This window comes from Mesoplodon mirus (assembly GCF_964341445.2).
Source record: "Mesoplodon mirus genome assembly, chromosome: 18".
Taxonomy (NCBI): Eukaryota; Metazoa; Chordata; class Mammalia; order Artiodactyla; family Ziphiidae; genus Mesoplodon; species Mesoplodon mirus.
Window position 1 is genome coordinate 5666557 of NC_138994.1, and position 57979 is coordinate 5724535.

The 57979-nt window shown below is 56.0% G+C and overlaps 6 protein-coding genes across 14 annotated transcripts in view; 1 reads left to right on the top strand and 5 right to left on the bottom strand.

Moving 5' to 3' along the window:
• DHX58 (DExH-box helicase 58) overlaps positions 1–55 on the bottom strand; it is an 8999-nt gene extending 8944 nt beyond the window's left edge. For 2 of the 3 annotated variants that reach the window (XM_082604277.1, XM_082604276.1), the window contains exon 1: positions 1–52. This exon is cut by the window's left edge and continues 355 nt beyond it. The gene's annotated coding sequence lies outside the window, so the exon portion shown is untranslated. The other variant, XM_082604278.1, reaches the window with a different exon arrangement.
• Positions 56–505: 450 nt separating this feature from the next.
• Positions 506–9120, bottom strand: KAT2A (lysine acetyltransferase 2A). Of its 5 annotated transcripts, none has more exons than XM_082605213.1 (18): positions 8540–9120; positions 8277–8400; positions 7794–7939; positions 7608–7697; positions 7119–7300; positions 6837–7028; positions 5888–5994; positions 5578–5688; positions 5349–5485; positions 5047–5255; positions 4704–4830; positions 2727–2837; positions 2303–2446; positions 1937–2051; positions 1809–1845; positions 1663–1726; positions 1445–1529; positions 506–1346 (listed from the first exon to the last, which is right to left on the bottom strand). In XM_082605213.1, the coding sequence occupies exons 1-18, from the start codon at positions 8981–8983 to the stop codon at positions 1153–1155; spliced, it is 2619 nt and encodes an 872-aa protein (XP_082461339.1). In that variant the 5' UTR covers positions 8984–9120; the 3' UTR covers positions 506–1152. The 5 variants fall into 5 exon arrangements, with proteins under 5 accessions (XP_082461339.1, XP_082461338.1, XP_082461337.1 ...); XM_082605212.1 differs by having other exon boundaries at positions 5349–5488; XM_082605211.1 differs by having other exon boundaries at positions 7779–7939.
• A 762-nt stretch (positions 9121–9882) lies between these two features.
• Positions 9883–11638, top strand: HSPB9 (heat shock protein family B (small) member 9). The gene is given in 3 exon segments (XM_082605214.1): positions 9883–10421; positions 10423–10699; positions 10702–11638. Coding segments are annotated over 3 exon segments (699 nt in total). The 5' UTR covers positions 9883–10020; the 3' UTR covers positions 10723–11638.
• A 504-nt stretch (positions 11639–12142) lies between these two features.
• RAB5C (RAB5C, member RAS oncogene family) lies at positions 12143–33954 on the bottom strand. 3 transcript variants are annotated; one of them, XM_082605216.1, is made up of 7 exons: positions 33845–33953; positions 18654–18798; positions 15903–16155; positions 14283–14434; positions 13951–14073; positions 13002–13095; positions 12143–12471 (listed from the first exon to the last, which is right to left on the bottom strand). In XM_082605216.1, the coding sequence occupies exons 3-7, from the start codon at positions 16066–16068 to the stop codon at positions 12356–12358; spliced, it is 651 nt and encodes a 216-aa protein (XP_082461342.1). In that variant the 5' UTR covers positions 16069–16155; positions 18654–18798; positions 33845–33953; the 3' UTR covers positions 12143–12355. The 3 variants fall into 3 exon arrangements, with proteins under 3 accessions (XP_082461342.1, XP_082461341.1, XP_082461343.1); XM_082605215.1 differs by lacking the exon at positions 18654–18798 and having other exon boundaries at positions 33845–33954; XM_082605217.1 differs by lacking the exons at positions 18654–18798; positions 33845–33953 and adding an exon at positions 20334–20440.
• Positions 33955–36847: 2893 nt separating this feature from the next.
• KCNH4 (potassium voltage-gated channel subfamily H member 4) lies at positions 36848–53077 on the bottom strand (the record flags this gene model as incomplete). Its single annotated transcript, XM_082604377.1, has 16 exons — positions 36848–37420; positions 38665–38738; positions 39503–39609; positions 39875–40227; positions 40422–40460; positions 41127–41371; positions 41918–42167; positions 43758–43957; positions 44390–44584; positions 45630–45837; positions 48683–48840; positions 49140–49383; positions 50160–50284; positions 50411–50557; positions 50878–51111; positions 53002–53077. The coding sequence occupies 16 exons, from the start codon at positions 53075–53077 to the stop codon at positions 37025–37027; spliced, it is 3051 nt and encodes a 1016-aa protein (XP_082460503.1). The 3' UTR covers positions 36848–37024.
• A 2502-nt stretch (positions 53078–55579) lies between these two features.
• HCRT (hypocretin neuropeptide precursor) lies at positions 55580–55993 on the bottom strand (the record flags this gene model as incomplete). The annotated part of the gene is made up of 1 exon (XM_082605440.1): positions 55580–55993. One exon carries the CDS (start codon positions 55991–55993, stop codon positions 55580–55582), a length of 414 nt encoding a protein of 137 aa, XP_082461566.1.
• Between the last annotated feature and the right edge of the window lie 1986 nt (positions 55994–57979).

Genomic DNA, 57979 nt, shown 5'->3' on the forward strand with positions numbered 1-57979 from the left:
AGGCTGAGTACCACACAGACCACACTTGCCCTGTGCCAGCCCGGGTCTCACCTGCAGCCCTGCCGGCTTTGCCCAGATGGTGCTGGGCTCCGCTGAGCAGGAAATGGAAACTGAAACTGAGGGGAGGAGCCAGCCCTGCAGAGATCAACCTAGGAATCTCCCTTCGCTGCCCCACAGAAAAAACTTTGTGCGCTTCAGGGAGCCCGGTGGGTAAGGGGCAAGTGAGAGGGTGAGGGGTGGAGGGAGGGGAGAAGCGCTGCTGACAGCAAGGCACCCTCTCTTTCCTCCTGGGTCCCGCTAGCCCCTCCCCCAGGAGTGGAGTCTTCACCTGGACCGGGAGCAGCCAGCAGGGAGAAGTGGGGGGCTGCAGCCCGGCAGGCCCCATCGCCCCAGGGGCGCGGGACAGGCACGAGGCTTGCTGAGGGCAGCCCCAGCCTGCAGGCAGTACTGGCGGAACAGGGTCAGCCTGCTAAGGCCGGGGATTCTACTGAAGAAACAATCACACTGAGAAAAAAATCCCCCAAACTTTATTGTTCCCTCCAAGGGATTAATGCCGGGAAATGAATGGTCCCCATGCCCCCCACCCCTGGGGGACAAACAGAACAGTGCAGGGTGAGGCATGGCCCCTCCAGTCCAGGTTGAACTTCCAACCCCTGAAGCCCCCTCACTCAAGCTAAAAAGTTGGCGATCCTGCCCTTGAGGAAACAGTGACCTGGAACAGTGACCTGGGCCAGCGCCAGGACTCCAAAACTCCATAGCTTGGGGGAGTGTGTGTGTGTGTGGAGTCTGTGTGTGGTGTGTGTGTGTGCATGGTGTGTGTGTGTGTGTGTGGTGGGGGTGGGGAGAAGGGGGGATCAGGACTGGGGGCCACCAGGGCTGGACAGGGTTCATCCTCTGGCCACCAGCCACTCTTAGAGGGGCTGAACCCGACCTGAGAGACCCCGTCCCGAGGTCAGACACAATGAAGGGTGGGACAGAGCTGCAGGCTTGGGGGTGTCCCAGGGCCCTGAAAGGGCTGCAGGATCAGGGCCTGGAGGGCCCCTGGCTGGAGTGTCTCAAACCGAGGCAGACCTGGGCACAAGGGCAGCCCAGGGATTAGATCAGAACCCTAAGTGGAGACATTCCAGGTTGAGACCGAGGTCCGCAGCCAGACTACTTGTCAATGAGCCCGCCCTCCTTGAGCTTGAAGTAGAAGAACTTCTCCAGGGCGCTGGCGCAGCGGCAGTACTCGCTGTCCGGGGGGTTGTACTCGCGGCAGTTAGCGATGACCCGCTGCAGGTCAGCTACAAAGAGCTTCCGGGTCACATAGTAGCGGCTGCGCAGCCTCTCTGTCATGGTCTTCAGGTCTGGGCAGCAGGAGAGAAGGGCACGGTTTTCAGGGGCTGCACGGCCCAGGGCGCCGGAGCAGGTGTGGGAGGAAGGAGTTGGAACGGAGGGTCCTCACCGATGGGGAAGCGGATGACCTCGTAGTAGTCTGGGGCCTCCGACTTCTTCACGGGCTCCATGAAGGGCCAGGCACTGGGGTGGGACTGCAGAGGAGAGCCGGGCTGAGGCCAGGCCCACTGTGCCCCCGCCCAGCTCGAGACAGCCACCCCCCACCCTGGGTCGGAAAGCCACAGCCATTGGCACAGGGACCCCCAGAAGGGAGCCTGGTCTCCCCACCTTGATCTGGGCCAGCAGGTTTTTGAGGGTCGTGTAGAGCTGGTCCGGGTCCTTCAGCTCCTTCCTGGGGCAGGAGAGGCCGAGTCTGAGGCTCCCGGGCCCTCCGCCTCCCCCTCCTCCCTCCCTTCCCTGCACACAACACTCACCCCTTCTCCTTCCCCAGCGGCTTCCAGCCCGTCTCTCCTGCAAAGTGGGGAGTGGGGAGAACATCCCTAAGAATGCCTGTCCACACCCCAAGCAGTACACCCCCTCCCCAGCTGAGACCCCTGCTCACGAATGCCGGGGACGCTCTCCACAGGGATCTGCCTCACACCCTCCTTGAAGCAACTGAGCCCGGGGTAGACCTTTCGGATCTGGGCCTGTTTGCGCTCAATCAGCTTCTTGATGATCTGAGGGAAGGAAGGGTCTGAGGGGCCAACCCAGCTCCAGCAACCACCCTCCCAGGCCACAGTCAGGCCCCCCTAATTTCCCCTAAGACGCAGAGCAAGAACCAAGACCCTGGCCCATCCCACTTCACATGCGCACATACATGCATGTACACGTGGTACACATCCACACGTGTTCACCCTCGAGTGCACGTTCCTGAAAAGCCCCATGGAGACGTGCATGTGCGAGTGCACGCATGCACATGCACACACACCTCCTTCTGCTTCTTGATGATGTGGGACAGCTCCGTGTAGGGAATTCGAGGGTTCAGCTCACACTCCATCAGTGTCGCGCCCTCATAGTCCTTAATGTAGCCCAAGTAGCGGCTCTTGGGCACCTTGATGTCCTTGGAGAAGCCCTAGGGCGTGGAGAGTTACGACCAATCCATCAGCAAGCCTTTTCCAACCTGAATCTGACTCACCCCCAGAACCTCCCAGCTCTCCCAGCCTGCCCAACTGCCCTAGAGAACCCCATCCTTCCCTGGAGCAGCAGCAGGAGGAACACAGGCGTGAAGGACTTCCCCGCAGGTGTGGGATGGAACAGGGGAGACGAAGGACTCCTAGTCCATCCACATCGGGGATGAGACAGGATGACTCCTGTCCCCAGGCAGTGGGCAAACGGGGTGAGGTGAGGGTCACCTGCTTTTTGAAGTAGCCAATGGCGTACTCGTCGGCGTAGGTGAGGAAGTAGAGAATGTTGTGTTTGATGTGATACTCCTTCAGGTGGTTCATCAGGTGAGTCCCATAGCCCTGCAGGGGAAGGGGGCAGGCCTGCGGCTAGAGAGGTCTCAGGAGGGCAGGGAGGGGAGGGCAGGGACAGGAGGGAGCGGACTGGAAAGGAGGTGGGAATAGTCAGGGGATCCAAGTCAGGGAGGAGGAAAGGCGACTGGCAGAGGAAGGGGAGTTTATGGGGGAGAAAAGTGAAGGATGCTGGACGTCTAAGCGCTTACTCTGGAACAGGTGTGGTACTTGGTTCTTTACAGAGTAATCCTCAAGTTAACCCATGAAACAGCTATCGTTACCTCCATTTTACAGAAATACACCTGAAACTCAGCTATGTTAGGAAATGTGTCCAAGTCAGGTGGCCAGCTATGGCAGGGAGGTTCTCCATCTAAACCCAGCCAGGAAGCTGTGCTCCTCAGGCGGCTAGTTCCCGGTCCCTGGGCCTCAGAATTGGAGGCAAGGGGAGGGGGAATCACAAGGGCCCGACTCATCATCATATCTGAACCCCAAAGAGACTGTCTTCCACACACGTCAGGACCAAAGAGGCACCATGCAGATCCGGGTTACGTAAAACAGGACAACCATGGAATTCTCTGGCAGTCCAGTGGTTAGGACTCCAAACTTTCACTGCAGAGGGTGCGGGTTTGATCCTGGTGGGGGAACTAAAACCCTGCAAGCTGCACAGCGTGGCCAAAAATAAATAAATAAAGTGGCTGCAACATTTTAAAAAGTAAATAAATAAAAACAAAACAGGACACGGGACTTGCCCGGTGGTCCAGTGGCTAAGACTCCACGCTCCCAATGCAGTGGGCCTGGGTTTGATCCCTGGTCAGGGAACTAGATCCCACATGTTGCAACTAAGAGTTCGCATGCCACAACAAAGATCCTGCATGCTTCAACTAAGACCCGACACAGCCAACTAAACAATAAATAAATAAATATTTTTTAAAAAGAGTATTAAAAAAATAAATAAATAATAAAAAATAGGGCTTCCCTGATGGTGCAGTGGTTAAGAATCCACCTGCCAATGCAGGGGACACGGGTTCGAGCCCTGGTCTGGGAAGATCCCACATGCCGTGGAGCAACTAAGCCCGTGCGCCACAACTACTGAGCCCGTGTGCCACAACTACTGAAGCCCGCGCGCCTAGAGCCCGTGCTCCGCAACAAGAGAAGCCACCGCAATGAGAAGCCCGCACACCACAATGCAGAGTAGCCGCCGCTCGCCGCAACCAGAAAAAGCCCGCGCGCAGCAACGAAGACCCAACACAGCCAAAAATGAAATAAAATAAATTTATTAAAAAAAAAAAAAAAACAGGACAACCAGGGAACTTACTAGTGGGTTTACTGTAACAATTAAAGGACAGAAACCAGGACTATCACCCAGCACAGGGTGCTGTTATAAAAGTTAACTCCCCAGCATATGTGAACATTCTTGTGACGAAAGAAATACAGGCCCATTTAAAAGTGTTACTGTACATCTGGAAAGTTCTCATCACAAAGAAAAAGCATTTTTTTTCCTATTCCTTTAATTTTGTAACTATATGAGATAACGGAGGTTCACTAAACTTACTGTGGTCATCATTTCACGACGTAAGTAAGTCAAATCATCAGGCTGTACACCTTAAACTTACACAGTCCTACATGACAGTTATATCTCAATAAAACTAGAAGAAAACAAAATAAAAGTGTTACTGATTCTGGCGTGCCATATGTCAACAGGTGTTTCCTTAATCCAGTTATCAAAGTACAACTGCCACCTTGTGGGGGTGTGAAGAACTGTCTGGCCACTAAAAGAAGGGTTGGGGGCAGCTGTGTCACCATTGTGCTGCTCTGACCTCGTCCAGAGCAGAAGCAGGGGGTGGGATGGAGCTGGGACCAGGGGCACGGACTCACCTTGACCTGCTCGTTTGAGGTGACGGCGCAGAAAACAATCTCCGTGAAGCCCTGGGTGGGAAACATGCGGAAGCATATCCCACCAATGACCCGCCCGTCCTTGATCAAAGCCAGAGTCTTGTGCTTCCTGAGGGGAGAGGGGTCAGGTCATAGGCCCTACCTGTCCCCCAAATGCTCCCCAAGAGCCCACAACAACCCCGGAGGCCTGAGCTGTACACAGTGCTGGGAACTAAGGAGCAAGAATCGCCCAGGGTTGGAGGAAGAGGCCTGGGGAGCAGTGGGGAGGCCAAGGAGGAGGCGCCTGGGTGTGGTGGCCTCGGGCTGGGCCCTCCTGGGGACATACGGGTCAAAGACAAGGCGGGCGATGTACTCCTTGGGCATGCGTGGCAGCTGGTGGGAGAAGACATTCTGCAGCCCTACGAGCCACAGCAACACCCGCCGGTTGGCCTTGGGTGTGAGCGAGTTGCCAATGACGTGGAACTCGATGATGCCACGGCGCTCCTCCAGGCGGGCAGTCTCATCCCGGGCGGCGTTGGCCGACAGCAAGCTCGTCTGGCACCAGAGGAGGGGTGTTGAGCTGGGGTCTCAGGTGGTGAGCCACCACCCCACCCCCAGCACAACCGGTCCATAAGCTGGGCTGCCCACCTCAGGCCCGAGCATGGCCGCGGGATCCGTGATGGTGAGCATGACCTCATTGACGAGCTCCATGGGGATGTCGCCCATCACACGGAGCCGTTTGGCATCCTCCAGGGTCAGGTTCTCTGGGAGCTTCCTCTTCTCGCCTGCTGAGGAAGCTGGCAAAGTCTCCCAGGGATGGCAAGAGAGGCTGGGGGAGGGGTGAATGAGGGGTAGAGGTCAGGGGTCAAGCACCCACCTGGCATGGGCTCAGCCCCTCCGGAATCCAGGCTCAAGGAGCTGTTGCTGCCCCCAGCCATGGTGGGACTGAAGATGGGGGCGCTGGGAACCACCGCAGCGCTGACTGTAGCTGAGATAGAGAGAGACGAAAAAATCAGGGGATGGAGGTTGAAGGCGCTGGTGTGTCCCTCTAAGGGACCCGAGCTTTCCCACCCCCAGCTGAGCCCTCCAGTACTTCCCCACTGCTGCCAATCGCAGCCCATCCTCCACTGCGGGGCTGAGCTCAGCCAGGAGGGCCAAGCAGAAAGCCTACTGTGTGTGACACATACCTGGCCGGGGCACCAGCTGGGTTCCCTCTGAGGGAGGCATGGTGAAGCCCGACTCCCAGATTGGAGAGTTTGCCCCGTAGATCTCCTCCTCCAGCATAGACAGGAATCTGGGGGGAGGGTAGAATCTGTCCCACACCTCTGTCCTCCAACTGAGGGAGCAGCCTGGGCCAGACACGGGAAGGCCTGGAGGCTGCCCTCAGGGAACTGGGAGACAGAGACAGCCTCTGCCTTCAGACAAGGAAGAGGCACAGCTCCCTGTCTTCTGGGAGCCTCTCGTTGAAGGTAGGAGGACAGGATGATCCAGAACAGAGACTAGAAGCCCAGTATGCCACGGTGAACAGCACAGGGAGACAGGGTCTGAACCGAAGCCATCCTGTGCTGTGTGCCAGGCGGGGCACCCAGTCACCCTGGGCCTCAGTATCAAAATGTGATTCCACCCTCTCCTGCCACCTCTTACTGCCACCTGGTGGCAAGAGGAGCACATGAGGGCCTGCATTAGTTGGGAAAGGCTTCCTGAACTGGGTGGCTGTAAGCCAGGTTCAAAATGAAAAGATGGTGTGGCAGAACAGAGAAAAATCTTACAGAAAGGGCTTGAACGGGGTGGAAAGCAGTTTCACCTCAAGTGTAAGCTCTTGAGGAGTGCTGTGGTGAGAAGGATTCTGAGCTGCGTCCACACCCCACGGGAAACAGTTAGTCATGTCTACCAGGGGCGTGGGCAGTGTTAGCACTCGGGCCATGTACCTGTCATCCCCAGACTAGTACAGGAAAAGGCAAAGAGGTAGCAGATTATATCTGGGCCTTGGGCAAGCCTCCCAGGTAGAGGCCCAGATCCCAGAAGGTTCATGGAGTGAGAGGAAGGACCAAGCCAAGAAGCCCTCCTGGAAAAAAGGGGACCACAGGGAGGATGTGAACGTGGTGCAAGATCCTGACGGGCCAGAATAAGCCTCACTTGGGGAAGTGGGTGAGGATGAGGGTCCTCTTCTCGGGCACCAGCTTGTCCTTCTCCACCCGGAACTTCTCCAGCAGCTGTCGCCGGGTAACGGTGAAGATGGAGCGGAGAAGGCTCCGCCCAAAGACGTGAGTGGTCTCGTACCGGGGGAGGCTATCGCAGCTCTGGGGCACGTGGCAGTAACAGAGCCATCTGCAGAGCGGATGAGGAGCAGGGAGGTGGTAAGTGAAAGCCCAGGCTGGGCCTACAAGCCTCCCCCATGCTGTCCCTGGCTGGACCTACCTGGTATAATTGACCTTGTAGGTAGCCACGTCCTCGGCCTGAGACCTCTGCCGAAATTGGGCAGGCGTCTCAAGCTTCCAGTAGTTAAGGCAGAGCAGGAACATCTTCGAGAGCTCGAACATGGTCTGCCGCTCCCGGGGGGCCAGATGACTAAACTTGTACTGCACAAAGTTCAGCACACCCTGAGAAGGGGAGGTAGGTAGGGGACAAAACGGGAGGAGGTGTGAGCAGCCAGCAGGGCCTTCTTATCCAAAAGTAGGTGCTTCCTGAGGGCAGGGGGCTCTCTGGGGTTTTTGCTCTGGAGCTGTCTGTGAGGAGAAATTATACCCCCTCCCACCCCCATGCCCACCCTGAGGTTAGCCCAAAGTATCCTCCTTTCTCCGAACCTCTCCCCTGTTCTCAGCTTGTGGGGTGGGGGGGGAATGGATAACACAGCCTCCCCACTCCTCCAAGATGCCCCCAATCCTCTTACCACCTGCCTCATCCCACCTGCTCAATATTAGGCTTCTCAAATGGGGGGCTGCCCAGGGACCCCTCCACCACGGGCCGAGTCATCTGCAGGATGCATTTCCGCAGGAGCTGGAAGAGGGAGGAGGAGAGGTCATTGGAATACAGAGCTGCAGACCTCCCAGCCTCCCTCCTTCGCCCACGCACACTCACTTGGAAAAAGCTCACCTTGAAGAGGTAGAAATAGACCTGCTTGGTGTCCGTATCCTCCTCCTTGTGAACAGACATGAACAGATTCTCCACGTCCACCACCATCCCCAAGAGCCGGTTAATCTCATCCTCTGACACATTCTCCAGGTGGGACACGTGGTCGGCTGTAAGGATAAATGGCAGTTGGGAAAAAGGAACAGAAAAAATCAACAGGGCTTCCTGCTCCTTTTCATCGCCAGCCAAGACACACCCTCAGTCCCTCCAATCAGCGTGACCAGCAACGAGACTGACTGCTCCTATCTGGGTGGCCTCTGGTCTCTTCTGGCTGGCAGATTTCCTTTCTCCTCCCTTGGGGCATACACACTCCCTGACCAATTCCTCTTTAGGAGGCATCTTCGGTCTTTCAGAGATGAAACTATGTGGCACTTAAGTCATCCTGTCCAAGTAGGACCCAGCACCTCCACCCCCCACCCCCAGCTCCAAGGGCACTACCTGCCTTACCCAAGGGGTGCTCACAGCTGCGGCACAGCTCGCTCAGGTTGGCAGCTGGCTGCTGCAGGTCCATGCGGGGTGCAGTGGGGGGCTTGGGGTTTTTCCAGCCATTACACTTGCAAGTTTCATTAGCCTGGACGCAGAAGAATCAGTCAATAACCCTGTAACCCGGGGTGAGAAGCCGTTCCCCAGCCAGAGCTTTGCCCCCATTCCCACCCAAGCCCTAGGATGCCCCAAACCCCGCCCCCTCTCACCCCAGGCCCCGCCCCCACCTTGCAAGCCGAGAAGACCCCTAGCTTCTCAAGCTTCTTGGCGCGCGGCAGCCCCCGGACTTGCGCCTTCCTCTGGCTGGCGCGCTGCTGCTGGCTCAGGCCAGGTCGAGCCGGATCACCCCCGCTCCCGGTACCCCCACTTCCTACCCCGGGCCCCCCAGTCCCGGTGCTCCCGGCTGGGGCTGTAGCTGGGGCTGGGGCTGACGCCGGAGTGGGAGCCGGAGTCGGGGCCGAAGCCGGGCTGAGGGTAGGAGTCGGAGTTGGGGCGGGGGCTGGGGACTGAAGGGGACGGGGCTGCGCGGCCGGGGCCGGGGTCGAGGCCTGGGAAGGTTCCGTCATGGCCTCCCCGCAGCGGAGCGCGGCGCAGCGCGGCGCGGCGCTCCCAGCCCTAGGGCCGCATGGGCAACCGGCGTTCAGTGCGCAGGCGTCCCTGCCCCGGAGCATGATGGGAATTGTAGTCTTTCGCGGTCGCTCCCTTTGCCTCCAGCTTCCAGGCTTTTCGGTCCTGTCTCTTGATGTCGGACAGACAAGTGAGGCCCGAGCGAGCACCCCAGATTGACTCCTCCTCACTTGTAATCTCTATTGAAGGCTTCCAAGATAGTAAAGATTGCTGCCCTCTTGGGACAAGGAGACCTACCCCAGAACACAGGCTTCTGTTTGGGGAATCACCTCCCAAGCCCAAGGGTGAAAATGCAGGCCTGGGGCCTGGAGTGGAGTTGGCTTCTTGCGCAGCTCCCTCCTGCCCCCACCCTGGCCCTATCCCACACGTCTCGGGACACAGAGTTGCACCCAGTGTGGCGATTAAATAGCAACAGTTCTATTTCTTGACCTGTTAAGTGGTACACGGGTGTGTTCTCTTTGCGCACTTTTCTCTGCGTTCGTTATACTTCAACAAAAAGGGTTTATTTTACAAGCGCTGAGCGCCACAGTAATGGCCGTGGTCAGGTAAAAGGCTCCCAAGGTGGAGATGGGGTAGAGGCAGAGGAGGGCGGAACGGCTCTCCCGCCCACACGGTGGGCACCTCCCATGCAGGGCCCAAGTCTTCATCTTTGTGGTCCCAGAGCCCAGCTCTGAGCCTGCCACAGCAGGCCCGGGATGGAATGAAGGAAACCAGGAAGGCGCCTCCACCTCCCAATCCCCATGTGTCGCAGGATTGTGCGTGGTCAGAGAATTGCAGGACGTTCCAAGAATGGATGACCCCGCGGTCACATTGATGGCTCTGTTCAGGGGACAGTCCTCCTTCCCCCCAGGCCTGATTCTCAGAAGGGCAAGAGCCCGGCAGCTCAATCTCATCTCCGCTCCGTGCTGGTGACAGCTCCATTGTTGGGCTCGAGCGCCACCAGCCTCTTTTGGCCTATCCGGTTGGGTCTCAGCCCCGGCGGCCGGGCCCTCTGACTAAGGTGGGGAAGGGCCCGAGAAAGCGGCCGGATCCGAGATAAAAGCAGCAGCAGGGGGTGCCAGGGCGGCTGCCAACCTGACCCATGGAGGTAGGACGTACACAGTTGACCCCATACTCTGTGGAAGCCAACCTCGCCGGAAGCCAAGGGAGCCCCCTGAGCAGGGCGGCGTCGCGCGAGCAGGAGCGGAGCCACGCGGGGCCACGAGGGCCCCTGCTCCCGGCGTCCGCCCCCCCGGCCCAGCGCCGAGCGCTGCATTCAGAGCCTCGCGCCCTTCAACAGCAGTTGCTCAGTCGGATGCAGCGGGTTGGTAGCAGTCTCCCCAACGGGAGCCAGTCGGCGTCCCGATGTCCCAGCGTGGCCTTTACTGAACAGAACCAGGTGATCACCCTGCCGGTGCAGCATCTCGCGGAAGATGTGGCAGCTGTACAGGGCAACGTCCGTGCAGAGGATGGCTTCCAGATGAAGATGCATGCCCACGGTTTCACCCGAGGAGCTGGTGGTTCAAGTGGACAGCGGATGCCTGATGGTGACTGGCCAGCGGCAACTGGAGGGCTGTGACCCCGATGGGAGCAGCTTCCGCGTGGCGCAGAAGGTGCACCAGCAAATGTCATTACCACCGGACCTGGATCCCGCCGCCATGACCTGCTGCCTGACCCCGTCTGGCCAGCTGTGCGTCCGTGGCCGGTGCCGGGTGCTGCCTTCCTCTGAAGCCCAAACAGGACCCGCCTCGAGACTCAGGAGCCGTGCCTCTAAGAAGGGTTCCAAACTACCCTGACCCAGTAAACCACCACCGTAGTGAGCAACACAACAGCTTCAGAGTCCGTGGTCGTTTCTCGGGGCTGGGGTCAGAGGGGGAGGTAGAACAAAGGTAGAGGGAGGCCAGGTGGAGGGCCCAGAGGGGCAGGAAAGGCACCGCAAGGTGGTGGTCCACGATAAATCTGGCCCTCGGGAAGCTGGGGGGAGAGTGGGCAGTGCTGCTTTACTCACCTCAGCTCACTGCTTGGACCAGCAGCCCCAGCAGGGAGCAGCAGAGGGCCAAAAGGGCGCCAGCATCGCTTGACTCCAGAACCAGCAGAGGGCGCCCCAGAGACTAGGGAGCAGGTGGCTTGGCCCCAGTGTGGGGCTGCTGTCTTGGCCTTATGACCAGTCCAAGGTTCCAGAGGTCGTCGGTGTTCCTTCCTCTTCAGAGAAGAGGATGAGAGGACCCCATCTCTCACGAGCCTAGTACAGACTAATCAAAAAACCCCGAAGAGGTTGTTTCTGGTGTTCAGAGACCAACTACTTTCAAATACAGACTGCACATACCCCAATATTATCTGGAGGAGCTGAGGAGGCTCCTCCAGGCAAATGCAAGGCCCTCAACTTCAACCTCGGTGATATTCAGCCCCAGCTCACTCTCACCCCACTCCACCCAGTTAGAGCTGGTAACAGCTGGCCTCTTTCTCTTGGTTACCATGACCACCAACATCCCCTCACTTTGGGGGCGGGGGGGGAGAAAGCTTTTGTTTAACAAGATTTAGAGGTTCATTTTAAATTAACTTCAAGTCAGCTAGAGAGGCTACGGTCCGATAAACTCTGCCAGAGAAAGACAAGGAAGACAAGCGGGAGGTCGATCGATCGGCTGACTATATTGACAAGATACTGATTGGTTACATGTTGAAGAAAACATACAATACAAAATACAGAAAAAGTTGGTTCCATCCCCTCCCACTACCCCCCCCTTACCCACCCACCCCCAAATACTCATCATTGTGATTTGGTCAGAACAGGGCTCAGAGCCAGAGGTCAGGGTGACCAAGGACGAGGGGGAAGGGGGCTGTGGGCAATGGGTTCGTGGCTGTCACAATAATGCTGTGGTAATGCTGTGGGTTCTCTCCCAGCTGTGAGTCAGGGGGTGGGGAGGGGACGCTGCAGCCTGATGACAGCCAGCTGAGGGAAGAGCTGTCTCCCCCCTCCCTGGCCCCTAGGACCTGCCCCGTCACCCAGAACGAAGCGCACTCCAAACACAGTTAAGGATATGGATGCTCTTGCTGAGCCCGCTAATCAGCAAGAGGGAAAGAAGGGTAACTGCTCCAACCCCCGCCTCCCCATACACCAGGGTGGGGGGGAACGGGCACGTGGCTACTACCGGCAAAGGAGGAGTGGGAGAGCAGTAGAAAGGGCAGAAGTGGGAAGAGCAGATCATATATATTAAAAAAGTGACTTAAGACTTAAAATTGAATTAGTATTTGTACAGAAAGGTGCAGGTGGAATAACTCACTCCGGCCTATGATCAAAATGATATGGAGAAACCATGGTGGGCCCCTCCCCCTGCCCCCCAGTGGTGGCCCGAGTCGGTAAGTGCGATTGGTTAGAGTGGATTCCAGTCGGGTCGTTGAGGCGGAGGAGGTGGGGGCAGTGGGCAGGTAAGGGGGGCTCAGTTGCTGCAGCACTGGCTCCGGCTGGCAGGGTTATTCTCCTGGAGGTCCACTCCTCGGTTCCGGCCCGGAGCACAAGCTGTATTCTGGGGCTCGTTCTTGGGAAGCTTCTTAGCTGTTTGGGAGACGAGGGGGAAGACGGGTGTCTGTGGGGGAACCCTAGTACTCTCCCAAGTCTACTTGGGTACCACCCAATCAGCGATAACCAACATCCTGATGGATGTGTGTTCTATGTGCCAAGTATATTTTGGGTCTTTCAGGAAACTGAGGCAAAGAGGGGTTAAATAACTTGCCCAGGACCACAGAGTCAGCAAGTGATAGAGCGAGGATTCAAACCCACACAGGATGACTCTAGAGCCAAATGAGCCCCCCAAAATCCTAAGTGGGTAGGGGGCTGGTGATGTACAGCTTTAGGTGGGTGGTACGCTGCAGGGTCAGGAAGTGAAGTGGTGAGACTTTGGCCCAGGCTTTAGAAACTTCTGGAGTGAGCTATCTATATCTGAGAGTCAGATGACAAAGAAAACAATTTTATCAAAGTATCAAAAATGGTAAAAGATCTGTTGGTGAAGGGACCCCACAGACCTACTACAGAACAGCAGGCAAGTAACACACCCTGGTTGGGGGAGGAGAGCCAAGGCAACTTACCTATTGCCATGAAAATTTCATTCACGTTCATCGCAGTCTTTGCTGATGTCTCCATGAACAGCAAACTGTTGTCCTCTGCATAGGCTTGTGCTTCCTGATTTGGATGGAGGTGAGAAAGTGGGTGGGAGGGAAACACTGACAGTTGGCAGGGGCTGAGGCCCAGGATAAAAATCTTCCCTGATCACAGTGTCTTCCACACAACAGAGACAACACAGGGGTTTTCAGGCCTAAGGCTCCCCTGCTCTGAGTTCCCCACTCCACATACAGCACCTCTCAGCTCACACACGTCGGCAGAAGTTTGACTCAGGTCTCCATAGGCCCATTCTGCCTTCTTGCTCTTCAAAATCACTAGGCTAGGAGATATTTCTAGAAAGCTATCCTACAAATACACGTGCACATTTGGACAAAAGTATGTGATGTCGACTACTGCACTGTTTCCAGTCTTTTGCAATTACACACGACCTAGAAGTCCATCGGGTGGGGAGTGGTAAAAAAGTTAAGTATATGGTATGAAAAGAAAGGGATTCATATGCTTGTGCATGTTTCCAGAAAGACAAGAAACTGCGAGGAACTTGGGGGAAGGGAGATTGAGTTTCTAGGGTCAGAGACCCAAATTTCATCCTGTATACCTTCTTGTACTGTTTAAAATCTCCTATTGCACATATTACCTGGAAGAGTCTGTCTTTTTCACCGTTTCGTTAAAAAGCCAGTTCATAGAGAAAATTAGCTGAAGCTTCTGCTACCCATATGCACACACACCCCACCACCACTGACAGAGAAGGCAGAGTGGTGGACGGCATCCCCTTTAGGCCCATGCTCGAGCCGCGAGGGGACAGCAAACAGAAGCTCCCCTGCTGTCGCCCAATGCGGCCCTTCACAAAGCCCGGACAGCCTGGGGAAGCCGAGCGGAGCTGGCTCGTCCTCCCCCGGGGCCTGGTCCGTCCCCCACCTGGAACTCCACGGCTCTCTTGCTGGCCAGGTCGGCCTTGTTGCCCGCGAGCGCGATGACGATGTTGGGGCTGGCCTGCCTCTGCAACTCCTTCACCCAGTTCTTGGCCCGTGCAAACGTATCCTGGGGAGACAGGGCCAGAGCGTCAACAGGACGGAGCAGGCATCCTGCCCAGGGCTGTTCACTGGAGAAGCTGGCGCTGGTGGAGCCGAGGTGTCTAAGATGTCATCACCCTGAAGATTCTGGCGAGACACCCCCGAACACCAGAGGAAATATGCCCACCCCCACCCCATTCAGGAACAAAGGGTCGAGAAGCAAGGGAAAATCTTTACTGTGTTGGTGATGTCGTAGACCACGATGGCAGCCTGGGCCCCCCGATAGTACATGGGGGCCAGGCTGTGATACCGCTCCTGTCCAGCTGTGTCCCAGATCTCAAACTTGACTGTTGTGTCGTCCAAGCAGACGGTCTGTGTGAGGAAGGCCGCTGGAAGAGGGAGGGCAGTGTTACCAGGCGCAGAGGGGCCGAGGAGACACCCTCACGTATCTGCACCGTGCCACCCGGGCTCTGGCACTTAGAAGCCCGAAAACCCCCAACCCAGCGGCCAGAGAAGCCGAGCAAGGCAGGTGGAGCGGGCACTTCTGTGAGTCGAGGGGGCTGGGGGCTGCACAGGCTTTACAGACCCAGCCAGGCAAGAGTGGGAGGAGAAGGGAAGCCTGCTTGTACCTCAGCCATTTCAGGAGCCCTCCCTGAAGGACAGCGGCCAGGGGCAGGACAGGGAAAGTCTAGGAGAAGCCTGGCTCCAAGCACAAAAGGGTGGGCCCACGCTCCTCCTCCCCTCCCTCCCCTCAGAGAACAGTCCTAGCCCCTCCGTCTGCTCCAACCCAGGGGCACGGCTGGCCTTCGGTGTCCTGAGGACACTCTCACACACACTCAGCCACGCTGGGGGAGACTGAAGTACACGCCGTGCTAATGCCAGGCGGGGGCTGGGTGGCCGGCTTCCCGCTACCCCTGCCACCTCCAGGCACGCTGGCTAGCCGCCACCCTCGGCTTTGCCCTCGACTTTATTCCTGATTGGCTCGACCTTCAGGGAACACAGTGACCCCATCTCTGACCTGAGGAGGCAGGGGAACACACGGCACTTGTGCACGTGCTTCAAAGGAGCCTCGCAGCTGGGGCTGGCAGGTGGGAGTCCCAGCCGAGGATCCCAGCGGCTCTGTGCAGGAAGCCCGCTCTCCTGGTCGGCCCTCCCCCCTCCGCCCTGAGGGGCCTGGGGCACGGCCTCACTTCCCCTCTCCAGCTCCTGACTCGTGCTGAGGAGGCAGCAGAAGACTGCTGACACGGCCTCCGTTGTTTCCAGCTGCCTGGAAACCTCCTGCCAACCAAGAGGGCAGAAAAAGGATGACTCAAGCCCAAGGTCGGCCCCAGCCCCTCGGGCTGTGTACTGGCCACTGAGGCAGGAGGCTGAGTCCAGACCCTCACGTGCTCAATGCTGACCACTGGGAAATCAATGATGGGCTCTGAGCTCAAGAAAGGGGTAAAGGTCAGCTTCAGAAACACCAGCCCACTCACGAGGCCATTTCCCCATTCTGGAACGTGGGGGAGGCCGGGGTAGATGCACTGCCTGGTAGCGGTAAGAAGAGCCCTCAGAGAGGCAGACGCAGCCTCTCCCTCCCCAGGCCCGTGGAAGGGTGTACCCGGGGCCACACAAAGAAATAAAGAGACGGAACCAGGAGAGGAAGGCAGTTTTCGACTCTCAGCTAATTCCTACTAGATGCTTGTTGGGACTCTGACATGGAGGCCAGCTGCTGGGTTTGATTCCAGGGCCCAGATGAGGCGAGGTGCCGCTGCCCCAGGCATGCTTAGCCCCTGGGCAGTCAGCTTCCCGTCTCCTCGCGCCAAGGCATTTCTTCCACTTCCCTGAGGCCACCCCCTCTCCCTCGGGCCCACTCACCTCCAATTGTGCTCTCCTGGTACTCGTGGAATTGACCCTTGACAAAGCGGAGGACGAGGCTGGATTTGCCCACTGCGGACTCCCCCAGCAGGACCAGCTTAAACTGACAGATCTTGTTCCCAGCAGCTGGTCCGTTGGGTCGTGCTGCACCTCCCCGACCCGCCATGGCCCGTCCCGCTGCAGTGGTGCCGGTGAGCGTGGGGGCGGGGGCCAGTGCTGTGCAAAGAGGCACTTAGTGGGGAGGGGCCTCCAACTGCAAGGGAGAAATCGGAAGTGCTGGGTTAGGCCAAAGACTGCCGCCCAGGGAGCCCTCTCTAAACCACAGGTCACTGCCCCGCTCTGATGACCTGGCTGACTGCCTCCCCTCTCCCTAACCCCCTGTCCGGCTTCTCTGCAAGTTAGGACATGAGCCCTAACTAGGCTGTACCACACATCTCCTGGCCCTACAGCCATCCGACAGTAAAGCGAAAAGTGGTCCCCCAACTCTAGGATCACAGTTCTGTGCAAACACGCTGACTTCCCATCCCCAGATATGTACACTCACATACAAATAAACACCCACAGGAGAGGAATGGGCATATGCCAGCCTGGTGACAGTTAAGTCAACAGGCAACACAGGGTACCGAAAAATGGCTCAGGAGACACTAGGATCTAGCTCAACGAACAGTTGACCTGCAGTCTGGTAGCTCAGATCACAGCCTGCCTCTGTGCAAAGCCAGAGTGGGTGGTGAGGCCAACCAGGGAACGGGGAGTCCCGGTGGAAAGCTCCTCAGACAAGGTGCTCGGCCAACCTCGTGGGCACTCAGGGACCAGGGCCTGGCCAGGTGCAAGTCGTTATCAAAAGAGCTGTTTTGTCCTGCCGTCTCCGGTCTCAGTGTGAGGCTGGAATCAAAGCCTTATTTCACTCGCTCATCCTGAGCCTCGTCCCCGCAGCTCTCTCATTTTTGATGGGCCAGAAGTCTCACACACATTAAAAAACCAAACACACACAAAACCAAACACACACCACAGCCAGCGAGCTCTGCTGGCAGTCAGAACAGCGGCCAAATTTCCCTTTTAAATAGAGACCTCAGTTCCATTCTCCACTGGCAGAGGCAGGGCTGAGGGAGGACGAGGGGGAGGTGTGGGAGGGCGGAGACACACACGGGTACCGAGACCAAGACCTGCACACCCGGCAGCTGGTGTTCCTGCGCTGACATCTTAGTCACTCAGTCAGTGGTACCCTCGGAAGCGCCAGCTTTTTTTTTTTTTTTTAAGTTTTGGAACTGCAAAGAAGGATGAGGAGGCTATCTCCAGAAGCCTCTAGAAGACTGATACGAAAAGGTATCAGAACGTACACAGAATGTTTGACAAACGAGCACTGTTGAGTAGGTACTGTGTCCTAAACACGCTGTGCGGCATCTGAACCTAAGCTGAGAAGAAAGGGTTTGGATGAGAATGCCCTGCGCAGAATAGAGTCTATGCAGGAAGGGTCTTCGGAGCAAGACAACCCTGACCTGCCCCTGAGCGCGGGGAGCGCGTTCCCTGACAGTCAGAGGACGGGGTGCGAATGAAGAGGGGAACGTCTGTGGGAAGCAATGGTCTGGGCTCATGCGAGAAGCAGGCACAGAGGGCTTGCTTTGTGCAACCTCCAATCGTTTCTCCACGTCCAAGTTCTCCCAGCAACTCATTTAAAAAGTGAGCTTCAGGAAGAGTGATTCACTAACCAGGAACAACAGTTTCCTTTCTGGACGGCACTAAAGGAAAAGAGGCTTGAAGCGGGGGCCACCTATTCCCCAAGGGTACAAGGAAGGAAGCATCGGGGGGGTGGAATCTCAATTAGTGACAAGAAATGCCAGTTTTGAAATATTTTAGTTTAAGATGCTTTCTGTTTTCACCCCAGTCAATGATGTTGGCAAGATTCTACACTATGGCCCTTGAGGCGAGGTCTGTGCTTCTGGCTTCTTTGCTGCCTGGACAGCAATGTTCTGGACAAACAGGGAATTCAAAGAGCGCTCACCAAATGAGATGATTTTCAGAGACAGCTAACATTTACGGAACACCTGCACAACCATGATCTCCTTTAAGCTTTAAAACCATCTCCCATTTTTCAGATGAACAGCCTGCGCTCAGGTGTTAAATGCCCTGCTCAAGGCCACCCAGCACATGGTGACGGAGCCTGGACGCCAGCCATCCTCCCGGCTGTAGGAAGAACGGTGGAGGCAACGCCCACCCTCTGTGCTTGGTTTCGGGCTGCTGGGTGAATGAGAGACTCTTTTTGTAGCAGCAGCTTTGCTGGCCCAGCGAGGACTGGCTCTGGCTGACAGTCACAGTGATCCTGTGGTCCCTGTGTATTCCTGCCACCAGTGGGAGGAGGTGCCCAGGGCCAGGCCAGGCAACAGCGACGATGGGAAGCCACGATGGAATTACAGGTTGGTGATTACCACGAATCCACGTGACACATAATCTTGGCCGGGCAACAGAGCGTGGCTGGGGCACTGGAGAAGGAGGTATGAATGAGTGGGGTGAGGGGAACAGAGGTGAAGGCTCTGATTCCAGGAAAACCAAAGCAGCTGGGGCTGAGGGCCACTGGGGTAGGAGGTAACCAGCATCTACAAGTCAAGAAAAACAGAGGTAACATCTAAGTCTCGTCCCTATCAAACCAGTGGGTTTCCAAACCTGCCCAGACAGCATCTGATTTTTTAAACAAGCCAGAAGAGACAAATAACTTTCACGCAGCGGTTCTCAACCCTGTCTGCACAACAAAATCACCTGTGCAGCCAGCCCCCGGAGGTCCGATGAAGGTTTGGAGAAGGGCCTGTGTCTGTATTTCTTAAGCGCTGTCAGGTGCTCCGCCTGGCGCAAACTGCCTGGTGACATGCTCTGCCTGGATGCTGGTCCTGCTTTCCACAGATACCTGAGCAGGCACACACAGCATTGTTTTATGGCCTGTTGCCTCGTGGTTTTCCTGGACCCACTTAGTGATCACACGAGCAGAGGTCTTGAACCTTCCCAATCAATAAAGCACAGAGGAAGTTGATTGTGCCATGAAGGGCACATGGAGACACGGAGGTGCCTCAGACAGGCAAAGGCCACACTCAGAGCCCCAGGAAGCCCTAGGTCCTCCCCTCCCAAGACTGGGAAATCAGAGACGGAGCCCCTGGCAGGTGGTAAAAGTGAATTCACTGAGCTTGCCTGCTGTCTGGGGGAGGCAAGCCCACTGTGGGAATCTTTCCTCCTGAACCAGCAGCTAGAATTACCCACGGGCGCAGTCAAATGATGGAATTATAACCCAAAATGGCACAGTAAAAGTCTTCGGGTTTTTTAATAATTCTTTTTTTTTTGGCCATACCACGTGGCTTGCAGGGATCTTTGTTCCCTGACCAGGGATCGAACCCGTGCCCCCTGCATTGGGAGCACGGAGCCTTAACCACTGGATCGCCAGGGAAGTCCCCAGTAAAAGCCTTCTTTCAGACCAAAATCCAATTCCCTTTAAGAGCTAAAGCTGTGGTCAAAGTTCCTTATAAGATACAGAATAGGCCAAAAAAAAAATATTTTTAAAAAAACCAGTTTCTCCAGCACCAGGAAAAACACACAAGTGGGATGAATTTCCTCCCGGATATTTTCATGAAGCTGCTGAAATGGGTAGAGCAGCACCTCGAGGGCCCCTCCTTGCCGTGACCCCCTCCGCCACGCTCCAAATCAGAAACCTGGTTTCTTCAGCGGCCACGAGAACAAGCGTCACGGGAAACGGGAGAGAATTCGAGGATGGGGGCATCCTACACCTTTCCCCACAGGGCACACGAAAGGGCAGAAGGGATCGGAGCTCCTAAACACTCTGGCCCGTGAACAGGCATAATGGGCACACGCCCAGCCCATCCTGGGCCCAAGCGGGGAGAGAAAGAGGGAAGAAGAGCGGGACGCTGCTCCTCCTTGCTCTGGACACTGTGGGTCAGTGGGTCTCAAACTTTTCTTCATCAGAATCACCCGGGGCGTTTAGAAAATAGGCCTGACCAACTGAATCTAGAATCTCTAGAGGTGCAGTCCAGAAATCAATGTGTTTAAAACAAGTTCCCCAGGAATTCCCTGGTGGCCCAGTGGTTAGGACTGGGAGCTTTCACTGCTGAGGGCCCGGGTCCAATCCCTGGTCAGCGAACTAAGATCCCACAAGCCGTGCGGCGCGGCCAAAAAAATAAAATAATAAAACAAAATAATCCCCAAGTGATTCTAGGAGGCTGATTTAAGCCCAAGAGCTGCAGTTGACACAGGAAGGAGGGAGGAATGTGAGAAACAGAAAGGCGTCCCCCGGATGGGTGCCGTGGACAGTACAGGCGGACCAGGCTGGCGGAGGAGACTGGTTCCTGGCTTTCTGCCACACCTGAAGCCTTCTCGACAATGCGAGATGTTGCTGGAATGTCGCCCCTCCCCCCAGCCTCCACTCGAAATGTTCACCTTTCTCTTCTCTAATCCATGAAGTCACCCACTTCATACTCTTTGTCCTTCTGGTAAAGAGTGAGCAATTCCAGCTGGTGGGTGTCTCTCGTGCTTCCTGTGTGCTTCCTGTTTGCTTCGGAGACTTCCTCTAGCTGAGTCCCGGCACAGCTTGGATAGTGAGCAGATTAAGGAAACCAACCAGATTTTGTTTTGGCCAGAGGCTGGTCTGCTCTAGATTTGCTCACTCAAGGTTAGCCTGGGGCCCCCTGGGACCAGGACAGGGAGAGGAGTGGGGAGGGCGTGGTGCTGAGAACCCAGCAAGCCCAACCAGGGCCCCTGGAGGCGGTTCTGGCCGGTGACTCTTCAGCTACACTTTACTCTGGATAAAAGCATTCCTGAATATTTAACACCCTGAGAGTTGGGCAAGAGGACATCAGAAGCAACCTGTTAGCTTAAAGAGAATAAATGAAAAAATCAGGGGATACGGGAGAGGTAATTAGGTCCAAAAGCTAAGGTGGAAGACATTAAAACGCTCAGAACAGCAGGGGAGATGATTTACCCATAGACTCAAGAACACAGCTCATCCTCAAAGGGGAAGCCCACCACTACTGGCACCCAGGACCACAGGGCAGACTCACAGCAGGACTACGCAGGCCTCAAGCTGGTTGCAGAGACAGAGGAAAGAAGAATCTGAAGCAACACAAGCCAAGAGCCCCATGAGGTCCCCCACTCCTTCCTAGTACAAGTAGCATTCAGGACTTGGGAGGCTGAACTGGGTTTGGTTAAAGCCTGGCTCCACCGTTTATTAGCTGAGTGACCTTGGCCGAGGCAGGTGAGTGACCGCTGTCAGCTTCAGTCCCTTATCTATAAAATGGTATTACTTAATACCAATCACACAGAGCTGTTAAGTGAAACAACACATGGTGTGCATGGTACAGTACTCTCCTGAAGATGAGGTCCTAACGAAGAACGGCAGGGTTGTTATCCTGCGAAGAGCCTGACTAAGCAGCTTTGACTCACTGGTTGTCAAAGCTCAGAACTCCTCTTCATAATTACAGAGAAGGAGATGGAGGTGAGGCAAGGTGACCTGCCCAGGGTCACAGCCAGGTGGTGGCAGAGCCCAAGCCCAGGACTCGTAACTCCAGCAAGGCTCCACCATCAGAGATAGAAAACCCAAGATTAATAACGTCATCACATCCACTAAGAATAATGGGGCCACCACCTTCTGTCTATGCTTTAATAAAATATGGCTTTTAACTATGGGAAAAGGAGTTTGTATCAAATTTAAAAAACACGCTGCTGGATGGAAAAGTTCTATTATCTTGACTTGGGAAGTAGATACATGGACGTCTACAAATGTAAAAATGCACTTAAGATGTGTAAGCTTCGGGACTTCCCTGATGGCACAGTGGTTAAGAATCCGCCTGCCAATGCAGGGGACACGGGTTCGAGCCCCGTTCCGGGAAGATCCCACATGCCGCGGGGCAACTAAGCCCGTGAGCCACAACTACTGAGGCTGCACTCTAGAGCCTGCAAGCCACAACTATTGAAGCCCGTGCGTGCCTAGAGCCCGTGCTACACAAGAGAAGCCACTGCAGTGAGAAGCCCGCGCACCGCAAGGAAGAGTAGCCCCCGCTCACCACAACTAGAGAAAGCCTGTGCGCAGCAACAAAGACCCAATGCAGCCAAAAATAAATAAATACATTTACTTATTAAAAAAAAAAAAAAGATTTGTAAGCTTCACTGTATGTAAGTTACATGTCAATAAAAACGTTAAAAATCCTGCTGGTATAGAATTTTGCATACAGCAATGAAAAATTAAAGCTTAGAAATATGATACCAATCTAGCTCCCCTGTATATAAAATATTTTCTGTCTTAGTATAAAAAAATTCAGAGTAAAGACAATGAAAAAGGGGCTTCCCTGGTGGCGCAGTGGTCAAGAATCCGCCTGCCAATGCAGGAGACACAGGTTCGAGCCCTGGTCCGGGAAGATCCTACATGCCGCGGAGCAACTAAGCCAGTGCGCCACAACTACTGAAGCCTGCGCTCTAGAGCCCGCGAGCCACGACTACTGAGCCCGTGTGCAGCAACTACTGAAGCCCGCGCGCCTAGAGCCCATGCTCCGCAACAAGAGAAGCCACCGCAATGAGTAGCCCCCACTCGCTGCAACTAGAGAAAGCCCATGCGCAGCAACGAAGACCCAACGCAGTCATAAATAAATTAAAAAAAAAAAAGACTATGAAAAAGATGATGTCTGAATTAGAAGAGGTCCAAAAGAGAACAAAGATACCCAAACAAATAAGGGGCAAGATAGCAGGATTCAGCATAAACAAATGTGCCTGCTGCATACATATTAAGAATATATTTATTGTTTGTATTTAACTGTGAGCTAAAGAATTTTAAAGTTGTTTAAAGCTTCATGATAGTAAAAAGAGAAGCTGACGCTTAAGTCTTTTCAGCAGGGAGAAAGAGGTTACGATGGTGTGATGCTCCGCACTCCCCAACCAATCCAGAGCGTATCTGCAGAGGGAAAAGGGGTTTAGGGGTGGAATCAAAGAGAGGGGTGTCTTCCCTGTGTGACCAGGACTATGGAATTGCCACACAGAGAGCCTGTGTCTCACCTGGAGCGTGTCACACAAGAAGCTGGGCCCTGGAAGCCAGAAGCTTAACAGTGCAGGTTGAGATTCGGGGAGAATGCTGACAGGCTGTATCAGGCCAGGGCTGTAGCCTCTTCCCACCAGTAAGTAGGGGGCTTAGGGGAGACGGCAGCAGGAGAGGAAGGGTATGCAGCCTTTACAGAGCCACAGCAAGACAACTCCCTCTCCAGGGGGAAGGGAGGGAGATCATCCCAGAGGGGGACTGAGAGTGAGAGGGCGCCCCTACTGCTGGGGCAGGCCCTTAAATCTGCCCAGCCCGCCCAACTCCCTTAACTGGGAGCAGTTTCACTTCACTCCCCTTTCAACAGTAAGACTCTACTGGGGCTGAGTACCTAGACTCCTGCACCACAGTGACGCCTGTGAGCACGGAGTCCACGAACTCCACCAACACCTGCCAAAGGGGCCAGTGTGCAGGGGCACCGAGAGGCTTAAACCCTGGATACACACGACTGAGTGGTCCTTGCCCGGTGTCTGGGCTGAACATGGAACTGTGCCAGGAGCAGCCAGGCCAGAGCACAGCTGCTCCTGCAGCCCTCTCCCTTGTTGGGAAGACCGGCTGTGTCGCTCAGCATAGATGCCAGGCCGAGTTGCGTGGAAGCCACTCTTGAGGACAGACCCCCAGCCTCCCGCGGCCCTGCCCCAGCAAGAGCACCAAGAAATCCTTCTCCGATCTCCAAGCTGCTTTCTCAGCTCTCAACCATAGACGGGCTCCCTGGACAGGAGGAGAAGCAGAGTCAGCGCTAACTTCCAGGCCCAGGATGAAAACCTCCGGTCCCTCTCTTCCTGCGCCCACGGGGAGGAAGGCTGCTGGGGGGGGGGCGGGGGCAGCGGCTTATCTACAGGGCTCTGCTGGCACAGCCTGGCCGGTGTGGCTGCCCGTACCATCTGTGGAAGGGCCCCGGGATTCAGGGGCGGCTCTAGGGTTCTCATTCACCGGCCCCGCTGGCCACAGAGGAGCCAGGCGCTTGGGTGGTGGGGTCATGGGGAAAGCCAGCCAGACAGCGGTCTGCCTACAGCTGCACCAGGCAAGGCTCGTGCTGCCTACGGATTCGAAGAGGCACCGGGGGGCTCTCGGCCCTACGCGTGCTACTCCTAAGAGGGCCTGGACTCCGGCTCAGCACACCTCAGCCAGCGAGGCTGTGGCAGACTCTCCGGCCCCATGGAGGGCAGCTCTCTAAGAAGCCTCAAGCAAAAGCCCAATGTGAAGTCTGGCACTTTCGGTGGCACAAACCCACACACGCATCCGGCTACAGGGTCCGGGGTCCAGGGTGCGGGGGGAATGGGACCAAGGCTGTGTGGTGGCTCACCTCCCCCCACCGCCCCAGCTGCTGCAACACAAAGAGAGCTGGACAAGGCTCAGCTTTTTCCCCGGCCACAACCTATACCTGCCGTGGCCCCAGGACGGAGCACAGGTCATGTGGAAGCCAGTCAGGACAGCTGTAGGAGACCAGCTGACCCACAAGCCTCACGATTACTCTGTGTCTGAGCTGTTTATGCTCATGCAGTTACTATTTCCTCACACGGTGCTAACTAGGATCTCAACAATACAGGGCCCATTGATCCCTCTGTCTTGGGAAGGTCTCTGCAGGGGCCAGGAGTACCAGCCTGGACAGCTGCTGCCCCAGGCCCAGAAAGACTCCAAGAACCTCTGCTGCAAGTCAGGATCATCAGCAACACCTGCGTATCGAGCTACTCATACCAACAACTGACACCTCTCACAAACCCTTCCTGTCTTTACAAAAAAAAAGAAAGCCAGTTTAAGTTACCACTCTCTTTGTTTTGCCCTCAGCTCCTAAACAGAGATCAGAGGGCAGAGGTCATGCTTCAGAGGCAAGCAGGGGAAAAGAGAATCAGGTATCAGATCTAGCAAAGCCAAATTCCTCCTGCTCAGACACCACACACACTATGGTCAGAGGCTGCCCAACTAACAAGAAACAAGGTCAAAGTTCCTGCTGTGGGATCTGAGGGATGATGGCTGCTCTCAGGAGCCCTGGTGCCAATGAACAATATTTTAGGCTGATTTTTTCTTTCTTAAATTTTTGTCGAACAAAATGTAGAAGGGTGAAGTGAAGAAATCAAGCAATGAATGGGTCTCAACAGGTGGGTCTCAACATTCATTCATCATTTCGATGAATGAATCACACTTCTACTTCATAGCCCCAAATTTTCATGACTGTTGCGGGTGGCAAGAGGTTGGAGAACTTGGGGGCTTGAGGGCTGGGAGTGAGAAAGTGAGAGAAGCTAAGGGCATGTTGCAGATGAAACGATCATGCTACAAAATTCGCAAAGGCAGACTATGGGTTTCCCTTTAACAGCACATAACATCAAACCTGACACACAGTGGGTGTTCATAAATGTGGTGAACTGCGAGCCTGAGATGTAGGTACAGCCCGGTTAGGTCTGGCAAGTGAACGGGGCAGCTGAAGGCTTCAATACACATCCATCTGCCAGACAGTTTGGATCCCCTAACAGAGCCATAGCCCAGTGGAGGAGACACCTCGCCACCCCAGACAGGACCTCTTAGGTTCCTTCTACACAGGGGTGAAGAGCATGAGTGCTGGAGTCAAACTTCAGTTCAAGTCCTGGAGCCACCACTTCCTAGGGTGACTCTGTGTTGTGTCACTAAACCCATCTCCTCCCGTGTAAAATAGAGAGATCAGCACCACCCATCTCCCAGGGCTGCTGGGTAAAGGATGCACCGAAGACTCGCAGCAAAGGGCCTGGCTCAGAGCAAGCTTTCGATAAATAAATGTTCGCGGCGGGGAAGTCCCTATGACGTGGATTCCTCGAGTAAACATTCAAACACTGTTTATTCACGTATTGCTTTTGCTTCCAGTTTCCCTGAACCCCATTCCCCAGTGCCCCTCGTTTGGAGAGAATGCTGAGAAGGACAACAGCTCTAGTCTGAATATTTTTGTCCCTCTCCCAAATGCCTATGTTGAAATCCTAATCCCCACTGTGATGGTATTTGGAGCTGGGACCTTTGGGAGGTGAGGCCATGAGGGCAGAGCCCTCATGAATGGAATTAGTGCCCTTTTAAAAGAGAATCCCAGAGCGCCCTTGCCCCTTTCATCATGGGAGGACACAGCAAGAAGTCGGCAACCTGCAACCCGGAAGAGGGCTTCCACCAGAACCCAACCATGCTGGCCCCCTGATCTTGGACTTCCAGCCTCCAGAACTGTGAGAAATAAATTTCTTTGTTTATAAGCCACCCAGTCTGTTGTAATTTTGTATAGCAGCCTGAACAGACTAAGACAACAACTTTCACCAGTGCCCTAGAAAAAGGAGCAGCTCACAGCTGATGTCCTATGTCCTGTCAACAACCATAACCTTGTATTCTCTGGAGACTGGCTTCCAAAGCCACAAGAATGGAGGGTGGAGACGACCACCACCAACCAAAAAAATCAACAATGAGTTAAAACCCCTAACCAGGCAAATCATGAACTCTAAAAAAAAAAAAAAAAAAAAAAAAAAAAAAAAAGCCCTTCAGCACAAAACATCTTAAAGCCCAAATGCTGTTCCTTCCATTTCAAAGCCTCTTTCAGGAAAGGGAAGAAGGAGTTCAGTGGTGGAGAGGGGGAGGGGACAGGACTAGGACAGCTGACAAAGGCACCAGAGTTCCTTTTAAAAAACCAGGCTGCAAACGCTAGAGGTTTGGAAATTGGTGTCATTAATCACCACAGCCTTTGGAGCGGCTTGGAGAGCAATTTGATGACTAGGAGAGCAGCCAGGGTTAGGGAGGCCACCCACGCCCTCCCCCACGCCCTCCCCCACGCCTGGGATGCTTCTGACAGAGCCACCTGAAGGGGACACACACGGAGCTATGAATAGAAGGCAAGAGGCTTGTAAACCAACTCCTGTTAAGATCCCAAGTTAGTGTTTCCAGCAGGGCTCAAGTTACACGTCTTCATAAGGATGACAGTACAACGGAAGGATTTAAGCTATTCAATGATTCAGGATCACAGCTCAAAGTGACAGCCTGCCCTGAGCCTGCCTGGAGCCACAAACCCTGCATGAACCCTCCCAAAGGGGAGGTCCATTTTTGAATGGCAGCAAAAGAACGCTGGCCCAGACCACATGGACTCGCCTCCCAGACCTGGAAGGTTTAGCTGGAGAACTTAGCACCTGAACTACTGAACGATTATGTACCTCACCTTCCCAACTGGATAGTAAACTCCAGAGTAAATACCAAATCCGACCATTTTTCGATCAGTCAAAAAGCATTAGGCAGGGGTAGGAGAAGTATGGAGAAGCAACTGCCTGCCGTTGGGGTCAGCTCCCAGGAGTGTCCAGGGGTGGATTTCCCAGGCGCAGCTCCACCTCACCTACCTCTGGAGGCTTCGGTGACTACAACTAACCATCAAGAGGAGAAATAACGTAACTCCAACCACAAAACTCCATATCAACATAACTGAGAGGAAGCATTTGCTAAAAAGGGAGTGGCCTTGGAGAGCCAGCTGATTCTAGGACCAGGGCAGGAAATACACAAGGTAAGCCTGGAGCATCTTGTAGTGCCAAAAAGTAAGGAAGTGCTATCAAAAATGAGAACGAGGGCTTCCCTGGTGGCGCAGTGGTTGAGAGTCCGCCTGCCGATGCAGGGGACGTGGGTTCGTGTCCTGGTGTGGGAAGATCCCACGTGCCGCGGAGCGGCTTGGCCTGTGAGCCATGGCCGCTGAGCCTGCGCATCCGGAGCCTGTGCTCCGCAGCGGGAGAGGCCGCAGCAGTGAGAGGCCCACGTACTGCGGAGAAAAAAAACAAAAACAAAAACGAAAAAACCCCAAGATGATGCGGGTACGTCAAAGGGAGCTGAAAAAGCTCCCAGTGACCGAAGCTGGAACAAGCTGAACAACAAGGTGAAGCAGTACTGGATTATAAACCAAAGTGTAAAATAAATGCCCACGAGTTCATAGTGATATAAATAAGTGAATAAATAAACGGGGGAGGACAGACAAATCTTTTGTGTACAAGAACTCCAAGTAATTCATGTAGACACCCTGCCCTGGAGGACAGGAGCATAACGCCCCACCCCTCAAGTGTGGGCTACACAGAGGGACTGCCTTCCAAGGAGGACAGCACAAAAAGGGGGAGGGGAGACAGAGGAGAAGCCTGACAAACATCACCTCAGGACTCCCCTGGTGGTCCAGTGGTTAAGAATCCATCTGCCAATGCCGGGGACACGGGTTCGAGCCCTGGTCCGGGAAGATCCCACACACCGCGGGGCAACTAAGCCCACGAGCCACAACTACTGAGCCTGCGTGCCACAACTACTGAAGCCCGTGCGCCTAGAGCCCGCGCTCCGTAACAAGAGAAGCCACCGCACTGAGAAGCCCACGCACCGCAATGAAGACCCAGCGCGGTCAAAAAAAAAAAAAAGATCGCCTCAGCTGGGAGACCAAAGCTGACGCTGACAGTGCTAAGTCATACTGATCGTACACACCCTTGATATGATGTGGTGAGAATGGCACTTTACCTCTGAGGTCTTCCTCCCGCAAACCCATAGCCCCAGTGTAACCATGAGAAAAACATTAGACAAATCCCAATTGAGAAACACGCTATCAAATATCTGACCAATATTCCTCAAAACTCTCAAGGTCATCGACATCAAGGAGAGCCTAAGAAACTGTCACAGCCAAGAGGAGCCTAAGGAGACGTGACTAAAGGTAAGACTAACTAAAGGTAACGTGGTGTCCTGGATGGGATCCTGGAACGGAAAAAGGACGCTAGATAAAAACTAAGGAAATGTGAATAAAGTATGGACTTTAGTTAATAGTAATGTATCATAACTGGTTCATTAATTGCAACAAATGTACAATATAATGTTAATGTATCATAACTGGTTCATTAATTGCAACAAATGTACAATATAACGTAAAATGTTAACCACAGTGGAAACCAGGTGTGGAGGTTTGGGAGAAGACTCTACTACCTTTGCAATTTTTCTGCTGGCACCCCTTTCTTAGGCCCACCCTTATTCAAGAATGAGCTTGTGCAGATATGCAAAGGAGCACCCAGGGACCAGAGCTGAGTTCACTTCCAGAGACCCTTGCCCAGCCCTGACCTGGGGTCAGTGCTGCCTCACCACACACAGCTGCGGGGGCACACTGACCAGGTACACGTATGCTGGAAGGTGGTCAGCAGACTGTGGGTGGCCAAAGCCATGCTGCCTTTCCTGATGAAACTGTGCCGGACAGAGAGCTCTACCCTCTGGAAATTTAGTTTGTGACCTGTCTCCACCCCCTACATCATCTGTACTGTAGCGTTCATCCCGTTTACCTGTCCGCTCTCTCATCTATGAGCAACTCTGCGGAGGATGGATGAAGAAATGGCTCAGGCTTTGGGATCAGAGGGACGTGAGCGTGAATCTCAGGTTCACCACATCTGCGCTGTGTATGTTAGAGCAAACGGGCAGGCGTTTGCTTCAAGGGGAGGTTTGGGGCTTCCCTGGTGGCGCAGTGGTTGACAGTCCGCCTGCCGATGCAGGGGACACGGGTTCGTGCCCCGGTCCGGGAAGATCCCACATGCCGTGGAGCGGCTGGGCCCGTGAGCCATGGCCGCTGAGCCTGCGCGTCCGGAGCCTGTGCTCCGCAACGGGAGAGGCCACAACGGTGAGAGGTCCGCATACCGCAAAAAAAAGGGGGGGAGGTTTGACTGTCTGCCCTTTCCTTGGACAACCACAGCCTACTATGCTGGGTGTCACGGTGGGACTGGACACAGAGATAACAGGACACGATCGGTGCCCCCACAGGGCTCACACACTAGACAAGGAGGCAGACAAGGAGCAATGAGAGGAAAGCACAGGGAGGAGAAAAGCCCTCAGCCTCCTTCAAGGGAGGAGAGGCTTCACAGAGGAAGTGATGTTCCAACTGCGCTTTGAGAGAAAAGCTGGGAGATGCTGCTCCCAGGCAGGAGGTGGAGAAGGGCCTTCCGTGCAAAGGGAAGGGCACACAGTTAGCCCAGAGACAGGGGGAGGAGGGATCCGAGCACAGGCTTCCTCCCCCTGCTCTGCCACTCACTGTGGCGTCCCCACCATAACCTGGGGACTGAACGCAGTACCTTCCTCCTGGGGCTGTCGCAAGGATCAAAGGAGAGTGCCTGGCACGTCGGAAGCAAAACTCAAAAAGTTTAGCTTTTATTTGGATTATTGTTCCTACATACAAGAGACGGGGATGTTTACTCTGAAAACTAATCTTTTATAGAACCAAGCTATTAATGCAGAGAACTCCTTAAGAAATATTCCAATTCTCCCCTGCCAAGGCTCTTGAAAGCACTATTACCTGGGTTGGGGGACACCCTAGTTTACAAATTCTACCTGAATCGGTGTTTCTCAAAGGGCCCCAACAAAAGTAGCCCGACTCAAGCTGGGGGAGAGAAAATGCAAACTTCCAGGAATCTGGGAATCGAACCCAAAGCAGCCTGCTGCAATCAAAATATTGTCCTCAAGTTTCCTGTTTTAGCTTAAATACATGCAAACTTTGCATTCCAATCTATAATAGATCCCGGATTGTTTTGGTATAAAAATGTTGAAAACTGAGTAAGGCTGAAGTGCCTAGAAGATGCAAAGATCTGTGGCTCTGAGTGTCCACTGGGTCTGAGAACCCCAGTGGGAGGAGCACAGTCATGGTCTTAGCGTTCTCTTCAGTAAAATGGGAATAGAACCCACAACAATTCTGTTTACCATCTATGGAACAAGACAGTATGGCACCGAGCATCCATCAAAGCACTGAGCATCACAGTGAAAACTGGTAGGAATGTTGAATCAGAATCCTAGGGATGAATTATGATGTACCTTCAAAACTCCACGGACCTTGTGATTATCTATCCTGTGCCAGGGAATGGACTAGCTTTACCCTTTGTTTCTGATTCAGCAAGATATTTTGTATCTCCATTTCACTGGAAGAAAGAGAGGCTCAGAGAGGTCAAGTAACAAGCCCAAGGCCACGCAACTGGTAAATGAGGGAGTCCAGATGTCAACTCAGGCCCGGTTGACTCTAAGGCTCTCGTGCCTTCCACCCCACCACACCGCCTCTCTGTTTACCAGGCAAGGGTTAGAAGAAGAAGGGTCTTTCTAAGAAGTACTTGGTTGGTGGGGCTGAATTTAAATTTCTGACCTTACTCTGTGTTTCCACGTAAATTCTAGTGAAAGGAGCACCTGGTAGACAGCCACACTCTTCCCACTAGAAGCAGGAGGCAGCGCCAGAGGAGAATCGCGGGGGCTAAGCAGAGGCCAGCTCCCCCAGTTCTCGGTGCCCTTCACCCTGCCCAGAGGGACCCCTGAGTCCACTCACTTTTACTTTCATTTTCTAGCCATCTTGGCTTTCAGTTTCCCAAGAAATTAATGGCATGCAGATGTAAGCAAACTCTCAGGCCCTGAAGAGTACTGACTTGGGACTCATAACTGCCATGGTCCCCAGACGCAGAGGAGAAAGAAGACAGGAGGGTGGGGTAGGACTGGGGAAGAATACCGGAAGCAGAGGAGGAGTGCCACTGATGAGGATGCTAAAGGACCTGCACCTGGGCCACTGCTTGCTCACCCGCATGTCCATTCCTTCCACAGACAGACCAAAGGAGGACCCGCTATTAGGGAAGATGAGGCACATCGAATCCCAAGACCCAGCTCTACCATTTTCTAACTGTGTGATCTAAGACAAACTACTTAAAATTCCTTCAGCAGCATCTCGAAAGTGGAGATACAATTCCCACAGTCTCCCAGGAACACATGTGAGGAACACGTGGGAAAAGAACTTGGCAACTTTAGGCTGATTTATAAAAATTAGTTGTTACCACCCTTCTGTAGTATAAAGGCAGAAGAAGACCCACTGGTTCTAAGAGGCAAGCGGGAGAGGACGGGCACCAGGGGGGAGGGGCTTCTGTCCCACACACAGCCCTCCCTCTCTGACAAGCAGTGTCAGATCTCTGCTTGGACTCTATCATCTGTGGATGCCTGAAGTGGCCACCTAACCACTCAGGGCACTGGCGCCTTCCTGTCTCTCTGAAAGGGAGAGCTTCTCCTTCAAAAGCTTGCTTTAGAATCAGAGCTGGGAGATCAAGTCCAGACAAAGAAGGTCCCCTCGGAAGGCTGGCCAGCCTCATCCTGGGACTCCCAAAGAGTTCCAGAAACTACAGCCCACTACTGAGGAGGTAAGTTTGGTCAGAGACCAGTGGCCGGTGAGTAGGGGCACAGACTGACCAGATTAGAGAAACTAGGTTGGCCACAGAAGTCTCCAAAAACTCTCCAAAGAAGTCCACAGAGAGAGAGCTTGTGATTCTACTGCTGACTCTAACAAGAAACTTTTTTTTGTTGTTCCATAAAAAATGAAAGGTGTGCATCCCAGGCCTAGCTCAAATGTTTGTAGGAGTCAGACACTGGTGATTGTCCAGAAGAGGTCAAAAAGCTCTCAAGACGAAACAACTTTAACACTTATAAGTAGCATCCAAGGGCAGTAAAGATGGCCCAGAACACTGAAGAGCTACAGAAATTCCCAAAGATTGCATGGGCTTCCCTCCCTTCCTCCACTGTGGATAGCAAGGGTCAGTCATGGCCTCAGAGTCAGGCTGCTCTCATTAAGGTGCAGTCTCTGGCCTGTACTTTGGCCACATAACAAAGAACCTCCCAGCTTGGTCGGAGACAGCAGCCATTTCACACACCTAAGTCCCAAGCAAGGGACAAGGATCAGATGTCAGTACGGGCTGTCTCTCGGAAAAGGTGGGGGGAATCAGCACTTTGTGGCATGTGTGGGAATTCCCTGGGCTACAAAAATTAGCACCTTAAGGACCCAGAGGTGCCACTGTGATATCAAGTTAATCCTCTGCAATCTACAACTTACTTGATCAAGCCCAGAAGGGAATGGAGATAGACCCTAGGACTAAAAGTGGTGTGACCTGTTGATCAGGGAGGTGAGCGTGTGTGTTTAGGGTGGGAAAGAGATAGCCCAGGGCTCTTCAGTTCCAGACTCCTTATTTTTGGTCTTTTTCCTCTTCTCTAAGGACCAACAGACAGCAGTCCCAAGAGGAGCAGTCCCTCTGAGGCAGCCTGGAACCACTCACGGGCTCTGGGAGGACAGGGCTGAGACGCCAGCAAGGGGGGAGGAGGAGGGGAGAGACATGATAATGAACGGGCAGATCCCCCCTGATCTATGTGATCTGTAGCTAGGATTGAGCAAACCTCAGCTAAATTGTTCAGAGGCAGGAAGAGCCAGAGATACACTCAGAGAACGACACAACACAACCAGAGGACAGGGCTGGGGGCTCAGGGGGCAAGGCACGGAGAAGACAGCTCATTCCTAAAGAGTGACCCAGACTTTAAACTCTGCTGAGATCCTGGGTGGCTCTCTGGCTTGAGGAAAGAGAGGAAGTTAAGGAGTTGTGGGAGCGGTCTCAGCCAGGACCACCCCCCACCCCACCCCGCCCCAGCCCCAGGAAATCGAGATAAAATTCCTCTAGGGCTGGAGCGACAACTGTTTTTGTGGGACGGGGCGGGGCGGGGGGGGGGGCTGGGGACAAGAGAGGCGACAGACAACACTCCTGGCTACCTCTAAAAGAGAAGGGGGACAGGCTCCTTCACACCTGACAAAGATTCCTCCAATTCTGGGAGCAGAGGGAGAGGAACTTAGGGTCTCTCCCTCCCACAACCGGACCGGCACAGGCCAGAGGAGAGCCATAGGGGTTTCCCAAGGCTCACGAAGGGCAGGGAAGGGAAGGAAAGAAAAGATCTCCCCCGCTTTGGCTCGACGCCTGGGGAGCCCCTTAAGAGGGGGCTACGGGTCGGGGGAGGGGTCAGTATCCCCCTAAGCCAGGGTTAGGCGGGAGGGAGGGCCGCCCCGGAGAGGCTTCAACACGAACGAGACACTGCGTCCCAGGACAGGCACACTCACGGCGGCTCCGGGGCGGCGGCGTTACTTGGGGCCGGGGCTCGGACAGGCTCCGCTCCTCTCCCCCCAGCGGTGTCCCAGGCTCCGGCCTCCACTTCCGCCTTTCAGCCGCTCCGGATCCGGATCTCCGCCTCCGACCCGCCCCTCAATACTCCCAGGCGACTGACAGGGCGGAGAGGCCAATGGGAGGCACTCTTGGCCGACTCACAGGCGGTCCCGGCGTGGGGTGCGGGAGAGGCGGGAGAGCGCGCGCGAAGGGCGGCGGGACTTGTAGTTCGCAGCGTTGGGAGGAGCCGGTGGCCGCCTGGGATTTAGGCTTAGGGTGGAGCCGGCGGCCGGCTAGGCGGAGCCCGGCCGGGAACTCTTTAAGGCCGGGCCTGCCGACCGCGTCATCACGGATTCCAGGCACCCCGAGGGGAGGCGTTTGGCGGAGCGTTGCAAGAGTGCAGAAGGCTGTGTGTGCAGAATTGGGAAAGGAAAAACATGGTGTGAATGAATATGCACGTAAGGCCGCGTGGACCAGCCCTAAGCACTCGCTAACGCGGAGAAGCCCCTGTCCAAGCTTTCGGGCCAAGTCACTTCTGGGAGCCCGACTGTTGGGGACATTCTGAGATGAGAAAGATGATGGAAGCGCTATAGAAAGGGCTTTCTGGAGGCTACAGGGTGGGATCACAGGGTGAGCTCTTGCTACTGCCCAGCCGTAAACCGGGACCCTCCGCCTTTGGCTCAACCCCAACCTCCGCCCCTGCCCCTGCCTCTCTCCAACCACAACCAGAACCGGCCCTTGTCTCTGATGCCAAATACTGAGCCAGACCACTTCTGCCTTGTCGCTCCCCATACATCCATAAATGCAGATTGGAACCACTTCTGTTTGTCCCCACTTTGCCCTTCCTATGGATCAGGACTATTTCTATTTTTTCTGCTCCCCTCAGTATGGATTAGGACCACTTCTGCTTCTGCCCGCCCCCGACCCCCCAACACAGACTAGCGTCTCCTCTGCTTCTGCATCCCACCCCCAGGGACACTACTCGGAACCTGTATGGAATCAAAGCTCACCCTATAGACAGCTGTGGGCCTCGTTGCTATGACACCAGCCAACACCCATCATACTCTGGAGCCTGAGCTGGAGAATCGACCTGGCAACCTGTCTGGGACAACCTGCCACAAAGCTGCCCACATCTGGTCACCAGGGTGCCTCTTTCTAACATCCATAACACCCACCCCTGCAGTGATCATCAGAGAAGTGAAAGCTAAGAAAGAAGAGGGACCTTAGGAGAGCAAAGGGGATGGGGCGGAGCAGGATTCCTAGCAGGTTCTTGGCTGGTGACAAGGGCTTCCTCCAGACCCTGCTGTACCTAGCTTGCAATAGGTAGAGGATCGGTTAATGCAGGATTGGTGGGGAGTCCCATGGGCCACCTTTCCAGGACTGGAGGTGGACCTGAGTCAGGGCCCTTCCCACATACCGTGTCTGAATCTGTGGCTTTGACCAGGTTGGGGGGAGGGTGGGTGTAATGGGCCCATAGTGACTCATTAAGGTTTCTGCCTCATCTCTGGGGCCTCTGGTGGCGTGAACATGGTGCCAAGTGGATTGGTTGGCACCTTTGCCCTCCTAGAGACAGCAACAGGGCCCTGGGGTACTGTGGGGGAGTGACTATCTGTGTAGGTTCCTCCAAAGCCCTGGGGCTATCAGACCAACCTCCAGAAACAGCCAGAGCCAAAAACTACAAAAATAAAGAGTTTATTTCCTATCCAAAAGTGAGCCCAGGGTGTTGGGTGGTAAAGGAGAGCTGGAGACCGGGGTGAATTTTCAAGAAGTCAGGGCCCTGAGTGAGACCATATTGGAAGGGGGAGAACAGGCGTGGCTGAGGTCTGGGGGTGGGGGAGGGGGAGGAGTGCTGCTGGGACTGTTTCAAGTTGCTGGCAGCAGAAGAGACCACTTTCAGTGTCGGCCTGCAGAGAGACAGAAACAAAGATGTTGACAGGCCCAGGACCAGGGGTAGAAATAGACATTACTGGGCCCAAAAGGTACCCACTGGGGTAAAGGAACCTGGGAGCATACTCTAAGGCAGGGATTGCAAACTGAGATACCCATAGAGACCAGATAAAGAATTCAAATGAGGGAAGCTAGCTGGGTGTCAGGAGATTATCAAGGAATGTGGGGACTGCAAAGAAGTGGAGAGTGCAGGTCTCATCCAAAGAGGACAGTGGCCACCCAACACCAGCTGATTATTACCAGGTGCGGCGTTGGCCCAGGGTCGCCAGATCTCCCGAATTTGCTTAGAGAAGCTGGAATATCTGGATTTCTATGTGAACTCTCCTGATTTTCAATGTGACAACTCATTCATATTTTGAAAAAAATGCTGTGAGAGTCAAAGAATACATATCTGGGGTCATCGGTTCATTTCCTAAGTGAGCTGTGGGGTAAGGTGAGCCCCTCCAGCTTGGGCTGATGGTGGGAGGCCTAAGAAGTCTTGGGTTACTCAAATGTCAGCCAGGGGACTTCCCTGGTGGTCCAGTGGTTAGGACTGGGAGCTTTCACTGCTGAGGGCCCGGGGTTCGATCCCTGGTTGGGGAACTAAGGTCCCACAAGCCGCACGGCTCAGCAAAAAAAAAAAAAAAAAAAAAAAAAAAAAAAAAAGCCAGCCGGGATCTCAAACCTACCCCTCTGGAAGCAACATTGCTTTCAAAGTCTCCTGCAGAGACCCGGGGGCTGGGACAAAAGACCTCACAGTATCACTAAGCTACCTCTGCACTGGAATCTGCAATCCATCCCTCTTGCTGTGACACCAAGATCCTGCCTGCTCTTGCCTCAGTCTTCATTTCCCAGGCTGGATCTGGGGGCTTTTCCCTTCCCCTCTCTGCTCCCCCATCTCTACCTGCCTCCAGGTCCTGGGGAGAAAGCCAGACATCTCATCTGCCCAGCTCAGTGGGCACTGCGGTCCATCTCATGCCTGTTGGGTTCCACGGCCTCAGGTGGCTCCCCTCACAGAGGAGAATAGAGGAGGGTTTGGAAAAGGCAAAGGGTCAGAAGTGACCAGGCTTTGTTAAAAAGGTCAGAGAATCCAGAGCCAACCAGACCATCTGGTGGCTGCTAACCCAAGGCAGGAGGCCAAGGGGCCCAGCCCCTCCCTGGATGGCAGGCGTCAGTGCCCACCCCAAACAGGCCTGGGCCCGTGGCCAGGGTCAGTGGAACGTGTCTGACCTGGACCGGAAGCTGTGCCTCATGAGGCTTGAGTTCGGAGGTAAGGCCTCTGGCACTGGGGAGGGTCCCAGAGGGTCAGGCTCTGAGGGGTAAGGGGACAGCATGGAGGGTCTCAGGTCGGGGGGGGCAGCCCCCATCTCTGCTGTCCCCACACTGGCTGGGTAGTGGACCTCAGCGAGGGTAGTATCCTGGAGGCCAGGCAGTGGTCTGGACAAACAGGGAGAGATGCATGGAGGCCTCTGAGGTGGGCAAGGAAGATCTGGGGGCCAAGCCGAGACTGTTGGGTGGCCTGGGGGACCCAGCCTGGCCTGTAGCAGGTCCATCATGTGTCGAAGCTCCTGGCTAAGCTGAGACACTTCCCGGTTGAGACGGGAGATCTGTTGAAAACACATCAAATTGTCTCCCAGGTGCCATAACAATCACCACCCTCCTAGGTGCACTCCCTTCTACAGTTTACAAAGCTCTTTCATACCCACTTTCTGCTCATGGCCACCCTGAGAAGAAGACAGGACAGGGGTTATTTTTGTCTAGATGTAAATACCCCAGCCTCTTTCCAAAAAGGATTTGGGACGACAGCTATTGCTACTCCCCGCCACACACACTTTGACAAGATGTAGAAAAATGTGCTCAAAGAGGCCGCACAGCTGCAAAGTGACAGATGCAGGCTTACTCTCAGGTGATACACCACACGAGCTCAAGTGTCTATTCAACGTTTTTCAAATTTCAGGGAGTACAGAATCAACTGAAAAACTTGTCAAAATGCCAAGCTCTGGGCCCCACCCCAGACATTCCAGATTGGGTGAAGCCCAGAAGTCTGCACCTTAACAGGTTCTCTGGGTACTGACGGACACCCAAGTTGGGGAACCACTGGTCTAGAAGAACCGCATGCGGAAGCAGGGCTGACCTTGAATCCTGCCGAACCAGGGCTGGCTCCGCCCCCAGCTTCAGGTCCCGCCCCAGCCCAGGTGCGCCCTATGGGATGCCTGCTCTTTATCAGAACCCAGGGAAGGCCCCCGAGCGCTCCCGAGGGCTCAAGGGCTTGACCTGGCTGCTTTGTGGACGCAGCTCTGACATCCCTGAGGGGGAGGCGGAGGCACAGCCTGGGCAAACAGGATCAGGGCTCTTTCGGACCAGGATTCAGACCTGAGGGTCCAGGTCCCCTGGGGTTGAAGGCCTGCTCGGCCTCCCTGTCCTCTGCCCCACTCGTCGGGGGAGGGGACCGGAAAGGACTGGAGCGTGTGACTTAGTGGGGGGAGGGTCCCTGCAGGAGCAAATCCCATGGCGGTGGAGGGAGGAGAGGCCCTCTCTTCTGGCTGGACCACCTGAGCCAGCTGGAGGGATGGAAGTCGCCGTCCCCGAGTACTTACAGTGCGCCAGGGACTGGGCCAGGCATGTGTGCGCCCTCACCTCTTCCTCACAACAACTCTGGGAAGAACGTATGGGTTTCCCCGTTTTCAGATGAGGAAGTTGAAGTTGAGGGTAATTGTGGGACTTGCCCAAGGTCTCCCAGCTAGTGTGAATATCCAAATCCAGGACTCTGGCTCCAAACCCTTTGAAATGCTCCTCTACTAAGCACCTCTCTGATCCCAAGGTTGGAGGGGAGGGGCCAGCCCCAACCCACCTCCTGGTTCAGCCTGCAGACCTTTTCCTTCACCTCCTCGGCCTCAGCGGCCACTTCCCGGCTGGGCATGGTCCCTGCAGACGGAGTGGGGAGAAGGGATGCTGGGTGAGTACAGGGAGCTCGAGTCTACAGCCTGGGCTGGGCCCTTCTCTGGGCAGGCAGAGGGCAAGGGGAGGGGACGTTCTGGGGTCAGGATGCTGGGAAACCCAAGCTCTTCAGGATGGTTTCGTGGCCCTCTCACTTCCCCAGCCCCTCCCCACTCCACCCCACGGAGAAGCATGGAGCTTCTCTTTGGTATCTGTTTTGTTTTTGTTTTTTTTTTTTAGGCCGCACCATGTGGCATGCGGGATCTTAGTTCCCTGACCAGGGATTGAACCCGTGCCCCCTGCATTGGGAGCGCGGAGTCTTAACCACTGGACTGCCAGGGAAGTCCCTTCTCTTCGGTATCTGAACACAACTGCTCTTCTGGTCATACCTCTATTACCTTTCACCAACCGCCTCGCTCTACCCCTCAAACTCCTGCCCACCCTTTAGGACCCACCTCTAGTGTCCCCTCCTCTAGGAGGCAGGGTTAGAGGCTCCCTCCTCTCCTACCTCAGAGCCCTGTTCTTTGTCTCGGTCACGGCACTTAGCACCCTGTTCTGGAATCGTTTATCTGAGTACACAGGTGTCTCCCCAACTAGACTGGAAGGTCGCTAAGAGTGTGGACCAGGTCTGGGTCATCTGCGTGTTCCTAGCACAGCACCTGGCAGCTGGTAAGCCCTTACTACATGTGGGATGGATGGATGGACGGCCAATGAATGGGTGACGTGAGCTGAAGTCCACTGCTGGCCCTTACCTGTAGGAGGGGCCTGTGAGTGAGGCCTAGGGTGCTCAGGCCTCCTGCTGAACCGGAACGTAGGGGCCTCTGCTGTGCTGCCAGAGTCCTCAATGCCATCCACTATCCTGGGACGGAGGCAGTGGTCATCAGTCCCACAGGGAGAGGGTAAGGGCCAGAGCACAGCAGGCAGAGGGTGAAAGGGGCTGCGGTGCCAGGGAGCTGGGGAGCAGCAGCCGTCAAAGAGGAGTGGGGTTGCAAGCTGTGGTGGATCAGGTAGGGCGGGGTGGGCACATGGGGAGGAGCACTGGTCAGAATGCTGGGGACGGAGCCCAGAGAAGGTTCTGGAAGCCAGCAGGGGTATAGGGAAGGCAGGGGAGGCTGGCGTCTCACCGGGGACTGAGGTCCGGAGGTCCAAAGGTTCCCAGTGGGGGAATGAGAAGCTGGGGGGGCTTCCAGGCAGCAGAGCCCCTGGGGAGGCCATGAGGGGAGGGGCTGTGGCCCCGGCCAGCCAGGGCAGGGGAAGGGGTTGGGGACAAGGAAGGAGAGGAGACAAGGGCTGAGAATGGGGGCAGCTCCTCCCCCAAAAGGCTGACCAGGGAGCCCCGGGGCCGTGCTGGGCTGAGGTGGGGCAGCAGGAGGGCCCGCCGGGGCCTGGGACCACCTCCAGGCTCGGCCCCAGCCTCAGCCTCTGTGATGGATGGCTGGGTCTTGTCCGAGGAGGAGCCCAGGCTTTCCGAGCGGGGCTGTGGGCAGAGGGGGCAGCTGATGTCACAGGGCAGTGACCAACAGGCGCCTTCAGTAAGCAACAGCCTTCACTGGCAGTTGCTGCTCCCCATCCCCTCTCCCTTCACCCTGGAGCACAGCAGCCAAGGAAAGGTGCCCCCCACTCCCGTCTTCTCCCATGCAACCTCCACCCCACCCAGGAAGGGTGCGTTACCTGGGAGAGGCGAGGGGATCGGGAGAAGCGACAGAGGCCCTGCAGGAACATGGGGGGGGGGGCGGGGGGGGCGGGGTTCAGGCTGACTCACACCTCCCGGCTCCCCCGGTGCACCACCTCCTAGTCTCACCCATCAGTGTCGTGGGGTTTGAGAATGCGGGGCCTTTTTGTGGAATTGAGTCAGAGATACCCCCAACTCTGACTCAGAGAAATCCTGAGTGGCAACATAAGTCTGAAAAGCAGTAAAAGACCAAGGTCTAAGGTGTAAACTACAGACTTGGCCCAGAGCCTAAACCAAAACAGGCCCAGGAAACACTTGGTGAGTGGAGAAGAGGAAGCCCCAGGGGATGAGGCCCAGTCCAGGGAGGGAGGGAACTGATGGAGGAGGAGCACACGAAGCAGGGGGGTGGGTCCTTTGAGGAGTCTGGAGTGAGGCGGAAGCGGGGCCAACAGGAGATGGGTCAGTAGAGTTGGAAGTACACGTGGTGAGCGATGGTCCATGGGGTTGGATAATGGCCAACGGAGTAGGGTCAGTGGGTTGGAAGATATTAAGCATGGAAGGGACAATGGAAGGGGGTGGCTGGAGTTGAGAGGTGATGTTTTCAGGGTGGAAGGAATTCGTGAGGCTCTCTCTGGGGCTGGGGGGTGGTCTACTTTGAAGGAGGCGACCTCGGAGGAGGTGGAGGCCATAGGGAGTCTACATACATTGGTGTCAGAGCCCTGGCGCAGGTTGAAGGTGAGGTCCCGGGGCAAGCCAGCCCTGAAGGTAGCCCCGTACTCAGGATAGAGCCTCAGGACTTCAGCCAGCCCTCGGCTGCTCAGTTGCTGCAGGCCACAGTAGGTCAGTGCCTTCACGTCGGCGCTGGTCTTCAGCACGCAGCTTGGAGCCGTGCCTGACCCAGGCTCCTGCCCTGGCTCAGGGATATCTGCCCCAATCAGGTCTCCTTTTCCTGTGGGTGAGAGATGGGGACAGTCAGCTGGGGCAGAGGGACCAGGAGGATATTAGTGGACAGGAGGGATGGTCAATGTCTTTGAAGGCTGGCTGAAGGGGGGTCCATCGATGGGATTGGTGGAAATAATGGAGTCGGCAGGTCAGTGGAGAATGACTGGTGAAGTTGGGAGACAGTCAACTGGGGATGTCAGTTAAGCTGGAGAAATGATCAATGGAATTGGATGATCAATAAAGAATGGCCAGAAGGGTCAGTTAAAGGGCAGAGGTCAATGGAGCTGAGGGTCGAAGGAAAAGGGTCAGTGGAGTTGGGAGCTGGTGCAATGGGAAGGGATCAGTTGACTGGGGGGACAGTCACTGGGGAAGGGTTGATGGGTTCAGGGATGGCCAATGGGATTAGGGGAGAGCCCAAGGGGTATGGTCTAAAGGGGGTGGTGGTAGGGTGCCGGGACCAAGAGAGAGTACCCAGTCCCTAGATTCCTGGCCACTCCCAAGGCCTCTGGGGGAAGGTTCTGGGGTAGGTAGAGGGTGGTGGTGGGACCCTCACCCAGGATGGCCAGCACCATGCTGTCCCGGAGCACCTCCAGTGAGCCGGAGCAGACATAGTAGTGAGCCTGCAGGGCGTCCCCGCGGCGCAACAGGTACTCGCCCGGGGCGCAGAAGGAAGTCTTGATGTGCAGGGAGAGGGCCCGCAGGCAGCCCCTGCTCGCCGCTCCAAACAGCGGCAGCTGCAGGATCTCCCGATTCAGGTGCATAGCAATGTCAGCTCTCAGCTCGTCTGGGAAGTCACGCAGTAACTGCATAAGGGGCACAAGTCATTCTGGCCATCCCCCTGAAGCTGCTACTTGAGCTCTACAGATGTGCTGAGCTGTCTCCCAAGGACAGAGCTCCGGTTACCCATTTCTGACCTTCAGGAAGACTTCTGTGTGTCTCACCTCAATTTGACTTGTGTGTGGACCTCCCAACCCAAGTCCCGGGGCAGAGGCTAGGTCTTCTCCTGTCTGTCCACTGCTCACAGCTACACACACTGGTCACTCACACATCCTGGTTACTCAACCCCACGTATGCAAGGACCATCCCTGGTGGGTCAGCCTTCAACTGGAAGTCAGGAGACTAGAAATCAGCTCTGCATAAATCCCTGTGGACTTTGGGCAATCCATTTCCTCTCTCCGGGCCTCAGTATCCCCATCTGTAAAACGTAGGGTTACACTAGACCTTGAATTTTACTAATGACCTCCCAGGGGCCAAACTTAATGTTCATGGTTCGGTTCCATCCTTGTCTTATGGAGCCCCTCGGCCACTCTGGCTTGCTTACCTCTCCCTCTTGTCCCCATTTCCTCCCCAGGCTCCTCTTCCTCAGCTGTCTTCTCACTGTCCACACTCTCCCTGCATCATGGCAAGCAGCCAGGACTTCTACCTCCCTGTGAGCCCAGAGCCCTATCTCTGGGTCCAGACCTGTATTTTCAACTACCCACGGGGCAACGTCCACCTGGATCCCCCATAGGCACCACACCCTCATCGTGGCCCAACCCTGGACTCTCACTTTCACCCCTAAGTCCAATCTTCCTCCTGTAATGCCTCCATCCCACCCTTGGCCAAAACCAGAAACCTGGGAATCACTCTGAGCTCCTTTTCTGCAACCAGCGCATCACCAAGTCCCAAGGCTCCTGCTCTCAGAAATACCTCCTGGATCTGCAGGCCACTCCCCAGCCTAAAAATGTGGCAGGATAAGATCTAAATCCAAGGCCATCCCTGAGCTGGGCCTGCCCACCTCCCCAGCCTGGTCTCTTCACCCCTCTGTCCCTCATCCCTCCGCAGCGCTCACACACCCTCTCCTGAAGGCTCACTGAACTATTTTCAGCTCACCCTGCTCTTTTGCGTCAATATTTCCAGACCTGTGTTCCTACTGCTCTTTCTGCCTGGAATGGCCTTCTGGCCCCAGGCCAAAGTTCTTCTTGTCCTTCACGGTGTCCCCTCTTCTGTGACATCTTCCCTGCCTCCTCTAGGCCCAGACACAATGAGGGCCCCACTGCACCAAGTCCCTCGAGTATAGTCCCATTCACAGCGTAACTATTTGTTTACCCGTCTGCCTCCCTCCCCAGACTGGTGCCTTCCTGAGGGCAAGGGCTGGGGGTAATCGTTCCCCAACCCCGTGTCCAGCACAGAGACTGGCTGGAAGCAGGTGCTCGAAAATGGTGGCTGAAGGGAGCATGGCATTAGCCACGTGTAGAGGAAAAGGGATGTGGATTCCGGTGGGTGCGTGCCCTTGTGAACAGCACCTCGTCTCCCTGCACCCCATTTGCCTCCGTCCCAAACGCTGGGAGGCAGCGACCCCTTTCCCACTTTACCTCCGCGCGCTGGGTACCACCGGGAGCCCCGCGCACTACCTCGTTGGCGTCGATGCCGCTGTTGACTGTCCACGTGGCCTGGAAGTACTCGAGCATGCGCTGCTTGAGCGGCCGGGGCAGGCGGTGCACGCGGATGAAGTCCTTGAGGTCCTTCATGCGGCTGTGGTAGAGGGAGCGGCGCGAGTACATGCGCTGGATGATGGCCGTCACGTTCCCGAACACCACCGCGTGCATCAGCGCTGCGGCGCACAGCAGGCAGTCAGGGGCGGCCACCCCTCCGGCCTCCTCCCCCCGCAACCCCCCTGCCCTGGATGGGTCTCTGGATTCCTGGGGGAGGGGCAGGTGAACCAGTGGGCTCCTGTGTGCCTAGGTGCTGGCTTGGGGCGGGGAACAGAGGTTGGTCCTGAGAGGGGTCAGACTCGATGCTCCTCTCATGCCCGCCCGCCCCATGAAGTCATGAACTTGGGCTTCCCATTCCTTTTGCAAGAGACCCTCCTATCTGTGGCATCCCCCGAGGGCCAGCACATAGCAGGTGCTGAGCAAACACCTATGAATAAATGCACGAGTGTCTGGTCGTGGGTGGAGACCTTGCCTTCCCTGGGCCTCAGTTTCCCCACCCGCACGCTGGGCTTAGCAGGGCCACCCGGGGGGCTTGGCAGGGCCGGCCTCACCGCCTATGAGCATCGTGCAGATGGAGAAGAGCTTCTCGGCGTCAGTGTTGGCGCACACGTTGCCGAAGCCCACGCTCGTGAGGCTGCTCAGCGTGAAGTAGAGTGCAGCGATGTAGGCGCTGCGCCGCGACGGGCCACCCGCAGAGCCGTTGACATAGGGCACCTCCAGCCGCTTGCCCAGCTCGTGCAACCAGCCTAGGGGGTGGAGGGATGCAAGGAGTCCCGGCTGCGCGAGCAGTGGAGAGTGGGGTTTCCTTGAGCTGCCTTCACTTGACCTTGGTCGAGTATTTACAGAGGCGAGGGGAGGTTTGCACAAGAAATGCAAGGAGCAGCCGGTGCCTGGGCCTCCCCACGGTGAAGTGGTTACAGTTGCACTTCAAGGTTACCAACTCCCTACACGGCTGACTGTTTAGGGGCCCCTTCCAGTCCCTAATAGTTTATTAAAGTGCTTCCTGTGTCCCAGGGTGCTGGGACTTGACCCAAACATGCTCCCTGCGCTGGTGGAACGTACAGTCTGGAGGGGAAAGACATGAAATAAATCATAACAGGTGGAAAGCAGCTACTAAAAAGGAAGTATGTCTTCGGGAATCATAATGGGTTAGGGAGAGCCAACCCAGTTTGGTGGGGGATATGGTTCCTGAAGGCCTCCCTTAAGATAGAGCATTTTAGTTGAGACCACAAGGATAGAAAAGTGGCTTAGGAAGAAGGCAGGGAAGACAAAAGAGAGAGGATTCCAGAGAGGAAAACACATTCAAGGCCCAAAGTGAGAAAGCAGTGCATCCTGGGTGCTGGAGGGAGGCCAGGGTGCCAGCAGCAGAGGGGGCCCGGGAGGAAGGGAAGTCAGGTAGGGGTGGAGAGGGCTGCAGGGCCAGGTGCGGGGTGGGCTGAGTGTGGACTTTATTTTGAGGGCGGTGGGGAGCCACCAAATGAGTCCTGTCCGGGGTACTTAGCCTCTGCCCAAAACCCCTTCCCCACCTTCAGAGTGTTTCCCATGCTGTATTTTGATTGCCTGTCACTGGTCTTGCTCCCCGGCTATGCTGTGAGTCCCCCCAAGGCAGAGCCCATGGCTTCAAATCAGTATTCCCAAGCCTGATCCGGCAAGGAGCTCATGCATGTTTATCGGATGAGTGGAGGAAAGTGGGGTAGGGCTGGGGATCCTGGTGGAGGTGTCAGCTTGGGGGCCCGCGTGGACAGGGCAGGTGGATGGGTGGTCAGTGAAAGCCTGGGGTCAATGGCTCACCGATGTCCCAGAGCAGCGGGTCGTTGGCCTCCATCTCCCGGCGCCCGACGACATACCAGACGCAGGCCATCCAGTGGGCAAGGAGCGCAAAGATGGCCATGAGCAGCGTGAGAACCACGGCGCTGCACTGTGAGTACCGCTCCAGCTTCTGCAGCAGCCGTAGCAGCCGCAGCAGCCGCACTGTCTTCAGCAGGTGCACCAGCGACGTCTGCGGGAGCGAGTGCGGTGGGGGAGGCTGTCAGCAGGCCCCCCACGTCCCTTGCCAGCGCCTTGCCACCAGACGCCCCGGAGCTAGGGGAAGCTGCCCCAGGAAAAGTATCCCTGCCGTGCTGAGAAGGTGACCAGGAAATGCAGGGGGGGAGAGGGTAACACTGAAACTAATAATGGCTAACAGTAAGTATTACGCGTGTCAGGCACTGGGCTAAGTATTTGTAATCCTCATTTAAAACGTATGCCTTCAGGGCTTCCCTGGTGGCGCACTGGTTGAGAGTCCGCCTGCCGATGCAGGGGACGCGGGTTCGTGCCCCGATCCGGGAGGATCCCACACGCCGCGGAGCGGCTGGGCCCGTGAGCCACGGCCGCTGAGCCTGCGCGTCCGGAGCCTGTGCTCCGCAACGGGAGGGGCCACAACAGTGAGAGGCCCGCGGACCGCAAAAAAAAAAAAAAAAAAGTATGCCTTCAGTCCAATTACCATCATCATTTCCAGATTGCAGAGGAGAAAACTAAGGCTCAGAGAGGCTACTACTGACTTGCTCAAGGTCACAGACCAAGGAAATGATGGAGCGGAGATTCACACCTGAGACGACACCAAAGTCCGTTTTGTGCTTTACTGCCTCTTAGCACCTCAGCTGGTGAAAGGGCAAGTCTGGGTCAGAAGCGGGGCAACAGACAGAAAGATCTCTGGCCCTTGCTCTAAGTCCCCAGGGTCCCAGGTACAATCAGCTGTGGACAGGGGAAGGTTTAGGGACCTCGCCCCTTGTGGTTCAGCTGCAGGTGAGAGGGTCACACCAAAATGTTGAGGGAAGGAGAGCAAGGGTGAGGGTGCTTGGGCTGTGAGGTCTCAGCCCTTGTGGGGTTCAGTGAGGGTTGATGGAGCTAGTGGCACCTAGTAAGGGGCCTGTAAACGTTAGCTAACGTTACCACTCTGTTTTCCTCGTGCTTTGATTAGCCTTCCAGTCTTAGATGATGAGCAGGTGGGGGCTTATCTTCTTGCTACCCTGGGTGGGGCAGCTTGGAGGCTAGGGCTGGGGGCGCTGGGGCAGCGTCTGGGGATCTCGGTATGAAGGCCCTTCACTGTCCTTTCAGGGGCCTCCAGGAGATCATCCCCCATAGCCCTGGCCCTACACAGCTCCTGAGTCACTGCCTGCCATTTTCTCTAATTTTAGGCAAGGGAGCTGGAGAGGAGGTGGCTTTGATTCCCCCACATGGACCCTCTCCAGGGCTTAATGCCTGCCCCCAGCTTCCAGAGCTCCTGACTCCAACCTTGAGATCTTCAAGGCTTCCCTTTGTCACCTGGCCCTGGGCCCCGCTCCCTTGGGGGAGCTCCCTTGTCTCAGGCCTGGCTCCTCCAAGTCCACAGCTCTGCTGGTGCCTACCTATCCTCCATCTCCGCTCGGCCTTGCTCCAGCCCCACATTGCTCCCCCTCTCCCCTCATGCCAGGCCATCCGCTCAGGTACCCTGGTTTCCCGGGAAGCAGGGTAGCATGCTGGAAAGAATACCAGCCCAGGAGTCTAGAGACCTGGTTCCAGTCTCCTGCCTGCCACGGCTAGCTGTGTGACCTTCAACAAGCCACTCAATCTCTCTTGAGCCTCTGCATCTGCCTCTGAGACAGAGAGATACGAGAATCTGCCCTGAAGGGTTACTGTGAGGTTCCTATAGGATGATGCGTGAAAGAACTTAGTCAACTGTAAAGTGGTCCTGAACGTACCAGAGGAGGGGGAACTGCTTGGTGGGCACAAAACCCGGGGGGGCGGGGGGTGCACTCAGGGGAGGGGTGGGGAGCCCTGCTTGGAAGGGCTGGAGCCTCAGGGCAGACACACCCACACGCACGTGTGTGGGAGCGTGCACACACGTGTACACAGCCAGGAGAAGAGGCCCACAGCCCGTTGGCGGCTAGTTAAATCCGGCTGCGTGTAGGTGGTTTCCCGCTATAGCTGAGGGTGGCAGGGAGAGGAGCACAGGGAAACGGCTCCCCACCTCCCCACTCAGCAGCCAAGGGGGTCTGGGGACACAGGGTGGGACTCCCTCTCCCTGGGTCAGAGAAGACCTAGTATCTGCCCACTGGGTTCAGAGCTGACCACCTAGGGCGCCTCCAGGCAGTCCCCCGGGAGCCGGGAGGATGCAGGTCCTGGGACGCTCCGCCTCCAAATCCGCTCCGCAGCCTCTGCCTCCCCGTCTTGGCTGACTGTGCTCCCCCCACATGCTCCCTCTTCTTGTCTCCTGCCAGCCAGGTCCTCGTCTGTCGAAGGTCTAGCTCTGCTCTCACCTCCTCCCACAGGAACCCTTCCCAGACCACCCTAGCCTCTGCCCGACTGCCATGCTTTGGCTTCCTAGGCACTGGCCAGATTTCAGATCATTTTTGCATGGAGCCCACGTTCCAGCCTGGAGCTCCAAGGTCGGCCAGCTCCGTGCCCAGCCCCCACGCAGCAATACCTTGGTCCCGTCTTGCACTCCGAGAGGCTGAATTCTTATCACTTTTCTCCACAGTGACCATGCCACACACAGTGCTTTGCAGACAGCTAAATGCTCATCCTTGGTTTGTTAAATAGAAATGTGAAAAGTGCCACTCATTTGGCTTCAGACCAATGCCGCCTTGGTAGCCCTACTTAGCTTTTCATTGGTCGCAGCTTCCCTCAGAGATTGTGAGCTGAGCCCCCCAAGAGCACAGACCCTCTCGGACCCTTCTCAGCTTCTAGCGCTGGGCTCTGCCCATCACAGATGCCTGACAAATATTCGCAGATGACTGAGTCTGGGACTGAGGTGGGTCCCTTGATGGGAGATGCTGTGCTGAAGTTGAGCAGCTAGGCTGCAAGGTGGAACAGGGACCACTTACCACGGTGATGTTGAAGACGTAAAGCAGGTCGAAAGGCAGAGCAGCAATGAGGTCAACAAAGAACCAGGTGGCCAGATAGTGGAGGCCAATGGAACGAGGAGCAGAGACCACTTGGCCGGACTGGGACACATAGGTGGTGCGGAAGTTCAGGATGATATCTGGGGGTGTGAGAGGCTGTTACGAGGGGGCCTTGGCCAAGGGCAAGAGACTCAGAATGGAGGTGGACGCAGGAATGGGGAAGAGGCATTGGGCTTCAGGCTGGTCCTTAGGGAGGAGAGGTCTAAAGGCTGAAGTCTCCGGGGGTCAGGGGTCAGGGCTGACGGACCATGAGGACTCAAAGACCCAGAACTGGGTAGGCTCTGACTGCCTGGGTCCTGCAGGCCCAGGATGGAGCGAGGCTTGGATGAGTGGGTCCCTCCAGCCCACCAGCCAGGGTACATAGGGCAGAGCGTCTAACCGAGGATGAAGAGCATCTCCACGGCGATGTCGCTGACAAGGGTGTGTCGGGAAGTGATGGGGGTGTCGTCATCATCCGAGAAGCAGACATTGTAGGGGACGGTGACCGCAACGTAGAAGGTGGCGAGGAGGATGAGGCCGTCCCAGATGGCCTTGGGCACGCTGTAGTGGAGGAGGAGGCAGCGGGACCCCCCCACGGAGGCCACCTTGTATTCGGGCACTGATGGCTTTGGCTCAAACACGTTCTAAGGGGAGAGGGGTGGCGGTTGGGGACACTTGGGGGAAAGAGGAGCCAAGGCTGGGGGGAGGGGGAGGTAAGGAATGGGGGAGGGGAGAGTGGGCACTGCAGGCGTGACCATGAGAGGAGGTGGAACGTGCAGGAAGAGTGGGTCGGGGCTGGCACCTGACACCTCCTTCCTCTGCCAACTTACTGCTCAGGCCCCCTTTTGAATCAATCATGGTTTTTGTGGGGGCAGGTATTTCTAAGGCTTGACCTTCACCTTGCTTGAGAAGGTGATTATGACAAATCAGGCACAAGCCCTGGCTTGAGAGGTCACTAGCTTCTCCTTCAAGTCCCTCTTGGGTTCCAGGGGTGCAGTGGAGGATGAGTATACCCCAGGGATGAGGGGAGGATGGCATGGTGCACCCCATTCGCTGTAGCCATAACACACTGCACAGATGGTTGGAGACCCGTGGCTTCATCAGGGTCTTAGGAGTGGTACACAGGGCTAGATGCCAGGCCCCCAGTGGGGGCTTTCTCCCTGGAACCACAGTTAGTGATTTTGTGCCCCCCTGTGACATCATCAGAGCAGGGTATTGGCAATCACAAGGAAGCAAGGGAGATGGGGATGGAAGGGGATGTGGCGGAACGTGGGATAGAGCAGAGAACCATACTTGAGAAACGGACGGACAGAGGAAAAAGCCTCTGGAGGGAGATCAAACAGACAGAGAAACAGGGACACAGTAACAAGGGTGCCTCAGAAACACGGCTGGAAGATGCTGGGGTGGAGATAGGACTCACATTGGTTTTCATGCCTCCCCGGCCCCGGCGGCCAAAGTGGCCGGTCAGTCGGTGTAGGACAGCATGGCTCCGCCTCCTGGTGGATCGAAGTCTCGAGCTGGCTCCCCTCCTGCCAAGGGACTTTTCTGTTGGGAAGAAGGGTACGGAGATAAGCGGGGGCGCATCCCATGAGGCTGAGTAGGGAGAGGTCTTCTGTGACCTTGGGCAAGGACTTCTGATCATTCATGCCTTCTCCCCAGACTTGCAGTTACCATGATTACTGTCGCTGTGGCCTCCTGGGGGGCCAAGTCCTGGGCCTCCGCTCTGAGTGATGTCCTTGAAGGAAAAGAGGAAAAGTACAACCTCCCCCATCTCATTCTTGATGGGCATCATGTCCAGGAGGCACCAAAAGGCTGAGCCTGTAGGTGTGGAGAGATGGAGGGAGAGGGTGAGCAGCCCATGGCATCTCCTTCTCTCTCATCCCCCTTGGCTCCTGGGCATAGTCAAAGGGCCTGGCCAAGGTTTAGTGCTGGAAAGAAGCCCAGAGATTATGTCAGCTATCTCCTTCACCTTCCTGATGGGAGAACCACGGCCCAGAGAGGGTCAGGGATGCACTCAGTGTCACACAGTCAGCTTGTGGCAGTGTGGGGACCAGCACCCAGGCTTCCACTGTGCCAAGTGGACTCTGGCTAAGGCCTGTGGTGTGGGCAGGAGTGCAGGGCAGGCCAGGCCCCCTCACCATCCTTTCGGTAGAAGCAGATTTCAGCCCGGTGCTCCTGATGGCCCTCCAGGGCCTTGTGCAGCCTCTGCAGGGCTGGCTCACTGGTCTCTGGACCGTAGAGGAAACGGCAATTGCAGGTTTTCTGCATGACCTCAGTGCGGCCGTAGCCTGTGAGCTCACAGAAGCCGTCGGAGCAGTAGACAATGGGAAAGCCCCGTGGGCCCTGTGTGTTGGCCAGCAGGAAGTTGCTGTCTGTGGGAAGAAGAGGTCAAGGTCAGGTCAAGGCCAGGAGGAGAGCTCACCTTCCAGGTGGGCCATACCTCCCCCAAGCTGTGGTCAGAGATCCCAGAGCCAGAAGCTTCCCAGGCTCCCATGTGATTCCTGGATCCCCTTTGGGATATTCTGGAATGAGAGTAAGAAGAGATGGAGCAAAAGGACAAGGACTTAAGGGTGGGAGAGTTGGGAGAGGGACTACTAGGGGGCTGGAAAAGGAACCCCAAGAGGTCATGAGGTTCATCCTCCTGCCTTCAAGCTGGTGAGCTGTTACTGTAGGAGGCAGCACAGCATGGGAAGGGCATGGGCTCCAGCACCCACCTCTGCCACTTACTGACTGTGTAACCTTGGGCAAGTTAATGAACTCTTCTGTGACTCAGCTTCCTTATCTGAAAACTGGGGGATAATATATCTTCCTTGCATGGTTGGTGTGAGAGTTACATGAGTTACCTGGGAAGAACAAATCCTGGCACATAGTAAGTGTTAAACTGCGAAGGTGAAATGATGCCCCACATTTGCCCAGCTTTCAAAGCGCATCCATAGCCACTATCCTGGCATCCTATTAGAGAGTGAACAGGGCAGAGATTCTGGTGATATCATGCCCATTTCATTGACAGGAGACGCAAAGGCAGAGATTATCCAAACTCACAAATCTCCTTTGTTGGGGGAGGAAGACAGTGATGAGTAGCATCCTTATTCCCTGCCTTTCAGGAAAGGTCCTCTTTTTAGCATCCCTTAGCTAATTTCAGAGGGTCTGTCCCAGTGCTCAAAGTCCGACAGGCTTGAGCAATGAAGGTGTGGCTCCAGCAACCCCAGCAACAGAACCTGAGCTGGCTCCCTCCAGCTCCAATGGGTGGGAGGCCTCAGGGGGGCTCTGTGGGCCATCTAGGGACAGTCTCAGCTGAGGGAAGGGATCTGAGACACAACCAGTCCTGGGGCGCTAGGAGGGCTGAGCGTCTGGGGGTGGAGCGGCTGATGGGGATACTGCAGGAGCCTGGGAGGCGCTGGGCCCTGGGCAAGCAGCCTCCTTCTTCCATCCCAGGCCTGTTGCCTGGGTGATGGGCGCTATGGAAACAAGGGAGGTGTGTGTGGGTGCGGGGTGGGGAGGCGGGTAGGGCCCCGGCGGCTCGGTTTTCGCCCTCAGGTACCGCTCCCCCCACCTGCCAGATCCCAGCCAGGGTGTCCCAAGTGGGGCAAGGGGAGATCTCTCAGTACCAAAGTAGGAAAAGGGAACGGCGGGAGAAGAGGCGGGTAAGGAGGACTGCGGCTGTCCAAGGTGCTGAACCTGGAACCCAAGCTGGGATGGGGGTGTAGGCAGTTCCCTGTGTCACACAGACCACCCCCCTCTTCCTGCCTCACCTCCCTCAGACACAGAAGCTCTACGGCTCGGGGGCGCGTGACCTCAATCCAAGCTAGGTCCTGCCGAAGTCTGATCTTTTCTCTCTTTTTTCTTCTGAGAGAAGTGGATGCTGGAGTCTTCTGGGAGTAGACCCCAGAGCGTCTGCCCATTTCGTCCCACCTCCGCGTCTTGGATACCCCCTCACACGCCTCCAGCAGAGCTCAGCCCGAGAGTGGGCGGCTCCAAAGGACTCTTCTCCGCTTTGCCGCACAAAGAGCCTTTCCTGCTTCCAGTCACACAACCCCAACCTTGGCCCCCCACACACTCTTGGTCCTCGCCCGCCTCCCCTCCCAGGGCGCTCCCAGTCCTGTTCCTTTACCGCGGCTTGGCTCTGGGAGTTCCTAGACCCTCAACTCCACTCTCTCTCCTCCCCTCGGGTCTCTCTCACCATATCCAGGAGACTCGCGCCAGCGCCGAAGGAGACTTGGCCCCTAGCTCGAACCCCCAGCCTCAGCCTCCGGCCCACTCACGCGTGCGGTCGAAGCGGGTGGCGATGGTGTCCAGGAAGGTGTTCTGCGGGGCCAGTAACCCCTTCATGACCGGCATGGCCTCGGGGCGCGGGCTCGAGGCGCGGCGCCGGGGGGCGTTCAGCGCGGCCGGGCCGGAGGGGGGGCGCTGCCGGCGAGGCCGGGGCGCCCCATGCGCCCGCCTGCCTCCTCCCCTCCCTCTCGGCGCCGCCGCCGCCTCTCTGCTCCGAATCCAGCAGCTCTCCGCTCGTCTCGGCGCCGCCTCGGTCCCCCCCACCTCCTGACGGGCCAGGTTCTTTCCCCCGGGCTCGGCCCTCGCCCGCCACGTGGCCCCGCACGGGGAGGGGCCACCAGAGGCACCCTCACCCCTCTCTGCTGCTCTCCTCCCGGTGGGGAGCGGCCCACGCGTGTCTCTCCCGCAGAGAATTCGGGACACGCCCACCCAGAGCCGAGGCTCCAAGAGGTGGGGCAGGGCTTGAATGACAGACACGCCCACCTTCCAGGGTGGCCACGCCCCCACGCGTGTTTCCCTGGCTGCTCCTTGTGTCTCCGCCCCTCGGGTTTCCCCGCGCGCCGCCCACCCTGGGAATCTTGTCTGGTTCACAGCGCCGCCTGCTGGAGTTGGGGTATTTCGCAGCACCCCCAGCTCCCTGAGCTCCAGTGTGAGACAGCAAGTGTTAAAGAGGCTAGTTTTGCCGGTGGAAGATCGATGGGAAGGCAGGAAACTCAAATTCTAGAATGCACTACTTAACCCTCACCTGTGCCTCAGTCTGCGTAGGGCACCCTGGCGAACGCTGCCTCTAAGCTCAGCAGTGTGGATGAAAAGAGCTTTGGAGTCCACCAGGTAGAAATCCCAGCGCTGCCACTTACTTACTGTGTGACTTAGCCTCTCACTATCAGCTGTAAAATGCAGCTAACAATTTTTACCTCGTATGGTTGTGAGAATTTAATAGCATAATGCATATCTTTGGCACACAATGTGTTGGAGAGCAATTGTCTCCCTATTCTCCCTCTTCCTATCATCCTGATTTAACCCTCCTTCTCTCTGCTACCATTTAGGTGGAAGAGAGGCTAGAAGCAAGTTTGGGGCTGAGAAAGATAGTTTCAAGCTGGGCAGTCAGTTTGTAAATCTCCAAAGGTGCTCTGGTGGATTTGGTTTTCCTTCTTCTCCAAAACGAAATAAGTGCAGCAGCAGGAAGGACCCAGGTGAGACCAGACACAGGACTTTTTCACTATGGAAGCAGAAAATTACTCGGGCAGCTGAGTGTGGTGGCTTAGGGTGGCTGCTTGCCAGAACAAGACAGCCAAATCCAGTGACAAAGGGAAGATGGGCTGGGGAGAGGGCAGGCCAGTGTTCCTCACCCTCACCCTGAGTCTGAGCTGGGCATTATCTGGGATGTTATATTGCTTAAAAGTGGCACATCTCTACTTTTGGGTGTTAGTTTCTTAGGGCTGCTGTAACAAAGTACCATAAGCTGGGTGGCTTAAACAACAGAAATTTTTGGCTCAGTTCTGAAGGCTAGAAGTCCAAGATCAAGATGACTGCAGGGTTGGTTCCTTTTTAAGGCCGTGGGGGAATATTTGCTCCATGCTTGTTTTCTAGCTTCCAGTGGGTTGTTGGCACTTTTTGGCTTGTAGATGCATCACTCCAGCTCTGCCTTCATGTTCACATGGGTTCTTCTTGTGTGCATTTGTGTCCAAATTCCCCCTTTATATAAGGACGCATCATATTGGGTTAGAGGCCCACCCTACCCCAGTTATGACCACATTTTAACTAATTACGTCCACAAAGACTCTATTTCCAAATAAGGTTACATTCTGAAGGGCTGGGGGTTAGGACTTCAACCCGTAAATGGAGTGTGTGTGCGTGCACGCAATTCAACCTGTACCAGGTGTGTTCGGTTAATTGCAGGAAGATCTTGCCGCATCCCCACTTAAGTTCTCCTGACTCTCAGCTACCTACAGAATAAAGTGAAAAGCCTGACGACTTGTGAGGGGCTGCACAAGCCTAACCGCCTCCCCTTCAGCGCCTCACTGCTCCCCCGGACTCTCTACCCCACGCTGCAGCTCTCTCGAAGATTTATGTTGAAACCTCATATTCCCTGCCTTTTCGGCAGGCGCAGCTCCTCCCTCCTTCCCAACCGGATTCCGATCCTCTGCTTGCTTTTTCTCTCCTCTGCGTCTCTCCGGAAAGGCCCTGCGATACAGAATGACTGGTAGAGCACCGAGGGACGTGTCTGTCCCCATCCTCCCCTCTAAGCACGCACATATGCGGTTCTCTCCGCACCCCAGGGCCTTGCACAGTTCCTTGCTCTGGGAGCTCCCCGCCCGAGAGTGTTTCGGGTTCAAAGACGCCCAAGCTCAGGCTCCCCGAGCCTCCAGGTTTTCTGGCTCTTTATAGTTAGAAAGACTCTCACGCCCCCTGGAGGGCGGGACGCGACCACACAGGGACAGAGAGCAGCCACACTAACAGAGGGAGACTCGTCTTTATTGCCCTTTTTCTGCGGGCTGACACCGGGCGGGCTGACAGAGGGGAGGGGGCAGGGCCAGGGTAGGGCCAGGACAGGACCTGAGCAAGGCCTCAGACCCCGGACCGTCCCCCGGGCGCGACAGACGAGGTGGCCTCAGCGGGACACCGGCGCCCGGGGCAGGGGCCCGGCGCTGACTCTGCGCCTGCGCGGCGGCCCATGGTCAGGATGCCGGCCGCGTGGTTGCCACTGGCCTGCAGGAGGCGCTGCAACCGGCCCTGGAGGCCCGGGGGCCCGGACCGCCGCTTGCCCAGCGTGAGGATGCCGGCCGCGTGATTGCCCGCGCCGTGCAGTAGCTCGTAGAGGCGGCAGGAGCACGTCTTCTGACGGCAGCAGTCGGGCAGAGGCTGCGCGGCCGCCCCGGGCGACATTAGTGCAGGCGGCAGCAACAGCAGCAGGAGCAGCAGCGTCACGGTGGCCCAGGAGACCTGGGGAGGCGGAGACCGGGCGCTGAGGGTCGCCCGCATCCAACCCCTACGCCCGAGCCCTGCACAGCTGGCTTCACGCCCCCTCCTGGCCTGCGCTCCTCCCTCTCTGTCGCTTAGCTTTCCTGTCTCTGCGCAGAGCTGTCTGAAGGGCTCTGTTGGAGAAGGGCTCGTGCTGGCTTCTTTACCTACTCAGCCTTGAAGACCTAGCAGAGCATCTCCTCCAGGAAGCCCTTTGAGACCCCCTGGACGGAATGAATCCCCCTCTCCTCTGGGTACCCATTAGAGCGCTGACCACTCCACCTGAAAACAGACATGTCTGAATCTGCCGCAGACGTTTGTGGAAACTTAGCTCAGCGAAACTGAGGCCCTATTTATCCGCTCCTCCCCCCTCACAGTGGGCAAACACGTGCAAATCAAGGACTGGCAGGATCCAAGTTGTTGTCTTGTCGGCCTGTTCCCTTGCAGGGGAAACAGCTCAGTCGCTTTGGACCAGTTTCCTACCCTCTCAGGGGGCACAACATCCTCACTTGTAAACTGAGTATTAAATAATTCCTACTGTGCAGGGCTTCTGGGAGGATGAAATGAGATGACAGGTGCAAACAGCACCTAATACGTAATGAAGGCTCAATAAACATGAACTCTTAGGAGAACACGGCACAATCCAATGTTAGCCAAGGCAGATACTCGGCCAAGGGTCCACCCCGTCCGCTGCCTCAGAACCCACATGGGAAAAGGCCAAGAGCTAGACACCTTCAACCTTTTTCCAGCTCCCTGAGCAGGCCCTCTCATTGCCCCTGGCCTAATGAGTCACCCCTCCGTCCCTGGGTCTTTACCTTTGTAGGAGGATTCATGGTGTCTGGAGCTCAGAGTGGCGTAGCCGGGAAAAGTGTCGTCTGCAGTGGTCCAAATAGCCAGGAGCTTTGAGGCTGTCAACTGCAACCCGCTACCAGGGTCCAGGGGTTTATAGTGCTCTGGGGCGGAGGGGGAGAGATGGGCACTTGCGTCCACTCTGGGGCCAAAGGCAAATCTAAGATTAGCCTCCTGCAGGAGGGCCGTCTCCAGGCTGGGCCCAAGGAATGGTCGCCAAGGCACTCAGAGACTGGAGGTGGATCATTGTGCTCCCGGTCACCTCCCCGCCCCCGTCTGTCTGCCTGCTCCCTGGAGATGGGGCGGTCTCCGGGCACTAATGAGGCCAACTTGCACCTAGGAATCTGGGAGCACAAAAGAGGCCTTGCCTGGGATGCTGGTGTGGGACAGTGTGTCAGGGGAGCTGCTAATTAGGGGCAGGAAAGGAGGCAGTCGTGAGACCCACTCTCCAGAGGATGTGTGTGGGAGGAGAGGGCAGCCAGGCAACAGGCCTCTCCCCCTGTCCTCCTGTCACTGCTCCTGGGGCCTTCAGGCTCCAGGGCCTCCTTCCTCCACGGAAAAGCTTTCTTCGCTGGCTCTCCCTCCCCTCCGTCTCTCTTCTTCCCTCTCTCCCTTTCACCAACCTCCAAGATAGAGAAACTTGAAAGCCAACCCTGGGCAGTGGGAGGAAAGCAGCAAAACCTGGTGAGATCCTTCAACATCCCCAGCTTCCTTCCTACCTGGCTGGGCTGCCTGGACAGGAGGGATGGAGTCCCATCCCACCATCAGCAGGGAGAGAGCCACCATGGGGTGAAGGACACATGTCATCTCTAGGCTGCTGTCTTATCCAGGGCACTGTCTACTGAGCGCCAGTTCCGCGCCAGGCCCTGCTCTGGGCACTGGAGTGACAGTGTGCATAGGATATAGCCCAGTTTTCAAGGAGCTCCGAAGTCCAGGTGGGGAGGCGACCCGGCAAAAGGCTAGCTCAGTGGAGAAAGGCCTGTGAAAAAGCCTTGCATGAAAAGTGGGCTTCCCAAGTAAGGTCAGGGGAGAAGGCATTCTGACGAAGGGACAAAGACCTAGACATGTCAGTGCTTATTTCACGCGGGAAGTAAGGTGTGGTCCGCAGATCACTTCCCTTACACGAGAGAGGTGATTGGACAGGTAAGTGAGGCCAGG

Coding starts and splice junctions, on each gene's coding strand:
- KAT2A (XM_082605209.1), bottom strand. CDS start 8,983: ATGCTCCGGGGCAGGGACGCCTGCGCACTGAACGCCGGTTGCCCATGC. Junction 7,301..7,607: donor AGAAGCCTAATATTGAGCAG/GTGGGATGAGGC, acceptor TCCCCTTCTCAG/GGTGTGCTGAACTTTGTGCA. Junction 1,347..1,444: donor GGTCATCCGCTTCCCCATCG/GTGAGGACCCTC, acceptor CCTGCTGCCCAG/ACCTGAAGACCATGACAGAG.
- RAB5C (XM_082605215.1), bottom strand. CDS start 16,068: ATGGCGGGTCGGGGAGGTGCAGCACGACCCAACGGACCAGCTGCTGGG. Junction 13,096..13,950: donor AGAGAGCCGTGGAGTTCCAG/GTGGGGGACGGA, acceptor CATCCAAATCAG/GAAGCACAAGCCTATGCAGA. Junction 12,472..13,001: donor TGAAATTTTCATGGCAATAG/GTAAGTTGCCTT, acceptor TCTCCCAAACAG/CTAAGAAGCTTCCCAAGAAC.